At 47.5% G+C, this 71,767-nt stretch overlaps 1 protein-coding gene across 1 annotated transcript; it reads right to left on the reverse strand.

The window, feature by feature from the left end:
- Positions 1-32,280: 32,280 nt before the first annotated feature.
- DPT (dermatopontin) lies at positions 32,281-58,597 on the reverse strand. The gene is made up of 4 exons (XM_060643440.3): positions 58,248-58,597; positions 46,471-46,596; positions 36,402-36,509; positions 32,281-33,477 (listed from the first exon to the last, which is right to left on the reverse strand). Exons 1-4 carry the CDS (start codon positions 58,550-58,552, stop codon positions 33,411-33,413), a joined length of 606 nt encoding a protein of 201 aa, XP_060499423.1. The 5' UTR covers positions 58,553-58,597; the 3' UTR covers positions 32,281-33,410.
- Positions 58,598-71,767: the final 13,170 nt, after the last annotated feature.

The following is a 71,767-nucleotide window of genomic DNA, read 5'->3' on the forward strand; positions in this document are numbered from 1 at the left end:
AACACCACGGAAAATCATTGCCATCCTTCGTTAACAAAGTTAACCACACCGACCCCCTGTTCGGAGGGCACGCATTGTACATCACGAGCATTTCCTTTCCTAAAATGGAGGTCACTGACCTCATGTCAAAAGGATATACTGATTTTTTTTTATTTGTTTCTGAATGGTTTCTCTGATCAGAGCTATTTGCTATTGCTTAGTTTCCTTTGATGTATGCATTTGAGAGATGTATGACAACCCTTCAGAGTTTGACTTATTCACCTGTTGAGAGTTTGAGGGATAACAACTGTTCTAGAGAAAGAGAGCAAAGGAAATAAAGTCCTTGGAAGGCTTGGGCCCTCGGAGCGATCTGAGACTGCCCAGCGGTTTGGATGGAGAATTTTGAGCATCTCTTCATCTCTATCAATGTTCCTGATTTGCTTGTTGTCATCAACAAGAAGGGCCCAAAGCTGAATTTTTAAAAAAATATCTATCTTCAACATAACAATCTTGGCAGTTATGAGATGAAAATATAATAATGATCATTTAGAAATATAAGTGAGGTTAATATTGACTCAGAGTAAAGTGTTCAGCATCAGGTTCCTTGAAGCAAACAGGTTAAAAAAAAAACCAATCAACCAACCAAAGAACAGTAGAGAACCAAAGGCCACTCATTTGGGCAACTAACTGCTTTTTGTGTCTGTCTCACTTGAGTTTATGCCAAACGTTGGGTTTACGATGATGAACAAGAATGGTATTAGGTTAGGGAAGGAGGTCGACAGAAAATACACGGGCACGCGAATGACAAAAATGAATTACATATGTTTCAGTTAGAGCTCCTTTCACCCCTTGTTAAACTCTATTCTGAAGATTCTGTGCAAGTTTCATTTTCCGCCTGATTTCTTACCTAGACTTTGATACGATGCGGTGGCTTGGTTTTCTCTCCCTTTTTTGATGCTCAGGCTTTCTCTGCCTTTTTATAAACTCTCTTCTTTCTGTGCTCTTCAAGTAATTTCTTAAAACAAAAGCCTCATTGTATCACTTTCAACTTCAAAGCCTTTAATAGTTACCTGTTAGGAACACTGTAAATTAGGGGTTATAATTTTGAAATTTAGAAACCACCAGAGTTGGCTTTGAGTAATCTGAGATCTCAAATAGATTCTTCAGTGCTTCTAATCCTCAAGGGCTTAATTTGTAAAAAGGAGGCCCTAAAATTATTTTTCTCACAGGATTTTGGTGAGGACACGTTCCCTAGTTTATAATACCTCGATAAATGGTAGCCATTGTAGTTGTTATCTGTGGATTATAAGGCACAATTTCTTTAATACATTACTTTATCAAGGATGCTATGGAGGAGATTTCTCACTGGCTGAGACTAGTCTGGACGATTTTGAATATCCCTTGTAATTCAAGGTTTTCTGGATCTTTGGCCCACTCTACCCTTAAATTTGTATTACAGTCATGAGAGAATAGTGTTTAGTATAAAAATCCCTGGGAATTGGTTAAAATAACCCTTGACTCATCTCTTAAAGGCCACAGCATGGTAATGAGACAAGGGACGAGCCGTCTGCGCACTGCCGACGTCAGCTGGACGCCGACCAGAGACACTGACGTGAAGGACTTGGTGACTTGGTGGCGATGTTCCCAAGGCCTTACGGCCAGCGGTCCTGTCTTCTGCGGTGATCGTTATTTACAGCCTTAATTTCTTGGCAGTCCCTAAAAATTTCTATAATACTCACAGGTCATAAGCGCTTTATCCAAAATGCTTGTATATCCTTCTTTTGTCTGTCATAGAGATGAAATTTTCTTGAAAAGCAGCGTCAGAGCAATATCCCAATTCAACTCTAGTAAAACTAGAGTCTCTGATCTGGAAAGTTCCTTCCCAAGTGTATTTGGGCATCGTCCCAGCCCCTTCTTGGTTCTTCTGATAGAAGAACGTGGTAAATGAAGCTTGATTCGAAAATTTCACAGTATTTGGCAATAATCTGATTGGGTGGAAACGATGTGGCAGGGTATATATACAGAGTTGTGGCTAGATAGGGAAGTATTCGGCTTCATAAATACTAGGTACATAGAATTCACTTATTTATGATGTCATAGGTGGTTCATGGAGATGAACAACAGTGAGGCACTTGCCAAAAACTTTGAAAAAGGGAAATAAAACTGTCCTCAGAGATAACCTAATCTCACAGATAAAACACGTAGTGCCAGTTTACTGGTGAGAATAGGCCAGACTTCACTACTTGGAAAACCAGCTCAAAGATCGCCATGGTCAAACATCAAGGTTTGTTCCTTGTTCATTATATGTGTTCTTCACAAGTGATCTGAAGGCCTATGTTCCAGAGTTTCTTCTTCTTGGGACCTCCAGCAGACCTCATCTGGAGCATTGTCCGTTGTTGGCTATCTTGGCAGATAAAGAGAACTCGGGAGAGTTTTACGCTGGTATTTATTTACACGTTCCCGTCTAGAAGTGACACATGGATATTTCACTTGAAACTTACTGGTCAGAGCTAGTCACATGATCGCCCCAAATTCAAGGAGGCTATCAAGGGCATGTGCTCAGAGTGGGTCCCTATAATGACTACTAGCCCATCTTCAAGCAAATGATCGGCCCACAGGCCAACATGACTATGGGCTGTAACCACACTGAAAAGGTTTACGTAGCTGAAGACTACGACAATTAGATTGTACATGTAAGTCAGCTGCCTTGGTAACACAGAAGCAGAATCATGGATTTAGATACTGGCGATGGGCTATTCAAGCTCTTTCTGGAAAAGAGGGGTTTAGATAGACACAAGCACTTGGTTCTTGTGACCGGTCAATCAATCCCTGCTGTACACGTGGAAGCATTCGTTTAGCAAAGCCTTAAGTCCGTTCACTACCTGATTCTTTCAGTTTCCCTTGATCTCATTTTATGAGACCCAGGAAGCTTTTCTGTGAAGAAAGGGATAGTCAGGTGGATACACACATCCGGTTCACTCGGTATAGTTTTACTTTAAATGAATACTTTGATATGCTGACTCTAGACATTGGTTTCTGGTGAGATTTATTAGCTTGAATCAGCTTCTTACGTTAAATCAACTCCAGGACGTAGAGTCTCTGAACCCACGCAGCTGAAAGTCAGGCGCACAGCTATAGAAAATTCATCAAAGAAGGGGTTCTTTTTGTTTAGCTTTTTTTGTTGTTGTTGTCTGGTGTTTTGTCAAGGACGTTAGCTGGCTTACGCTGTGTAACAAGTGACGTTCCCTAACTTTGTCACAATCTCTTTCTATGTCGTCTTCTCTAAGGGGGAAGGCCAAGGATATGGCTGTGTAACCTTTTGTTGAAGAGACGGCTCATGGATCCAGTCAGACCTCTCAGAAGAATCCTGGGATAGACATGGGACTTTCCAGGGAGACTGTCGAGAATTCTCTTGTCTAATGAGTGGGTCCTCTTGACATACACAGGGGACCATGAGATTTTGGAGAACCAGCAGAAACACTTCTAGGTTGGACCTAAATGGGCAGTGACTGAGCATAATTTACTCACAAGCACCCCCAAAAACCAGGTTGTCAGCTTTCCCAGATTCTACAGACAGGAAATGAGCCCATAGAGTTCTGAGGCTGCACATACGTGCTCCTCTTCTAGGAGGAGGAATGACCCGGAGGATGGAGATGTAACCCCGGGGGCTCAGGGTGATGGAGCAGCTGCTGAGGGCACAGGGTGGGGGCCATGGGGCTGCTGTGCAGGGGTAGGAGGTGATGGAGCCGTGCACCCAGACGGTGGAGCCTCGAGCCACAGAAGACTCTTCACAGGCCTTGTAACCTACAGGAATTGTTCTTGTTGGGTGTTGAACTCTACTGAGGCCAGTGACCCCTTAATTCCTTCCATTTTCTCCCTTTGGGAGTGAGAATACTTACCTGACACCTGTCCCACTGATGTATTTTGGAAGTAGATTTGCCTTGTAGTTCAGTCTATACCTAGAGTCTCTCGCTCATACCTGACTCAGATGACTTAGGTGATGAAACGGAGGCCCTTTTGAGCTGATGGTATTTAGCGAAGACCTTGGACGTAGAGTTGATGTCATGGGTTAAGACTTTGGGGATGTTGGGATGGAGTGAATATATTTTTTCACAGGGAGTGGACATGAATTAAGAGACCAGAGGGCGGGGCGCCTGGGTGGCTCAGTCGGTTAAGCGTCCGACTTCGGCTCAGGTCACGATCTCACGGTTTGTGAGTTCAAGCCCCACGTAGGGCTCTGTGCTGACAGCTCAGAGCCTGGACCCTGCTTTGGATTCCGTGTCTCCCTCTCTCTTTGCTCCTCCCCCACTCATGCTCTGCCTCTCTCTCAAAATAAATAAACATTAAAAAAAAATTAAAAAAAAAAAAAGAGACCAGAGGGCAGAATGTGGTGGGTTGAATAGGGGATCCTTCCCCCCGCCCAAATTATGTCCACCCGGAACCTCGGAATGTGACTTTATTTGGAATAAGGGTATTTGAAGATGTAATTAAGTTAAGAATCTTGCGAGGAGCTTATCCTGGATTAGGTTGAGCTCTAAATCCAATGATAAGTGTTCTTATAAGGGATAGAGAAGGAGAAGAGGCACAGAGATGTAGGGGAGAAGTTTATGTGAAGATGGAAACAGAGAAGGAAGTGTTGTTGGCACAAGCCAAGGAATGCCAGGAGCCAACAGACGCTGAAGGGGTAAGAAAGGACTCTCCACGAGGGTCCTTATGGTGAGCATGGCCCTGCTGACACCTTGGATCCCAACTTTTGGTCTCCGAAACTGTGAGAGAATATATTTCTGCTGTTTTAAGCCACCAAATTTGTGGTAGTTTGTTAGGATAGCCCTAAAAAACGAATACATAGCCTTATATCACTTATTCATAGATACGAATAAGCATTTATTGTGTGACTGCTCTTTGTGAAAGGCCCTGCCCTAGGTGCTGGGGACACAACAGTGAGCAAAATACATTTGTAAAATACACGAGACAAACAAAATAAAGTCATTATCACGTGATGTGGTAAGTTCTATGAGAAGGATAAGCCCAAGGAGTTAGAGAAATGCAGAGCAGGGGTACCCGACCCAGTCTGGGGTATTTAAGGAAGACCCCTGAGGATGTTAGGAGTTAGTTGGGGAAAGGAAAGGGGTGAAAAAAGGAGCATGTACAAAAGCCCAGAGGCAAGAGAATCTAGAAAGTTCATTCAAGAGACTGTGAATGGTTATATAAGCCTGGAGCCCCAGGTGTGATGGAGACACCAGACAGTGAAGAGGTGGATGGAGCTTAGCTTGGTGATGGTTAGGATGGGTAGACGGTGGGAGAGAGAGAGAGAGAGAGGATGATGGCAAGGTTTCAGGTACAGTAAATGCTGGGTCCATGTAGGACAATCCAATGAAAGACGCATAATAAGTCACTGGAGTTAAGTGTATTGAGTGAGATACGAGTGATATCTGAACTAACATCTCCCAGTTAGAGGGGGTGTGATGTTTGTAAATGGAACCTGAAGAAATGAGAATTGTTTGAAGAAGGTCAGCTCTGAAGGAAGAGGCACAGGCTACAGAAGTCACTAGGGGGAAATGTCAGTCGAGGACGGGTTTATTATGAGAAAGTTTTGAACACTGAAATGTTGTGACAGTAGAAACGGAGAGGGAGATTCAGGCAAGAGGCGAGGATGAATGGGCAGCCTGAGGTTCCCCAGGAGGCAGAAGAAGATAGGTTCTAGCTTGAGTGGGTGATTTAAAAAAAATTTTTTTTAATGTTTATTTATTTTTGAGACAGAGAGAGACAGAGCATGAACGGGGAAGGGTCGGAGAGAGAGGGAGACACAGAATCGGAAGCAGGCTCCAGGCTCCGAGCTGTCAGCACAGAGCCCGACGCGGGGCTCGAACTCACAGACCGCGAGATCACGACCTGAGCTGAAGTCGGAGGCTCAACCGACTGAGCCACCCAGGTGCCCTGAGTGGGTGATTTGAATTAGATCTCCCCTTGTGACAAGTACCACATCATATTGGTTCTTTATTGCTATGTAACAGACTTCAAACGTGGCAGCCGAAAATGATGGGTATTTTCACCTCATAGTTTTTGTGGGTCAGCCCAGCCTGGCCAAGCGTCTCTGGTTGATGGTCTTTCACGGGACTCCCATCAAGCTCTCAGTCAGGCCCGCAGTCACCTCAAAGCTCAAGTCTGGAAAAACAGTGACATAGGAGATCCCAACCTCCAGCCCCCAACAAAGATCAACAATTAGAGAGCCGTCTACAAACAGAAGCAGCTCCAAGAGAGCTCTGGAGTCCACTTAAGGAACTTCAACAACACAGGAGAACACAAAACCTGAGAATAAGCACCCAAAAAGAGAGTGATGTCAGCTTCATTTGGCCTGCATCATCCCACCCCCAAGCCAGTACTGCTCAACACCAAAAGGGAGCCTCCCAGCTAGGAAGGGTTGTCCTTGCCAGACAAGGAAGACGGGGGCAAGCTTTCCTTGCCTTTCGGGGCACCGGGGAAAGGTCCTGCTTGGATTCCACCCTCTCCAAGTTGGCAGAACTGAGACGTACGGAGGCAGCGTGGAAAAAGGAAGAAACGCGGGGGCTGCTAACAGCAGCTACCGTGGTTCCCGGTGATCTGCTTGGCAGGCAAACCTAGCAGATTTCATTTCTAAAGAAACCGAGGACTAGCAAAGCCATGGCAGATCTTGCCCCCGGCACTTGCAGAAAGCCAGGACCCCCACAGCTGCTTGCGGTGCCTGTCTTCTGTCTCTGGCCTGCACGACCTCCCTCTTCTGTGACTAGCCTTTCCGGCCACGTGCCTGCACGCTCCCGGCCTGACCCCCATCGTTGGCCTCCACTGCTGTGCACATATGACAAAACCCAGCAGCCACGGCAGTACACATCAACATCCAGGGCTCCCGCAGCTCCCAGGGGGCCTGCCGTTGGCTCCGGCCCTTGCTGCCTGCCCTGACCCCATCGCCATGCGTGTCTGCAAATGGCCTCTGCATTGGCTCTTGCAGCTACGTTTGTGGTGGTACTCCACCAGCTCTGGCCATCACTGTGGCCTGCTGGACCTGGTCGCTGGACCTGGGGGCGCCACGGAGGACCCCCCCCCCCCCCCCAGCCCTTTTAGCCGCTGCAGACTCACTGCTGTGCTTGCCAAGGACCACGCGTTTGTGGATATGTAAAGAAAAAGTGGCTGGGCATGTTTCAAACCAGGGGAGAGATTTGAATATCCAAGTTCGTAAAGCTCATAGGTCACCAAAGAAAGTAAACCTAAAGAGAACCTCTCTAAGACTCAAGTGCGGAAAGGAAAAAAAAAAATTGCCAACCAAGAATACTTTACCTGGCAAAGCCGTCCTTCATGGGAGGGCAATAAACCTCCACTTCTTAAACGGAAGTGTCCCCAAAACTTTCTGGATATGTGTTTTAAGCTCCTCCCTCCACATCATCTGCTGAAGGGAAGCCACGCGAAAGGTGTCAAAATATTGGGCGGCCATAAAATATTTTTTGCTGGCTGGTAACAACGATGGCCATCTTTGAGACACATGTTCCAGGAGGCTACCTCCTTTCATTTCTGTAAAATATCTCATTCAAGGCTTCTGCACATTTTGAGGAAAGCAAAACATTCCTCATAGCAGAAGCTTTCATTACGAGAGCCTCAATTTCAGAGTAGTAAATCACATCTGCTTTTAGCAGCGTTGGGTACCAGGTGGGTAGGGCATTTAGCAAGTACATCTTTCATTTGCTTTCATCAGAAGTGTATAGACTGAGTGGAATTCACCCAGATATTCACCTGCAATGCCTGTCAACTATGCAGATACATTTGCTAAGTCTAGCCTGTGGTTAGATAAGATATCAAGGATCTTTTGTTTTCTGTTGTCCGTGGTTTCTTTAAAATCTTCACAGAATTCAAGGGAATGATTGGAAAGCCCGTTTTTCAAACCCGAGTTCTGAAGAGCGAGGAAGGACATTTTTTGTTGCCTCAGCTTGACTCAACACTGCATTAACTGAGGAAAGCATGGTCATTGGTAATATCGGAGAGAATCAACATATACTGTAAGGGGCCAGGTCATCTATTATCAAAATTTTCATTTTGGCTCCATGCTCAATGCACAGCCCAACACAGGTCTCAATCTCACGACCCGGGAACAATGACCTGAGTCAAAAATCAAGAGCCAGATGCTCAACCAACTGAGCCACCCAGGCACCCCCCCCCAAATTTTCTTTTTTATTGAACAACAGGCATTTCAGTTGTAACTTGAGTCAGAACATATAACTTCTCCAGTTCATAGAGATGCCGTGGGAAAGATGTTACAACGTTCCTTCATTGTGAGGGATGCCTCAACGAATTCACCGGTTGCTTTTCTCAACTGAGTGTTGGTGTGTTTTAGGAGACAAAAACAAAAGCAAAAAAAAAAAAAAAAAAAACAACCCCTCTACGCTGGAAGAAATACATGCCTGTCTCATTTTGAACCGACGAGATTAGGTCTCCAAGTCCGTGCTTTCACCATAAGTGCCCCTTTGCTGTGCCCCGATCTAAATTCTTTACTGCAGACAGTGAGTGCACCGTGCTCGGTTTCGATTACTTAGTCCCTCTATCCCGTGGTACCTGTCCTTCCAACTGTCATGAAAATTAGCAGTCATTTGCCCCTTCTTTTTTTTTTAGAAATTTCCCTGTCATGCTGTAGTAGGTATTGCAGTCCTTCTCATTTTTGTTCCCTGAACTCTTAGAAAACATGGTCACAACCATCACCATGTGGAAAAATTAAAATTAGGTTTAATCTGATACAGAGCACAATAATGGATCCAGGGGCAAAGTAAAAAGCGGAGTGTAAATGCTTATGTCTACCACGCACGTAAGTTGTAACTTAATGCTTGGAGGAAGGGAGTTAAGGTGGTGGAGAAGTAGGGGGACCCTGGGCTTTCCTTGTCCCTCAAACACGGTTGTATTAAGGTCAGACTACTTGGAACAACCAGGGAATAGATCTTCTGCGGCAGAAGGATCTCCACAGTTGGAGGGAGACAGCTTGGCAGACGCAAGGTGTGTGGATGTGAATTGGGGGAGAGAAAAATGGCAGAGCCACGGAGGAGAGGAAACCCCTTCTGTGGAGAGACAAAAGGGAGAGCAAGAGAGAGGGGTTGAGAAAGTGCAGCATCGAGTTAGCACGAGATGAAAACCTCTCTGGACCGCAGACTGGGGAGCGAGAAGTACTGAGTGTCCCAGTTCTTTTTTTGCAAACAGCTTTTGGAGCTCAAACTCCCAAGTGTGGGGAGTGTGCAGCTTTCTCTGGAGTGGAGCCACGGTGCGTGCTCTTGGCGAGCTGGCCCAGAGTGCGTCGCACGGTGTAGACATCTCTGGTGCACACCGGGAGAGAAGTCCCCTTCCTGGAGTACTTTTGGAAGAGGGTTTATTGCGTCCCCAGGGATTAAAAGATGCTGCAGGGGCCCACCAAAGGCTTTCCATCAGCAGGGTGGAGAGGGTCTACTCCAGAGGAGGGGAGCAGGTCCACACCGTGCCAGCTCCTTTAAGACGTTGGGTTTTGAATCCCAGCCATGCGCCAAAGAGAAGGCACGGAATACTTGTGGCACAGGGCGATCTGGCTGCCCTCGCTATTCTGTGAGGGCTGGTGGGAGTTGAGATCTTCGGTCTGGGAGTGAGAGGTTGGGGTGGCGCCATTCCCCCCACCCCCAGCACCAACGTGGTGGGACTTCAGAGAACAACATGGCAGCGCCCAGTGGAGGTGGGACCCGCTTCCACCAAACCCTGCCCCTCTGGGCCTGACAACTGCTTATGTCCTGGGGCAAGACTGATTCTGAGCCAACACAGCTGGCCTCCCCTTTAGACCAGTATAGCCGCCACCCTCAGGGACCAACAGACAACTCATTTTTAATTTTTTTCCTCCTCCCCTTTCCTTTTGGAATCAGGCTCAGTTTCTCTCTCTCTCTCTCTCTCTCTTTTTTTTTTTTTTTGGCATTGTATCTTTTTTCTTGGATCAGAAGGCTTTTGTTTTTCCTTCTTTTTCTTTTCTTTTTCCTTCTTTTTTCTTCTGCTTTTTTCCCTCTCTTTCCTTGGAATCCGCTTTATAGTTTCTTGACTCTCTGTTTTTGCGTGTGTGTTCCCTTTCCTTTTCTCTTTTTCTGGGATCAGGCTTCCCTCCCCCCTTCTTTTTCAAGGGTTACTTCAACAAACAAAAGCACATCTAGTCAAGGGTCCAAGCCAGGAGGAGCTCTGCGGAGGACTGGCCAGTGGGAAAGAGTGACCAAAATGCAACAGCAGACTGCATGCAACATACACCAGAAATGCTTCCCAAACTGCCAGGCCCTGGACAATGTATGGGCCCTTTTTAATAGAGCAGTACTCTCAGGTGTAGGAAACATAACAAGCTTTTAAAACGTGCAAAAGGTAGAAACTTAGCCAAAATGACAAGACGGAGGAATTCTCCCCAAAAGAAAGGTCAAGAAGAAGAAATCACAGCCAGAGACTTGCTCAAAACAGGTATAAGCAATATATCTGAGCAAAATTTAGAATCACAAGCATAAGACTACTAGCTGGGCTTGAAAAAAAGTGTCAAGGACACCAGAGAAACCCTTGCTGCAGAGCTCAAAGACCTAAAAACTGGTCAAGCTGAAATAAAAAATGCTATAACCGAGGTGCAAAACCGACTGGATAGAGTCACGCCGAGGACTGAAGAAGCAGAGGAGAGAATAAGTGAAATAGAAGATAAAATGGAAAATAATGAAGCTGAAAACAAGAGGGAAAGGAAGTTACTACATCATGACGAGAGACTTGGAGAACTAAGTGATGGAATGAAACGGAACAATACCCGCATCATAGGAATTCCAGAAGGGGAAGAGCGAGAGAAAGGGGCTGAAGGTGTACTTGAACAAATCATAGCTGAGAACTTCCCTGATCTGGAGAAGGACACAGGCATCCAAGTCCAAGAGGCACAGAGACCTCCCTTCAGACGTAACATGAATCGATCTTCTGCATGACGTATCATAGTGAAACTGGCAAAATACAAGGATACAGACAGAATTCTGAAAGCAGCTAGGCACAAAATGTCCTTAACCTACTGAAAGTTGGCAGGCCAGAAGAGAGTGGTAGGAAATGTTCAATGTGTTGGATTAGAAAAATATGCAGCTAAGAATCCTTTATCCAGCAAGGCTGTCATTCAGAATAGAAGGAGAGAGAAAAACTTTGCCAGAAAAACAAAAATTAAAGGGGTTCGTGATTACTACACCAGCCCTGCAACAAATTTTAAGGGGGACTCTCTGAGGGGAGGAAAACAACAACAACAACAACAACAACAACAACAACAACAACAACAAAGCAGAAAGACTACAAAGGACCAGATAACACCACCGGAAACATCAAATCTACAGATAACACAATGGCACTAAATTCGTATCTTTCAATAATCACTCTGAATGTAAACGGACTAAATTCTCTAATCAAAAGACATCCGGTATCAGAATGGACTAAAAAATAAGATCCATCTATATGCTGCCTACAAGAGACTCATTTTAGATGTCAGGATACCTGCAGACAGAAAGTGAGGGGATGTAGAACCATTTAATATGCTGATGGAAGTTGAAAGACAGACGGAGTAGCCATACTTCAGCCGTACTGAAGAAGGGTATTATATCATAACTATCCAGGAGATCAAACAGTTGTAAATACTTATGTCCCCAACTTGGAACACCCAAATATATAAAGAAATTAATCACAAACATAATAAACTTATTGATAATAATAACATAATACTAGGAGACTTTAATACCCTACTTAAAGCCGTGGACAGATCGCAAAGCAGAAAATCAACAAGGAAACAATGGCTTTGAACGGCACGCTGGACCAGATGGACTTAACAGATATATTAAGATTTCGTCCTAAAGCAGCAGAATACACATCGTTCTTGAGTGTACATGGAACATTCTCCAGAATAGATACTGGGTCACAAATCAGCCCTCAAGAGGTACAAAAATATTGGGACCATGCCATGCATGGTTTCAGATCACAATGCTATGAAACGTGAAATCAACCACAAGAAAAAATTTGGAGGGCTCCCAATAAATGGAGGTTAAGAAACATTCTACTAAAAGATGAATGGATTAACCGGGAAATTAAGGAAGAAGTAAAAAAAAAAATACATGGAAGCAAATGAAAATGAAAACACAACAGTCAAAACACTTTGGAATGCAGCAAAGACAGCTCTAAGAGGAAAGTACATTACAATTCAGGTCTATTTCAAGAAGCAAGAAAGGTCCAAAATATACAACCTCACCTTACACCTAAAGGAGCTAAGAAAGGAGCAGGCAATAAAGCCCAAAGTGAGCAGAAGAAGAGAAATAATAAAATTGGAGCAGAAATAAATGATATAGAATAAAAAAAAACAGTAGAAGAGATTAAACTAAAAGCTGTTTTTTTTTTGAAAGAATAAACACAATTTATAAACCCTTAGCCAGACTTCTCAAAAGAGCGAAAGCGAGAGAGAAAGAGAGAGAGAGAGAGAGAGAAACCAAGTAGATAAAATCACAAATGAAAGAAGAGAGATCACAACCAACACCACAGAAACACAAACAATTATAAGAGAATACTATGAAGATTATATGTCAACAAACTGGACAATCTGGAAAAGGTGAACAAATTCTAGACACTTACACACTGCCAAAACTCAAACAGGAAGAAATAGAAAATTTGAACAGGTCATAACCAAAAAGAAATGGAATCAGTTATCAAAAATCTCCTAACAAATAAGAGTTCTGAGTCAGATGGCTTCCCAGGGGAATTCTACCAGACATTGTAAGAAGAGTTAATACGTATTCTACTCAAACTGTTCCCCAAAAATGGAAATAAACCTTCCAAACTCATCCTATGAAGCTAGAATTACCTTGATTCCAAAACCAGACCACGACCCAACTAAAATGGAGAATCACAGGCCAATATCCCTGATGCATCTGTATGTGAGAATTTTCAAGAACCTACCAGCAAGTCAAATTTAACAATACATTAAGAGAATTATTCACCATGATCAGGTGGGATTATTCCTGGGCTTCCAGCCTGGTTCAATATTCACAAATCTATCAATGGAACACACCACATTAGTAAAAGAAAGGATAAGAACCATATGATTCTTTCAATAGATGCAGAAAAAGCATTTGACAAAATATAGCACCTTTCTTGATAAAAACCCTTGAGAAAGGAGGGATAGAAGGACTATACCTCAACATCATAAAAGCCATATGTGAAAGGCCCATAGCTAATATAATCCTCAATGGGGAAAAACTGAGAGCTTTCCCTAAGGTCAGGAACATGACAAGGATGTCCACTCTGTTGTTCAACATAGCACTGGAGGTCCTAGCCTCAGCAATCAGGCAACAAAAAGAAATAGAAGGCATATAGGTTGGCAAAAAAGAAGTCAAACTTTCACTCTTCACAGATGGAAAACCCGGAAAGACTCCACCAAAAACCTGCTAGAACTGACATGTGAATTTAGCAATGTCGCAGGATATAAAATCAATGTATGGAAGTCAGTTGCATTTCTATACACTAATAATGAAGCAACAGAAAGAGAATTCAAGGAATTGGTATCATTTACAATCGAACCAGAAAACCATAAAATACTTAGGAATATACTTAACCAAAGAGGTAAAATATCTGTCCCCTGAAAACTATAGAAAGAAATTGAAGAAGACGCAAAGAAATGGAGAAACATTCCATGTTCGTGGATCAGAGCAAATATTGTTAAAATGTCGATACTACCAAAAGTAATCTACACATTCAATGGAATCTCTATCAAAATTACACCAGCATTCTTCACAGAGCTACAACATACGATCCTAAAATTTGTATGAAACCAGAAAAGACCCCAAATAGCCAAAGTCATGTTGAAAACGAAAAGCAAACTGAGGCATGAAGATTCTGGACTTGAATCTGTATTACAAAGCTGTGATCATTAAGTCGGTATGGCACTGGCATAAAAATGCACACATAAATCAATGGCACAGAATAGAGACCCAGAAATAAACCCACAAACATATGGCCAACCAATCTTTGTCAAAGCAGGAAAGAGTATCCAATGGAAAAATGTCTCTCAGAAAATGGTGCGGGGCAACTGGACAGCAACATGGAGAAGAATGAATCTGGGCCACTTTTTAAAAAATATATAAATATATGTTTATATATTTATATATTTATTTATTTATTTATGCTGGACCACTTTCTTACACCATACACAAAAGCAAATTCAAAATGGATTAAAGACGTAAATGTGAGACAGGAAACCATCCTCTATTTTCTAGAGGAGAAAATAGACAGCAACCTCTTGAGCCTTGGCCACAGCAACTTCTTACTTGACATGGCTCTGGAGACAAAGGAAATAAAAGTAAACATGAACTTTTGGGACCTCATCAAGATAAAAAGCTTCTGCACAGTGAAGGAAACAATCAACAAAGCTAAAAAGCAACCACCAGAATGGGAGAAGATATTTGCAAATGACATATCAGATAAAGGGTTGGTATCCAAAGTCTGCAAGAAATGTATCAAACTCAACACCCAAAATACAAGTGATCCAGTGAAGAAATGGGCAGACACTTTTCCAAAGAAGACATCCAGATGGCTGATAGACACATGAAAAGATGGTCAACATCACTCATCATCATGGAAATACAAATCCAAACCACAATGGAATACCACCTCACACCTGTCAGAATGGCTAACATCAACAACTCAGGCAAAAACAGATGTTGGTGAAGATGCGGAGAGAGGGAATCCTTTTGCACTGCTGGTGGGAATGCAAACTGGTGCAGCCCTCTGGGAAACAGTATGGAGGTTCCTCAAAAAGTTAAAAATGGATATAGCCTACAACCTAGCAATTGCACTACTAGGTATTTATTCAAAGGATACAAAAATGCTGACCCAAAGGGGCACCCCAATGTTCATACAATTAACAGTGCTGTCAACAATAGGCAACTTGTGCAAAGAACCCAAATGTCCATCAACTGATGAATGGATAAAGGAGATGTGGATTATAAATATAATGGAATACTACTTGGTGATCAAAAAGAATGGACTCTTGCCATTTGCAACAGTGTGGATGGAACTAGAGTGTATCACGCTAAACAAAACAACTCAGGCAGAGAAAGACAAATATATGATTGCACTCATGTGTGGAATTTAAGAAACACAACAGATGAACATAGAGGGAGGGAGGGAAACAGGATAAAACCAGAGAGGGAGGCAACCCATAAAAGACTCTTAAATACAGAGAACAAACTGGAGGTTTCTAGAGGGGAAGTGTGGGTGGGGGCGGTGGGCACAATGGGTGATGGGCATGAGGGAGGGCACTTGTTGGGATGAGCACTGGGTGTTATATGTAAGTGATGCATCTGATGCATCGCCAAATTCTACTCCTGAAGCCAGTGCTACAATGTATATCAACAAACTTGGATTTAAATAATGCAAACACACACACACACACACACACACACACACACACACACGCACACACTCAGAATAATGCAACAGTGAAGAATCCATTATTGTGAACTGTAAATAATGGTTGTCCACATCAGCCGTTGCTGTGGTCTGAATATTTGTGTCCGTCTTGAATTCATGTATTGAAACCTAACCCCCAAGGCAATGGAGTTAGGACGTGGTGCCATTCGGAGGTGACTGGGACGTGAGAGTGGCACCCTCCTGAATGGGCTTTGTGCCTTTACAAAAGAGGCCAAGAGAGCTCCCTTGCCTCTGGTGCCACACGGGGACAGTGGAAAGATGCCCTCCGTGAACTGGGAGTGGGCTCTCACCAAACACAGATTCCGCCAATGCCTTGATTTTGGACTCCTGGACAGAAGAGGGAGAAAGAACTTTCTGTTGTTTCTAAGCTATTCAGTCTGTGGTGTTCTGTTACAGCAGCCCAGACTAAAGAAGTCATGGGGGGAAAAAAGCAGCAATAGCCACCCTAGAAGCTGGGTAATCTGTGTTACATGCATTTGGTACCAAAAACAGTGTTCTTTTGGTCCTGTTTTTTGGGCTGTACTTTCCCTGTGTTCTTCCATGTTGATGGCCATTGGGCTTTTATGCACCAGGTGGAGACAAGAGACTTTCAGTGCTAAAACACTTCCGGTGATAATCCTGGGCAAACTGGGATGGCTGGTCATCCTATGTTACAGAGGTCCCTACACTCCAAAAGGGTCGACGCTATTTAGCCAGTAGATAAATACAGGTTATGAGGCCCATCTTCTAAATTTGCCATAACTGTCTCTGCTCACCACGGTCCTGCAATGGCTTTCCCTGGGGCTACCTTTCTGTCTCCGCTCTGTTCTTCCTTCTCCTCAGCACCCTTTTGCCTGGCCACTTACCTGAGAGGCGAAAGTAAAGCGACAGGGAGCTTCACCATGGAAAAAAAGAATTGAGGGGGTCGTCTGCACAATCGAGACAAAGAGGTTTATTATTGTTGGTAATCTGAAACCAGGGAGACGTGGGCATGGGGCGTGGGTAATCTGATCATTGCTCCCTTCTGTACATTTGGATACGTGCAAAGAAGGAGGCTGTGCATCTGAGCCAGATGCTCCGAGGCCAGTAAGGAAGACAGGAAGTTTCTGAAACTCCCTGAGAAGTGTCTTTGAATGGAAGAACCACTGGCTGGATCTCTAGGATTCATCTTTGATCTTCCCTTCTCTGCATCTTTTATGGAATTCTTTATTTCTGAAGGGTCCGTCTTCAACAAATGGTCCTCACCACTAATCTCCAGAAACGAACTTCCCCTTACTTCATCGCTGATGATTCCCCAATTCTCCCCCTCCACTCCGGGGCCAGAGTCAGAAAGGAGTGTGGCCTGTGACCACCTGGTGGGCTATTTGAATTTGAGGTGTGGTTGGCTTACTCTACTGTTGTATGCATTCACTGTCTCTTCTAATCTTTTTCCTCCTCTGTTTTTCATTTATTTTTACTTATGGTGATTACTCACCCTCCGTCACTGCTCAGCTCCCTCCCTTTCTGCAGGTGGACAATCTAAGGAGGTATTTGGAGCTGTAGAATCTTTCGATCCAGTTGAGTGAGGGGCTACATTTTGCCTCAGAGGTCCATTTTCCTGAGAGGCTTACACTGCAGAAAACAAACAAACAAAAAACCTGAATGGGGGAACTCTGGGAAGGATAGTTTTCTTTCAGGATTTAAGAAATTTAATATCTCTACTGATCTCGTCTTGGGAGGGGGGTAGACTTTGCCTTAATGGCCTGTGGTCTGAATTTCCCCATTTTTCAATGTTGTTCATTTAGAACGTGTTCCCTAGCGAGATCAACAAGTTTCTGCAACTCTTCACATTTCCACAAAAACAAAACGAGGCAATCAAAACAAGAAGAAAAAAGTACATCTATCTCCTGAGTAATATTTCAGCTGCACCGAATTGCACCGTGACCTATGAGCACATTTCTGGAACACAGAAGTACCTCCAGGGAGGAGAAGCAGACTCTGGGTCAACTGGAAAGAGAAGATGTCTAGCAAGCCTCAGAGGTTGTGACCTCCCTCAGCCCCATTCTATGAGCTGCTCAGATCCCTGCAGCCTGCACACACGTTTTAGGGAGAGGAAGAGCTGCCGTGGGAAGGTCCAATGGTTTACCTTCAACACTGGGAGATTTTCAGTTGGGTGGTGTAAACAGAGGCGGAAATATCCAGAGCCACCAGCTGGAACTCAGGGCACCGTTTGAAAAACCACTGGGGTTGTCAAAACCATATTTTATCCGACTGTCTTTAATGGTGACTGAATCTCCCAAAGAGCCCAGCAGCTGTTTTCTTGGTGCCGCCTGGGATCCCAACCCTGAGCATTGCAAAATTGCTAGAGAAAGCCAATTAATTTGCTGCCAGAAGTGTTCTTGGTGCCAGACAAGGATCCTTGCTCTTGCGTTTCTCCAAGTTTTTAACTTGCTCAGCGGTGGTTTTCAAACCAAGATCCTACAGCAGAAACTCCACATTCCATGATTAAAACGTTTAGTGCTACCGTGTTCTGTCACTAAAATAGGACAATGGGGATGACGTCCCCATTCACAGAGAAAAACAAAATGACAGAATAGATATCCACTTGTAGACATTTCTGCCATAAAAGTTTTGCAGCCCGTCAGCCCTTGAGCGAACAAGTAGCTCATGAAAATAAAAAAGAAAACAATGACTGAATGCATGACTCTTGGAATCCTAACTCGGCCACTTATGTGGGCAAGTTAATCCACTGCTCTAATGCATTAATTTTATCATCTATAACATGGAAATTTAAAAACTTAGCTTATTTGGGGAGTTGTATGAAATTAGGGGAGATTTAGAAATCTTTATCTTGATAGTTATCTTTTTAAGTATACTTATCTTGGACATGTTACAGACTCTAGTAAGATATTTTTCCTAGTTTGTGGGCTGGAATCACATGCATGAGTATCTCATTGTGTTTGGTTCCACTCCAAGGCCTCTTGACGGACCTTGTCAATCAAAACACTTAGAATTTTCTATTCTGCCTTGCAGCAAACTTCACTGAACAGGTTTCCTTATACATTTGCCAACACTTCCACCTTTGTCTAGGCAGACAGGAATCCATGGGCTAAGACCTAAATTTTGGATTCCGTCATTTGGTGTCCCTTCAATTACTTTGTCCTTCTTTTCTGGATAAACTCAAGACAACAGGCCCAAATGGAGTTGCATATGCTGAACCCTGCGTCACCAAACTGAGGCTTAACTTGAGTACAGTTTCGGCCCTCCCAGAACTGGAATTTTAAACTGGGCGATGAAGAATCACCTGATCAGAGCGAGTGAAGTAATCTGCCTGATAGATCCCTCCCACACGCTACAGGAAAGTGACCTTTTCATACCAACTCACTTTTCGGCCTAGCATAACTTCCTTGTGCCCGCTCCTTTGTGGCTATGGAAGTCTTTCCTTTTGTACAGTTCCTTGGAGCTCCTTTCCATTTGCTAGAACAGATACTGGCCAATCCCATTTGATTTTTGCTCAAACTCTTAAAAATTTTAATATACCTCTGTTTCTTTTAGCGTTGGTCTCAGTTCAAGTGGCTTCATTAAGGGATGAGCATTTCCTTAGTTTAATCTCTCTAGATGCCCAATCTTCACCTAGCTCGTGCATCTTTTCCCACAAAGACTTGTCTACCCTTCACCCCTGTTATGTTCGAATCCATCCTTTAGGTCTCGCTTAATTGGCCTTAAATCTACCTCATCTTGATTTTCTTCAGTATTTATTTCTTTTGCATCCATATCATCTGCACGATTAGATTACGAGGTCCTTAAAGTCGGGATTCCCATACTTTTCCTTTATTTATTGTTAACCCTTGTAACTCCTGATGGAGTATGGGACACACACTTGGTGCTTAATGAATGCTTGCTTTACCAACTCTTTGAGGACATTTAGGGCATCCTAAAAGGATTTACTCACGCCATCCCAAAGGGCAGGTAAGAATGTGGAACTACATAGGGAAGGGAAGGAAAAATAAGAGCAAAACAGAAAGGGGGGCAAACCATAAGGGACTCTTAAATACAGAGAACAAAACTCAGGGTTGCTGGAGGGGAGGTGGAGGGATGGGCTAAATGGGTGATGGGCATTAAGGGGGGCACTTGTTGGGATGAGCCGTGGATGTCATATGTAAGTGATGAATCACTAAATTCTACTCCTGAAACCAACACTACACTGTAGATTAAGTAACTTGAATTTAAGTAAATAATAACAAAAGAATGTGGAATTGATGCTCATAACGTATCAGCATATGGTTATGTATAGTATTTTTCACCATAACTAAATTGATCTTCACAGCAGCTCAGCGAGGAAGGGAGGAATTTGGACAGCTATCTTTATTTTACAGAGAAAGACTCTGACTCATGAGAATTGACTTACTCGCCCAAAGTTGTGCAGACGGCACATTTTAGAGGTAGAATGAGGACCAGGAATCCTGACGGTGTATTCCATACCCTCCCAATGGTGCCGCGCTGCTGCCTTCCCCGCTCAGTTGATGACATATTTCCCTACCAAACCTCCTCTGTATCTGTATGCATCTGAGCCAAGGCAGGAAGTGCCATACTTTGCCCTGGAAGCAAGAACTCTAGCGATAGATAAAGAAATTCCTTTCCAGCTTTTCTCATTGGAACTAAATTTACATAAGACTTGTGGTCCCGGTTGGGGGCAGATTGCTTGCATTTTAAGGTACAATGTCGTCCTTCAAGGAGGATGTTTGTCCTGGAATTTAGCAATTACAGTAGGTGACCAGGCTTGGAAGTCAGCTGACTAATCCTACTAGTTGCTGAAGGCAGAGAGGCTAATGTCCCTGGGCTGTACTTAGGCTCTCTCCTTGTGATATTTTAGGACTATTCTCATTCATGGTGGCACTCAGAGGAAGCAAGCCACCATCCCTGGCTTCTCAGAGTTTACCCTGAGGACAAAAATTTACCATTTAGGAGTTGCCTGACAGCTGCAAATTTGCCTCAAACATTGGACGCTGTCTTCCAGTCAAGGGGGAAAAAAAAAAAAGTAAAATTAGATGCTCCAAAAGATTCTCTTGCTAGTGATTCAGAGTCATAGTTTAAGGCATACCTTGAGTGTCCTACAAGAGTGGAGAATTCTGTGAACATTTAGTAAGTACATCATGCCCAAGTCATAGCAATAACACATTCGTCAATTTAACAGAAATTGAAAAAATAAGCAAGGGGTATTGTGGAAGAGTATAGAGATCTGATGGAAGCCAGAAGGGACTAATTTGAGTACTTCTGGATGGCTAACATGAATTTTAACAGACTCTCTAATACCCAAAATACAGTTTAGTGAAGGTATAGTGCTGTTGACAAACAGGGATACAGCATATTACATTGTACAATACTGAAGGAATGAGATAATATTAATCTTGGACATGACCATGGCTGTGTTTCACTCTTAAGTGGCTTAATCATGGTGCTTAAATCACTTGGCTAGATAAATCAGATACATTGCTTCTTCATTGCCCTGATCGGTTGCCTGATGGAACAATCCAACATATGTAATGGCTGAATCATGACAACATTGATGGTGTCTATAAATATGGTCCAGTGAGAATTATGTACTTTTCAGATTAGAAGACACATTATAGATTTCCTAGCCCAACACGTGTAAGCAAATCTGCCCTAACAGATCACATCCATAAAATCTCACGCTGGAAGGAATTTGGAAGGATGAATGATCCTGTTTGGCAATATTTGACATCTGTCCCTTGCGCGATACTAGGAAGACGTTGGGCTTCGGGGTCAGAAGATGTGAGTCTGAATTTTCGTCTGGTCTCCTATAGCTACAGAAACCCGGAAAAGTCCCAATTTCGGGGTGGCCACCTGCTCATTTGCAAAACAGGGGTAGTGAAACCCACCACACAGGTCTGTAGAAGAGCTATATGGTTATTTGTTACGTTTGTGTTGTCGACTGAAAAAGAAGTCCCTGAAAATGCAAGCTAACGGGCATTTATTTGGGCGATGAGAATTCCAATTTCAGGAGACACAGAATCAGGTAGAAACCTGACCGGTGTTCCGAGGAAGGCAAAGAGGGCGGAGTTCTTCTCATTTAGTTCCTCTACGTAAAACAGGTCCTCTATGAAACTGGGTTAACCGGGATTGGCTGGGTTAATACACAAATGAGGATTGAAACTTGTCAAATCCCAGCGTCTCCTTTCTAGGTGAGGAATGCAAATGATTCCCATGTCAGGGTGAGGAGGGAGGTAAGACCAGGCCGAGGGCCTGAAGCTGGCAAAAAGTTTCATAGTTCCTCTGATGAAAACCTGCATGGTTTCTCCTCCTTTATGGCCTCACGATGTTATTTCAAAAGAGACTTTCCTAGCTAAGCTTGCTGGCTTTGTTGTGCAATCTCCTACAGTGCTCGTGGTAATAATCATGAATCGAACATGTATGACGGCGACCAAAGCTGCCCTCCGAGATGGGGATCAATTGGTTCGGCATCTTCAATTTTAATGCGTGTCTGGTAAATGAATGAAGAGACAGACAAATATAGTGGTCGTGTCCCCTCACAGCTTGTAAGAACCTTCTTTTTTTTTTAACGTTTATTTATTTTTGAGACAGACAGAGCATGAATGGGGGAGGGGCAGAGAGAGAGGGAGACACAGAATCCGAAACAGGCTCCAGGCTCTGAGCTGTCAGCACAGAGCTCGACGCGGGGCTCGAACCCACGGACCGCGAGATCATGACCTGAGCCGAAGTCAGACGCTTAACCGACTGAGCCACCCAGGTGCCCCCTCACAAGAAGTTTTTGATAAATGCTTTGTTGGCCAGTTGACTGAAACCTTGCCTGTTGACGGGGATTATCATGCATTGGCAAACAGTGAGACGGAACATATAACAGAATGCAATCAGCCATGTATATACTACCAATAAATGCAATGATGTTAATGTTATGTATCATTAGTTATGACAATGCATGTTAAAAACTCGCTTTATGCAATTCACTGCATTTTATGAAGATTATCTGCGATTTTGTTTTCTACTTATTTTTATGATCTAATCAGATTTCAATTTGTACCAAAGGGTATTTACGAAATGGCGTCCTCGGTTGAAGACGTTGGATGAAAAATGTAAGTCCCCTAGCCCTTCTGGAATACGTGAAGTTTCAAGTCTGTTAAGAGGCCTGTTCTTTGTCCAAAAGATGCTTCTCTTTGCAACACTTCTCTTCCCAACCCAGATACGATTAATTCAGTACCCATGACTGAGCACCAGCTATAGGTCAATAACTGTGCTAGCTACTAGGGACCCAGCGATGAATATGACACAGCCCCTGTCCTCGAGGAATTTACTGTCTGGCGATAGGAACATCATTTAAAGAGTTGCCATAAAGCATTGTGGCAGAGGTGATGGTGTTCTGCACACGGTATTGTGGGACTCTCCATGAAAGCTTTCTAACCCAGCCCGCGAGGGATGAAGGCAGGCAGGGAATGGGGCAGGGAGAGTGTTGATGCTCTATGAGGAAGTAGGACTTAAACCCACGCCCTATGGGGAGCATGGAAAGTGTAAGATTAGAGGGAGAGATCACTGCCTGCTCACTCTGGCAGCCAAGCGTGCATGGGATTTGAAGGTGATGAGGAAGGATGGACCCAAAAAGCCTGGGTAAAAAGCTATTGCTTTTTGGGAAAGATGATGGGCTTTGCGTGTATTTTTCTTTTCTTTAAAAAGAAAATTTTTTTTAACGTTTATTTGTTTTTGAGAGCGGCAGAGACAGAAGGCGAGTGGGTTAGGGGCCGAGAGAGAGGGAGACACAGAATCCGAAGTAGGCTCCGGGCTCCGCGCGGTCAGCACAGAGCCCCACTCGGGGCTTGAACCCACGAACCGTGAGATCATGACCTGAGCCGAAGTCGGACGCGCAACCGGCCGAGCCACCCAGGCGCTGCTATGTGTGTTTTTCATGGAACCGTAGACTCTCAGGTGTTACAAGGCACTTCTCTCACCGTTTGAATACTTACATAGTTAATAGGTAATAAATACGCACTGATGCTGGGTGCAAAAAGAAAAACAAAAACCATTTAGTCTCTGTCAAAACAGGCCGAGGCACAAGTATGACACGGGCTATGAGGTACGTGTATAATTAGGTGTTATGGCAGCACCGGCCAGGGACCTCTAACTTGCCCTGGGAACCAGGAAACACAGCACTTCAAGTCAGCCTGCGAAAGAAGGTTCAGGTACAGAGCCCTCTGGGTATGGGAAATAATACAAGACAGACATGATCGCTGCAGGGAAATGGGAAAATTCTGCACGGCCGGAGCACAGGCACTTGGGGGCCAACGTGTAACAGATATCATGTCATTGAAAGGCATGTATGTTCTGCTCGGAACGCGTTTAGGAATCACAAAAGAATTTTTTTTCCAGCTTTTATTTAAATTCCAGTTCGTTAACGGACGGTGTAAGATTAGTTTCAGGGGCACGCTTTCTATGCACTACCTGGGGCTCATCACAAGCGACCGCCTTAATCCCCATCACCCACTCCACCCATCTCTACCCCTCCTCCCCTCTGGGAACCCTCGATTTGTTCTCTCTAATTAGGAGTCTGTTTCTTGGTTTGCCTCTCTCTCTTTTCTTCCCCTGTGGTTATTTGCTTTGTTTCTTAAATTCTACCTGAGTGAAATCATATGGTATTTGTCTTTTTCTGACTGGCTTCTTTTACTTAGCGTTATACCCTCTATCTAGCTCCAACCATGTCCTTGCAACTGGTAACATTTCATTCCTTTTTATTCCAAATATATATATATATATGTCGATGGACACTTGGGCTGTTTCCGTAATTTGGCTATTATAGATAGTGATGCTCTATACGTTGGATGCATACCTCCCTTTGAAATGGGATGTTTGTATTCTTTGGATGAATGCCTGGAATTGTAACTGTTGCATCATAGGGTGGTTCTACTTTTAACGTTTTGAGGAACTTCCGTCGTATTTTCCACAGTGGCTGCTCCCCTCTGCGTTCCCGCCAACAGAGCAAGAGGGTTGCCTGTCCCCACAGCCTTGCCAACACGCGTTGTTTCTTAATGTTGTTGTTGTCAGCCATTCTGACAGGTGCGAGGTGACATCCCCTTGTAGCTTTGATTTGTATTGCCCTGATGATCAATGACATCGGGCATCTTTTCACGTGTGTCTCTTGGCTGTCTTCTTTGGGGAAATGTCTACTCATGTCTCCTGCCCTTTTTTAAGTTGGATTATTTGGGGTTTGGGTGTGGAGTTTTGTAAGTGCCTTACATTTTTGGATACTAACCCTTTATCCGATCTGTCATGTGCAAGTATCTTCTTCCTTCCTGTAGGTTGACTTTTAGTTTTGTGGATTGTTTCCTTTGCCGTGCAGAAGCCTTTTTTTTCCTTTTAAGTTTATTTATTTATTTATTTTGAGAGAGACAGATCTCTCGTGAGTGCAAGTCAGGGCAGGGCAGAGAGGGAGAGCATCCCAAGCAGACCCTGTGCTGTCAGCGCAGAGCCCTATGTGGGGCTTGATCCCGTGACCCGTGAGATTACGACCTGAGCTGAAATCAAGAGTTGGACCCTTAACTGACGGAGCCACCCCGGTGCCCCAAAGATTTTTTTATTTTTGCTTTTGTTTCCCTTGCCTCAGGCGACATATCTAAAAGGAAGTTGTTATGGCCAATGTCAAAGAAGTTACTGCCTGTATTCCCTTCTAGGATTTTTCTGGTTTCAGGTCTTTAATCCATTTTGAATTTATTTTTGTGTATGGCAAAAGAAAGTGGCCCAGTTTCCTTCTTTTGCGTGTCGCTGTCCAGCTTTCCCAACACCACTTGTTGAAGAGACTGTCTTTTTTCCACTGGATATTCTTTCCTGCTTTGTTGAAGGTTAATTGACCGTATTAGTTGTGGGTTATGAAACGATTTTAAGCAGGGCTGCAGCTTCTTGCCTTTATGTTCAGAAAGATCATCTCCTAAGATGGCTGCATTTCCTGAAGAAAAGATTTCTTTTCTTCTTCTTCTTCTTTTTAGAAGACTTCTTCTTCTTTTCCCAGGCTAAGGAGATGGGGAAGCAGTGATAAGGGTCTGGAAAAAGGTGGTAGTGGGGGAATAAATAAAACAGGTGAAGATCAAGAATTGCATACGGGGCAAAAATTATGACCGATGAGTCCATAGTACTCAGAGCATATGTGAACGCACGGCCAAGAAGGCTGTGGGGGATGAGAGGGGGGACAAGATTCATGTAAAACCAGAAGGTGAGGCATGAGTCTGTGAAAAGAAGGAAGCTGGATGATTAGGATTAGGATTATTTTGAGCTGTGTGATAGAGGTTCCCGGAGCTTAGATGAGGTGAATGGGGATGTGAGGATGAGAACAGGGGATATAATCAAAAGAATATGAATCAATAGTATGGGAGAGAAGGTGGATAAAGTGGCTGCCACTTAGAGCATTAGCCAAGAATGATCAACCAAGTAAGTCATTCATTCACTCCACAAATACGTATTAATCTCCAACGATGTACCAGGTATTCCTCTAGGTGAAGGGAATGCAATCATTCCCTTCTGCTCCATGGGTCCCAGGGAGGAATTGACTGGCCCTGCGATTTCAGATAAGCTTGACTTTAAGTTGATCTCGTGCCCGTGCTGGCCCCAGATAGTGAAAGAAAGGGTGCCATTGGCATCCACGGCATTGACCATGGAAGGCAGCATAGCAACGTCTATATTGGAATATCGATGTTCTGGACTCGGCCAAGCCGGAGTCTGCTCTGATGTGTAGGATGTGTGCCTTGAGAAAACAATCCAACTGATGAGTCTCAATTTTTTCATTGTAATATTAAGATAATGACAGCCACCTTGTACGTCTGCTATGAGTATTCAAATGGGGTGCTTTAAGTGTTGAGTAAGGACCTTGCTCTGAGTACGCACAAAAATAATTTTCGTCGTCGTCAGTATCTGGTGCATATATCTATAGCCACAGGTAAATAAAAAACCCGGCTACCTCAGGAAATGGAGACCTCCTCTGAATTCACTGAGGCCAGTGTGGGTCAAAGCTGCACCTAATGTCAGAAGCAGCGTCCGTAATGGCCATGGAGATTGGTTTCGTGTGGAAGGACCTCAACGTGGCCACTACCGTAAACTTGCTTACTTCTCAGCTTTCGGCAGGTGAACTCTCTACAATGTCTCCCAAAACGGCAACACAATATTCTCTTGTTTTGGATTAGGCGTCCAAATTTACAGCTAGCGAAACATCATGTACGTATCTAATGAATTGGTTGTAACTACCAGGTGCCAGTGACTGGTTTGGTTTACGATGCGGGTCACTGCATGCTCCAAAACAACCCTGGAGGAAAGCCTCATGCGATGAGACGGGTTAGAGTTTTGAAGTCAGCCCAACACATTTCTGCTAACAGACAGGGCGTCCTGGGGCTTAATCCACCGGGGAGAATGTGGTGCTCGTCGAGCTAGCTGATTCTCCAGGCAGAAAGCTTCTCGGAGCCCACGTGGGAGGAGGAACAAGGCCGTGACCCTGCGTGGACAGCCAAAACCGTCGTGGAGGCTGGAAGACCGAGCAAAGACGTTAATGTCTCCAGTCTTCCTTGGGTTAGACTGAGTTTGTGGAATTGAGGGTTTGCGGTGTATGAGTCATTTTCTTCAAGGGTAGACAACAGACGTTACTGTAATTGCAGGAGATGTTGAGTCTGCTCCAGATTTTACCATGATGGGTGAAGCCCATTGAAAGGCAGCACTGTGCTTTTCTAGATCCGACTCTGCCACTAACACGTGAGGTGTCCTTGGGTAAGTCATTGACCTCAGTGGGCTCCAGCCTCCCATGGGTAAGATGTAAGAATTGGACTCCTAACCCCCAAGGTTCCCCTGGGTTCCTGGAGGAACAACCTCTCTGGCTCAGGTTTGCTCAGAAGTTTCCACCACTGGCATGAACCTTAGTGTTCTTGTACTTGTCCTACGGGCTTCAGTCTCATCAAGCCCGTGGCGATCCTCCTATGTCTGTAGGAGCATAAGATTTCCTGTGTCACTCATCATGACTTGATTGTGAACAGCCTCATTTTCTGTATTAACCTCTCCAGATTTTAGCTCTCGTCTCCCTATCTCGAGTGAACATCTCCCTGGGTAAAGGAGTGTGTTTCATACGCTTGGCCTCGGTCGGTATGTGCCAGGAGCAAAGCAGGTGGTTAATGGCACCTTGTTGAAGTAACAGTCAACCTGATGTGGAGAAAAGCACAGATGTGCGAGGTTTTGGATTTGAGAACAAGAATGGTGTCATTCTGAGAAGAGCCAAGCCTGGTCCCTCTGCTCCAAACAATCCACTTGTGCAGCTCTTCTCGTTTTTGTTTTTTTTAACCCCTTGGCAGAAACTTGCGAATTTTATCAAGGCTTACCTACGCATGCAGTGAACTAAAAGCCTGCCTTCTCTCCGAGTGAGTTTGCCTCCCGCGGAGGGAAGCCCTTCTCCAACTGGGGCTGCGCTGTTTTGTGCTGTGAGAGGTTTGCCGTTCCTGTCTCCTGGAAGCCTGTGGGCAGAGCCGATCTGCATGACATTGCACCATCTGGGTAGGGGACAGGCAGATGTGACTCAGAGCGAGTTTGATTTCCAGGAACATCTTTCCTGGGGGGGATGGCGAATGAGCTCACCTTTGAGTCTGCCAACAAACGAGACCCATGGAAACACGCAGATCGGTGGAAATCCAGCCGTGGAGGGGGAAAACTCGGGACACCAGAGTGGTCTCTGAATGCCTGCCAGGCAAGCCTATAAACAGGAAACCACCTAACTCTGAGAAACTGGTTTTATTGCTTGGGTCCAGCTAACCAGCAGCTAGTTCCACAAGTGAACCCTCGGTGGGAGTAAGAACAAAGAGAAAGGGTCAGGCGTGAAGCAAGTCTCCATTCGTGAAGTCATAATCCAGGTTAGGTTTTGTCTTCGGGTTCTACTTTTATTTATTCATTAAATATTTGCTGTGCAGGGGGTACAATCAAACAAAACTCACGGCTCTACCTCCCCTGGACTCAGATGCGTCTCGATTCATACAGGATTGCCCCTATTTTCCCAGCCCGAACCCCTTTGTTCCTTAGTCCCCCAGCCTCCGCCCGGGGCTCGTTAGCAAAGCACTACGGTCACAGCACGTACAGAGTCCTGTGCTGGCTGCTCAGATGTTGATTTCACTACACTTCAGAGGTCACCACCACAACAAAATTGGCATTCGGGTACCTAGTGTGGTGACATACGCTTTCTGAACGTGTAAGTGACAACTGTGACTGATTGGTGTGTTTTTCCAACACACCCGCCGTTAGTGAGTAAGTAGCTCTTTAAAGGCTAAAATTAATGGTCACCCGCAGATGCTGGAGGGCATTAACCCTCACGGAGGACTTCGGGGAGTGAAGGAGTTTGAAGTGTCAGTTTCCCATTGGCCACCTGACAGAGTGAACACCTGTTCCACTGTCTCTGGGGATGGTGAACAGCACGGGAAGGAGCAGGAATTTCTGCATATGAAATCATGAGCCACCAGTCAACTGGTTGGATGAAAGGGTTTGGGTCTATAATCTCCTTCCATGAAGTCGCCATATGCTTTTACCTTTAGACTGGAACGCGGTCCTAGGGCCGAACTGCTTGACAGCTGGTGACTATTTTTGTTCCAGAAGATTAGAATTACTTTTCTTCTTCTTTTTTTTTTTTTTTGGATTATCAACAGTCAATGGTAATCATTTTTTAAAGCCGAGGAAGATAGAAAAGGAAAGAAGAACAAAGAAATAAAGAGTGATGTCACGGCACAAATGATATAATGTGGGGGCTAAGATTAGGAATCCCTCGGGCCTGTACCAATGGGTTAATAAGGCGTAAAGAAACACAAAGTCATAAAATGCTTACACCCGAGTTTGGGAAAAACAGATTGGCATGCCAAGAATAGGGAGGCACAAAGGTGCCAAGCATAGGGGGGTGCAAAGGCACCCCAAAATAGGGAGGGGTTACTATACCGCCCAAGATAGAGAGGGAAAGGCAAAGGCCCAAAATTGAACCAATGCAAAGGTGCCCAATGCATGGGAATAACGAGATTAGATATTCAGGGTGAAAGCACCCCAAGTTTAGTACTACAGCAGAAAGCTGCTTTCATAGGAGAATAGGGCCAGGGCAGGTAAATTGGTGTATTGGACTTTGGACCACTGCCCTGCAGGCAAAACTGCCCGGAGCAGAGATGGTTAACGAAAGAAAAGGTGTCTTGTTAACCCTGAGGTTACTCCTCCTATCTGTCTCATCCCCTAGGCTGGCGAAGATAAACAGGCATGGCGCCTCCTCTCTGCTGTTAACAACCATCTACCCATCTGCCCGGCACCTGGATTTTGTTTTATATTGACCCAAACCCCAAACACTGTGTATCTTCAAGACCCCCTTTTCCCCCTCACGTCCTCAAGTTAATGTTCACAGTTTCTTCGTCTCTTTGTACATGCCCATCACGTCTGTAAGCCTTCTGATCTGAATAAATACGAGGCAAGGACCCTTATTCGGGGCTCTTGTCTTTTTCCTGGATATTAGCTATCTCTAGTTTTAATCCTCTCTCTGCTCTTTTGCTAAGAAGAAAGAGAACTTTAGACTTAGAGTCTACGACAATATAATAATTTGCATTTTCCAAAATTTCCAATTTCAAACATTTCCTAATAAATAGGTTTACAGAACGTGGGGAGTTTTGGTTGTTTTTTAGTTTTTAGGAGACAATGGACATTCCATTCTGTTGAGAAGTGGTAAGCTCCATGAAAATCTGAGTTGTGTGTGAATGTATTATTATTAATCATTAAAATGACTTTTGAAGGAGGTGTGTTTCTTCTCCTGGCTTTAGAAAAGAGTGAACTGATAAAAGGAACTCAGCAGTTCGCTAACTAGAGGGTAACACAGCCACGTAGGCTTACACACCATTTTGCAAAGGGTTTCCCTTACCTCACTGACTCCGGAACCCAGAATGTTAACCAGGTTCCGTTATCGCTCCTTAGCAGCGCATCTTGATTTAACAGAACTAAACAGAAGTGGTTTAATTGAAATCGATTGAGGTTTTTTTGAGAGTGGACGCTATTGACTATACGACCTTGGTTGTGTTGGCGTACCTGTTTGGGCGTGGGCTGTGTGAAGCAACATTCTCCCTGGTTAATAGGGGGAGAACGACTGGGAGGGCAAGGAGAGAGCCTAGCAGGCTGGGGGTTAGATGGAGGACCGGGTACAGAAAGGTCAGGAAGTTGGTAAGTGACAGAGCCAGGATCTGTGCCTGGATAGTCTGAACAAGATCTCCCATGTTTTTCCACTCACCTCAGGGGTTCTTGTTGTCCCTCGGGGCCAGGCAGAGACTTGGCTTCCTCAGGAATCTTTCCTCCACTTGTGTCTTCATTGTCCATGTTCTCATCTCTCCCCGTTAGGACTACAGGCCCTGGGAGGCATGAATACCCTCCCTTTTTCCCATTTTGTGTGCCCACCCTCTTATGAGGTTGTCAGGAGAGCGGTTTCTTGCCCTACCAGGTGGCTGAGGAAAATGGCGGCCTGGGGATTTGAGGAATACTACAAGGCCACCCTCTGTCAGAGCCAGGGGTCGTACTTAGCTTTTCAGCTCTCGTGCTGGGCTTCTAATCTGGAAGAAAATGCCTTAGCAAGGCTCCTTACAAGCAATTGGGGGCCGGTGATGGAGTTCACAGGATTCTAGAATTGCAAGAACCCGCAATGGTTACCTGAAATAAATGTCCTCATAGAACGGGGAGGTGGCGTAGCCAAGGCTGTGATCCATGTTAGCAGAAAGATTGGAGTAGTGCGAACACGGAATTAGCCTGTGTTCTTACTGAGGGACGTACGTTATCGAGTATAAATTATTCAGATTTGAACCAAGTGGGTAATGCCTTTCCTATCATTGTCCTTGGCCTGCATGCAAAGACTAGTTTTAGTCTTAGTGAAACCTATTTATTCTGCTTGGTGCGGGCCCTTATGGGATTGCTTTATCAGGTTTTGTTGTTGTTGTTGTTGTTTTTAAATCACCTTTGCTCCCTTGCAGTCCCCTGGACCTCCCCTCCCCGCCACAGTCGTCCCTCCAGCCCCCCAGCCCCTGTACCCCCCACGCTGTCACCAGCCCTTCGTTTTCCTCATGGCTGCCTTCCAGCTGGGCTCCACACACCCCTCTAAGGCCATTTCCTGGCTGCGTCCTGAACCAGTGCAGCAGTTGCTAACACATTAATGGCTCCCTGTGCGAAAAATAACACAGTGAAGCCTGCTGTAAACTAAAATTGCCAGGGAGGTGGAAACGAAGAAAGGGAAGACGTTACGCAAAGTCAGAACACGAAAAATGGCCTTATAGGGCAACGGAGGCAAAGGAGGGTATCGTAGCTCTGCTTCCCTTTCACGGTACCAGGCGTCGCCACGGGAAATGGCAGGTGCGTTGGCTGGGATTCACCATCTTGGGGACCTTTGGTTTTGCCCGGCTGCCTGCTCTCCTGGGTCCACTGGGGGAGAGGAGGAGGGAAGGGCGGCACAGGTTTGAAAACAAAAGGTAAACTGTGTGGATAAGAGGAATAGGGGCTCCCAGAGTTACAAGTGCATGTGGCCAGCTGGTGGGAGGGGGGGCTGAAGGAGGCTGATGGCAAATCAGGTTAGGTTCAAAGGCAAAAACGTGGTTCTACCCTCGGTCCGGTCCTTCGTGAAGGCACTTGGTGCTTTATGTTTTAATTATTAGATTCGCCAGCCAGACTCTGTCCTTGCCATCGTTGTCGTCCCGGTGCCTCGCACGGTGCTTGGTGCTTGACATAAATCACAACGCTAAGTGACATTTGCTGAACGGCTGGCGTGAGTAATTGGAAAGGAGAGGGGCAGACAGCAAAAATCGACCCTTAACATTTGCAGCGCAGTGAATGTTAACATTTTTATTTCTTTTATGATGAAGAGAGTACAGAGGGCTGGGGGCAGAGACATCAGAGGAAGAGGAAAGACAGTGTCACCTCTGCAGAAAACACCCCTAAACTGTACATAGAAGAGAAATGGAGTCCCAGGGCCGCCTTTCCCAGCTGGAAAATCAGGACCAATCCAGGTGAGTTTTCCAGTAACTCCCATGGCTACAGGGCATATGCCAGCCTTCCCAGGAGTCCTGGCCATATCTCCAGGTGCCAGGGGCTCAAACCCTCTCTTCTATTCCCAAAGCAACCTGGCCACTCTGTTTTTTCCCTCTCAAGTTCCTGACTCGAGTCCCGTGCTCTGGTCTCTGTCTCCTTCCTCGTACTTGTCTGACTCGAGCCAGATTTGCACGCGTGCCTCTGGTGTCTGCGTCATTGTCATTACCATTGTCATACCTCAGAGGTATGCCAACAACCTTCCTCCCACTCAGAAGATTCTTCCAACGCCAGGCCTTTTAGCTCAGCCCCAGACCCTCTTATCTCCCCATTTTACCTCCCTGTCTCCTCCCTCCTGGAGCGCAGAGCCCTGCACTTGGGCTTCCAGACAAGCCTGGTTTATGTGGAGGGGGAGAGTGGAAGCATATCCCCTCAAGGCTTTCTGAGGACCCTGGGTTTCATCCAAACAGACTGAGCTGCCAAGACCTTCCCTGCCACCTTCTTCAGTTTCTGTCATTCACTCCCCTCCACTGAACCCCGTCATAGACAGCACTCAGCCCCGGGCCTGCCTGCAGCTCATTTGGTAGTAAAAGCCGTAGGGAGGCGGTGACAGGTGCTCCCGGAACCAGGCATTTTTCCGGCTGTGAGCATGCCCACTGTATACGCAGTGTGCAAGAAAGCCGTTGTCAGTCACGTGAAACGGTTGCTATGGAACGTGCGGAAAGTGAGAACACGATTTAATTGTGGATTTTATTAGAAGTGTGATACTAGTCAGGAAGGCCCAGAAAGCTGGTGCTGTGGCCACTAACCAGCTCAGGGAGAAGAAAAGAGCAGCAGAAACCGCTTTGGAGCTCCAGCTGACGTGGACCTGCGTGGACATCCTCCGGTCTCCTGGCCCCGTTCCCCTCGCCCAGATTTGGTAGGTGGAAGCTCTAAACATTCGCAAATTCACAGTCATAGTCGGTCATTCGGCACATTATGAACTTCCACTGGCGATCCCTGTGGGGAGAGAGTCAAAAGGCAAGCCAGTGAGGACAATCGCTGCTGAGGGAGAAGCAGTGAACGACTTTTGGAGGATTTAGGAACCGAAGGGGCACCTAATCTCATGTCGATCTCTACGAAGTCTCTAGAAAACCATCAGGTAATCCATCTGTGAGGTCAGGAGTTCTAGACACCTCCTTGGTCAGGGCAGGTCGCACCTTGCAGGTGACTGACAGGTTCCTCGCCACGTGGAGGTCCCGTTTGTCACTTGGGGTCTGCTGGCCACTGCTCTGTCCCATGAGTACCTCCAGGACAAATAGGTTCACAGTTTGGAATAAAAGCATTTATTTAGCATCGTCTCCTTTCCACTGTAAAGAATCTTCTCTTCCATGGGCCATCCATTTGCTCATTTATTCCTTTTCTGAGTGCTTCCCGAGTTCTAGGCTCCACACCATACACTATGTGTTTCCATTCAGAAAACACCATGATGGGGAAATGAAGCAGGGGGCCCACAACCCTAAACCCCCATAAAGCGAACAAGAAAATGCCCGCCATCCACGCAGGCAGAAATTGAATCGCGTATTCGTCCTAGAGGTCAGGCATATGGATGAAAGGCCATAGCATTCGATTGGGGAAAATGAGGTGTGGTGGGTATATTTCAATGGATGTTCTTTGCTAAGGGCAAGCCTACGTTCTTTGTTCACCCATTTAACTGTGCATTTAACTGCGTATATATACGTATATACTGCGTATATTTTTGAGAACCTGCGTGGCACTCTTCTGGCATAATAATACCGCCTAACAGTGATATGACAATTATACCCGCTATTTGCAGAGTAACTTTGGTACACCCAGCATCACACTGTTGCACAGGTTTGCTCGTTTAATCTTGACAGTGATTCATGGGTTTAAGTGAAGAAGCAGACTCTGAGAAATACGTGCCTTTCCTTAAGATAACTAGGCGGCGATTTCAGATTCCAAGAGTGTTGAACTCAAATCTTGCCCTTTCTCCTGTCCCACGATACCAACTGTAACTACGTGCCCGTAACCCCACCGGAGGACATGGCTGTCACATCCTTCGCAAAGTCCCAACGAAGGACAAAAATAAAAACCCATCCCATCCGTGGTCACACAGATCCTTCCAAAGTGCAGCCTGTCATTTAATCTTAGAATTATCCTTCTCCCCTTTCAACCTGCCAGGCTACTTCCCAGTTATCGTGAACAATAACCGATCCCGAGAAGGTCTCCATCCAGACTCTGATCTGGAAGGTAGCTCTGGGAGATACCTCTGGCCAGCAGCTCTGGGGCGTGCTGCTCAGTCTGAGTCCGGATTTGGAATTCTGAGTCTGTTGTTCCAAGTCATTTGCTTAAAATCATTGGCAGGAGGGTCTCCCAGTTGCTCCCCAAGGGGTTTTTTTGTTGTCACAACTATGGGGGAGGGGAGGTTGCTAGTGCCATCTAGTGATAGGGGTCAGGGATGCCGCTAAACATCTGGAATGCCTGGACCGGCGCCTGCAACAGAGAATCATCTGGCCCCAGATATCTACAGTACTCAGGCTGAGCAACTCCATACCAAGAAGAACCCAGTATGATTTGCATATGGAAGGAAAGCCCCTGCCCAGTAGGTCGGTCCTGCCCTGACAATATTTCTCCAAGGAGGTGGCCTTAGCATCTTTCAACAGAGCTGAAGGAACCCACATTGTGGATCTTTAAGCCACTGATTGTTAGCGACAGCAGCAAAATCTCACGGGCACGTTCATAGTAAACAAACGCGTGACACGGTATCTCAGTTTTCCAAGGTCCTGGGTGAATCCCCATAACTGATACATTTCAAGCCAATGGGAATTGGGTATTTTAACCACCAACATATATGTCTTTTGTAGTGATTTTGGATGGTATTCTTTCCATATTGTAGTCTTTCCTGCCTTCTTAAACAGGCAATGCAGAGCTAATTTTCCTGTTGATATGGAGACGTCACAAGAATACTGAAAGCCCTGCTACACTGTTACCCAGTCTGCCCTCTGGGATGGCACAGCCACTGATTTTCACCAGGCTCCCCTGGTTTTTGAGTTCTCAGGTCTTTCCTTTTCTTAAAAATAGTGTGTGTGTGTGTGTGTGTGTGTGTGTGTGTGTGTGTGTGCGTGATGCCATTTGGCGATTTCTTCTCCCTGGTGAAGAGTTTCATTCTAAGCACTATTTTCCCTGATCATTTTTAGACTTTGTGCTTCTAGAAAATAGACAACTAAGCTAGTTTAAAATGTGTCTAAAATAAGAACGATTAATGTGTGAGAAATGAAGGGTTCCCTTATGAATAAACATAAAGGTTCTTTGATGATGGAGCCTGAACCATGTAGGGGGCCTTTTCAGAGCTGCTTAATGTTTGTTCTTTTGTTTTTTGTTTTTTGTTTGTCAAATCCTGGGCCATGTTGAATACGATCACTTCAGTTAGGTGAGATGTCGTTTCATTTAAAAGCATAAATTTCCCCGAAAGGTAAGCCACACTCACATTCATCATAGTCCATTATTGAATGAGTCAATGTAAGTTTTGTTCTGTTTGCAAAACACGTTTGGGTGACTTTTTGGGAATTCATATGCTGCGTGAGGCGATTATCACCTGACAGAAAGTCCCTGAATTTATAGGGAAAGCGCTCTCTGAAATCGAGTGAAAGGCAGAGCTTAGAACATCATGGGAGACCTAGCTGGGGTTTTCCTTCTCTGGAGCGGCCTGGAACCCATCATTATTTCCAAGGGTGAGCTGCTCCATGAAATGGTTGATGAGAATATCTCCATTCCCACGGCTGTCCATCGCCCTGGCAACCTCTCCCTTAATTCTAGACCAAGGAGGAAATAAACTAGAGAAAACCCCAGATGGAAGTTCCTGCTGACATGGTCCTTGCTGGGGTCCCCAGTTCCTTGGACTCCTAGCCCCTGGGCAGGCTCACCTTTCCACTGCAGAGAAGGTGGTGGTCGCTCCTCGCATATAGTAGTCGTAATTGTAGGAAATCATGTCCATTTCTTCCCCATAGTGGCCTGGATATTCTGTGGTCAGCCTATGCGGGAAGAAGAAAAGTTTAGAGGAAGAAGCACTATCATTACAAAGAAGAGAGGGCGTCTGAACATCACGGGAAAGCCAAGCCAGAGTTTGATGGCCTCCAGTAAACCTTTCCGGGCTGCAGAAAGGCGATGGGCAGTTGCCTCCCACTTCTCATCTTCCTTCTTCTTGCCATTAAACTACGCGCTGAAAAAGCTGTAGATAACTCCTCGGGCCTTGAGGAAGTATTAATTAATATCACTAGTTGTCCGTTCCAGACAAGTCCACTGGAATCGTGTTTCCAAACTGTGGATTGTGACTTCTTAGTGGATCATGAAATCAACTCACCTGGTTATTTCCAAGTGAGGTTTAAAACATAGGGGCGCTTGGGTGGCTCAGTCGGTTAAGCGTCCCACTTCAGCTCAGGTCATGATCTCGCGGTTGGTGGGTTCGAACCCCGTGTTGGGGCTCAGAGCCCAGAGCCTGTTTCAGATTCTGTGTCTCCCTCTCTCTCTCGGCCCTTCCCCCGCTCGCGCCCTGACTCTCCCTCTCTCTCGAAAATAAATAAACATTAAAAAATAAAAATAAAAAGTAGAATAGGAAATATCAGAACACATGCTGAATGAAGGTTGTGTACGTGTGTGTAAAAACTTTGTTTCAAATATACTGTATAGGTGTGTGTAATTATGACGTACGCCTGGTGTGATAGTTTAGTATGTATTTTTTTACTGTGAGTCATGATTAAAGGGTTTGAAAAATATTAAAATAATATTTAATCCCCACAAAGGTAGTCTTTTCCTTGTCCACTATTGTTTTGTGGCGCCTGGAACAGTTCCTTCTATGTAATAGGTATTTGCTGAATAAATAAATGGCCTTGGGAGAGTCACTTAATCTCAATTTCCCGGTGTAGAGAAGAATGAAAACTACCTTATGAGTTTGTTATTGGAACTAATACTCGTCTGTGTGATGTGCAAATGGTAGAAGTTGAGCCATAAGGAGCAATTTGTTTCTTCTTCCTCCTCCTTTTTCTTCCTTCTCCTCCAAGATTAGGTTGATCCCAGGCCTCCCTAAAAGTAGGTTTGCTGTGGTCCACCCTGGAATAAATCTAGAACCTCCCGAGGCTCGTAAGGGGATCTTCAGGACCAAAAAGGGTCCTTTCAGTGTGAAATGGGTATGCCAAAGTCTTCATCTGCATCTCCAAGGCAGTTAGTGAGTGTCAATAATTTCATCTGATTTGGGTTCACCAGGTCATTGTGCGTTATTGTCTTTGATGATACAAAGACCTTCCATTATGTGGACTTAGTATTGCAATGATTGTCATGAAATCTTGAAAAGACTGATTTATAAACTGGAAGGGCTCGGAGGAAAATCTCAGAGCTTGGCTGCAGCAAGATCAATGGTTAGCTCAGGATAACGTGGGGTTAGCTAAAGCCCCAAAAGCCCCTTCTCGAGGCTCACAATTCGTCTTCACATTATATAGTTGCCCTCCTTCTGAGACTTTTCTCAAGACATAATTATGCTCCATTAGGATGCCAAGCTCAACCCAGGGGGGGTTATATGTGTTTTTGCCTAATGTATTCATGAAGGAAAATTAGAGTCTGCTAATTCAGAAATCTATTCAGTGCTTCTAAAGGGACCCAGAACAGGAACTTCCCTTTCTAATGAAAGTGTTAAATGACTCATAAATGGACTTAATAGGGCTTCACTTGGATCCCATTGGTTTCTGATCCACGAGGATTCTAACATGTGCTAGACTAAAGTTTATCCAAAGGAAAAAAAAAAAAAAAGAGGCATTGGTTGAGAATGTTAATGATGCAAATTAGGATTAAAAGTAATGGGGTAGGAGGTGTTTTCCTTACTTCAGGGAACATAAAATATTTTCCGGAACTTTGAAACACTCTTTGGATACAATGCATGAAAGCTAAGTGCCAAACAGTTTTATATGTGTGAAGGCAGAATCTACATATGGCAATACTCTATTGAGCTAAATCCAATTACTGAAATTATTTGGAAATGACCAGGCTAGATATTTATTTGTTTTTAAATTTTTACTGATCTGACCTCAGATTACTTGGTTAGTTAAACAAATTTGGACTAACGTGGAAAAGAGAGGCTTGCATTAAAAAAAATCATGAAGTTCTAAGCTTCGAAGGGGAAAAATGTATCCAATACTTTAACTAGCATTTTCTATTGCTTTATTTTTGGTAGTGATCAGATACAGGTCCCCTGATCAACTGGACAGTTGGTCTCTGTGGGGGACTGCGATCCAGTAAATTTCTAGATTGCCTGCGATCCAGTAAATTTCTAGATTGCCCCAGAGAAGGCGTGCATGCTCATTAGTACATTTCTGTCTCCGTCCCGCCGGGTTTTTGTTTTATTTGATGTTTGGTTCTTGTTGTTATTTTGTTACAAAACTGTGAGATCAAGTTTGGACTCTCTTACCGGACCCTGGATTAACAGGGCCAGGGAAGGAATTTACATATTGATGGAAATTATGCCTGCTCTCTGACGCTAAAAATGTAGAGAAAGAAATGGCCCAAGTCATGAGTGGGAAGTGAACAACCCAAAGACCATCCATAGAGGGAACTACTGTTTCAGTACGATCCAGGATCCTGAGTTTTAGAACCAAATAGATGTGTCGCCATTTTAGTTCTTGATCGTGTTGGGCACACACAACACGTCTTAATAGAGGAAAGCCCCAGCAATAGAGAGAAAAGAAAGAATGTAAACGTTCATAGCTGGACACTGAAACAGGGGTGTGGGGACTTGTCAGGACATCAAAAGAGCCTATAAGGAAGCAGAAAAACACTGAAATGGGTAGATTATTGAAGGTCTCTATTGGGATCCTCACATACTCCCTTACACAGAACTGTGTGTGTGTGCGTGTGTGTGTATGTGTGTGTGCGTTCCTCCTATCACTTTGGATGAATGACTACTGGGGTACACTTTCTCACCCCATGATACCTACCTACATACATAACTACATACATAAATGATACCCCATTTATGCCATCTGCAAGCAAGACAAAGAACTTGACCGAGAACTTACAAAGTGAGGGAAACTAAGCGAGAACTCGATAACGTGGAACCCCTTTACAACTTCCTGTGTTAGATGGGGTCGAGCGAGATGGAAAGAAATTAAATAACGTCTCACGTACGAGCCGAAGAAAACTCAGACTGAAGGGATTTTTAAGATTGATAGAGGAGATTCTCATCTAAGATTCTCATCTAAGATTAAAGCCCTGAAATTATCAACAGGCCCAACTAGAGTCAAAACAGGGCTGCTGCCTGTGTCCGTTACCACTGATGGAGCCACAGCCGACAGATGTCCCTGCTCCTTTTGCTGTGAGAATGGGGCGTATCACAGAGCCAGGCCCAGATATGTGTTATCACAGCCATTTCAAAAGAGGGAGTAGAGCTACGATTTAGTTGGATAAAGAGGCCGGTCTTACTGGTTGTTAGAGGTTTGGCTGAGGACTGGGTTTAATAAAGGAAAGGGTTTTAAATCTATTCCTCGGCAGAGAGTGACTCAGTGTGAAACCGTAACAAAATCCACCTCTATCATCGATTACAGGGCAGTTGAACCTACAGTCAAACGTCACAGCCCCGGGATCGGTTTCCCACCCGCCTGATCTGCTGGCGGTGGGGACAACTGGATTATACGACGGCCTCCTGCAGGCTGCTGTCAGGCCGTGTGCCCCACCGTTTTGCACACGGACAACAGGGCCTTGTCTCGTGGCCCCAAGTCAGCGAGGACCACGTCCCCAACCTTATCCCGCCGCATGGGACAGCAGGGGAGCACACACCACAGCCTCCCGCAGGTAAAAGCTGGAAGAACAACCCAACTTTTACAAATTAACGCATCAGGATGGGAGCTTCAGCTTCTGTCTAAACAGGAATAAACTGAGGATGTTTTCTGACCCGTTCTTTGGTGAGTAGCCCACGTTCAATCGACATTTTAGAGAAGCTGCTTCTGGTCAGTCCAGCCTCTAATCCTGTTTTCCTCATGTTTCCTCCACGTCCCAATCGGCACCTTATTATTTTATTTTATTTTATTTTATTTTATTTTATTTTATTTTATTTATTTTATTTATTTCATAGTTTGAGAGGGAGGGGGGAGAGAGAGAGAGAGAGAGAGAGAGAGAAGGGGAGGGACAGAAAAAGAGGGAGACAGAGAATCCCAAGCTGTCTCCACGCTGTTAGCTCAGAGCCTAATGCTGCGTTCGAACCCGCGATCATGGGATCATGATCCCGTGGGATCATGACCTGAGCTGAAATCAAGAGTCGGACGCTTAACCAACGGAGCCACCCAGGTGCCTTGTGCACCTTATTTTAAATACCCTCTTCTAATGTCCTATTACTTGTCGGCCCCACATACGTAGCATTTAATTACAAAAACAGGATCCCATAAATATGTCTTTTTTTCACGATGATGACCAATGCGGTGAACTCCTTAAGGGGACAGTGGCCCCCACAGTGGCGTGAAGGAGAAATTCAGCATTTGTAGAACTGATGTGTTGAGGTTGGCCTACGTTCTACATTTGGCTACAAAGAGGTTGTCCCTCTCCGGCAGGCAAATCACGGAGAAGTTTGTTTTTGTTTTTGTTTTTTTTTTAAATAAACAATCTGCTCACGATCAATCCTCTTGCACAAAGCTATTCCAGGCAAGCCAGCAGTCATGAGGATATTTCAGGTTGGACTAATTTGCTAATGGCCTGGCATCTCCAATAGGAGCTGCATCAGAACCTGTCTGAATTATTTGCGCAAAGATGTGCAAAGACCCAAATGCAGTTATGCATGAAGGAAAGCACCTGCGAAGGGACAGCCACCTGGCTTCTCCCCCAGAGAGCTGGGGAACTGGCCCCGTGGGGCTGAAGGCCCAGGTCTCTGCCGTCACCCAAGTGCCATCCTCTGTGGAGAGACCTTAGACCCTGAAGGGAGGGAAGAAAAGAACCTCGGATGCTCATGTCGACCTTCTCGTGGCGTTTTGGAGATTTAGATCGCAAAAGCTTCAAATACGTATCACAGCACATGGAAATGCGGTTCCAGAGACATCTCTGACTTCAATCAGAAGAGGAGAACCTCTAAATATTTTCCCAATTGCTCTCTTGGAACTGAATTTCCAGCTCACTGGCCACGCCCAGGGCTGCTCAGCCAACACATTGATTTCCACGCTTCCTGGCTCTCATCAGCCACATTGCATCACGGTCGCCCCGGTCTTCAACACTGAGGGGAACAACTCCGCGTCCCACATCTCTGCCCCAGCTCACATCACCCCCTTCTCTGCTGTTTTCCCTTCTAGAGGCCCCGCCGCCTTACTCCCTGGTACTTCGCCCCTGTGGGTCTTAGTTTCTCCTCTGGATTGAGAGAGCTCAGCACTGCGTGCGGAGCCTAGGGCTGGGAGGCAGCTGGACCTGCTTGAAGTAAACAGCGGGCGCACGCTAGGTGCTCGAGACATAAAGGGTACCATCGTCATCCTTCCTGGGAACTGAATCCAAGTCTCTAAATGGTAATGTATTTTATATCCATTCACATTCACTGGCTGCTGAGGCAAAATTAACGGAATGAGCGATGGTCTCTAGACTTCAGTAAAGGCAAGCGGACTAGCTAGAATGACGCAACAGATTATGTCTATCGCCGCGAGGGTTGCCTTGTTCTGAGGAGCTACGGGGCCTGGCTTTGGGGTGGCCGACGCTCACTCGCCAACAAGCCACACCTCTGAAATTGCTGCTTTTGAACTTTGAGCCTAGGGTGGAGGTGGTGGGGGGAAACGCATCACTGCCATGCAGGCAGCACATACAATTTCTCAAGTGCAAAACACTGTGAACAGCCGCGCGGGCTGATGAAAGGTGTGACTGATTCTGCCTGGGCTCAGAGCGGCTGTTGTCCCCCAAAAGGAGCGCTTTGGGCCTCAGGCAATGCGAGGCAGCCACTGTTCATAGAGGAAGTGACTACACTCAATGCGAGTTGCTTTAAAATGGGAGCGGAAGGGAAAAAAAGTGGTTAGAGAGGGAGGGAGCCAAAACATAAGAGACTCTTAAAAACTGAGAACAAATTGAGGGTTGATGGGGGGTGGGAGGGAGGGGAGGGTGGGTGATGGGTATTGAGGACGGCACCTGTTGGGATGAGCACTGGGTGTTGTATGGAAACCAATTTGACAATAAATTTTGTATTAAAAAAAATGCAACATCCGGTCCTATTGTCTCAAAGTGTGGGTGTCGCCACCTCTCTGATACTGACTCCCAATGGCTCGGAGGAACCAGTGTAGAAGCCGCCTTTCTTCCCAGACTCTGGGCACAGCGCTGAGCAGGGGCGGGGGTGACAGACAGCAGTGGAGGTGCCTGTGACGTCATTCTTGTCCCTGCCATGACTTCAGGCAAACACCACCCATCTTGTATTGAAATCTGAACCACGAGACCCAGAGTTGAAGGTAAGTTTGATCAAGTGCTCTAGAGTGGGGGGGGGGGGGGAGAGAAGAGTGTTCTGGTAAGCTGATTTCGTTGTTGTGGACTCGAGCTATCTGGGCATTCAGGAAAATGTTCTCTGGCGTCAGACTCGAGCTTCAGGGAGAGGGGAGCTGGGCAGCAGAGAGTATAACGTGCGAGAGTCATGGGACGTCTGGGTTGGAGGAGAACTGAACATGTCGCCTATATTGATTCTGAGGAAGAACATTATTCTTTGCCCATCCAGACATACTATGCAATGAACGTAATGAAAGGCCACAGGTCTGGAGAAGAACCATAAGAAAAAGGAAATAGATGCTCAATTCAAAACGGTTGGTTCCTGGGACCCATTGTCTACACGTGGCCGGCGTCACCTGCCGATGGGGGTGTTCTGGTACATGGCAGGCAGCAGCTGTAGCTGCTGGGAGCCTGGGGATTATTAACACACAGGCTCCAAAGGGTTGTGGCTCAGTCAGCGACATGTGTTTGTGGTTTGCAGACAACCGGACAAAGATTTTGAATTCTCACATGTAAATAAAGACATGTAAAATGTACATATGGAACCCATCCAGTGGGGACTGTTTAGTGACAGCGTGTCTGAATCTATCAGCAATTCTCTCTTTTGCCAGAGTTCGGTGAGGCTCTACTCTCTAATGAGAAACTTCAGTCTGAAGCGAGAGCAGCACCTCGGTCCGAACTAAACAAATGAATCTCTCGCTCATCTGGGAGGTGGTGGGGTGATTTGTGGGTTTTTTTTTTCTCTCCCTGCAAGAGCGGTGCTATTTCCGAATCCTTGAGGGCCTGCACGCACAAAGAGGATAGATGCTCATTTAGCGCGTTCCAAACAGTGTCGGGCTCAGTGCAGCAGATCGGCTTTCAAAGTGGGAGAGTAAAAACGTCCCCCCAACACATGCGTCTAGTTTCCGGGGAGGTAATTCAAGCCAGTTTAAGTGACAGAAGGGGAGGCTACAGATTGGAAGGTTATCAGCGGTTTTCACCGTGGGAAGGTGTGCGAAAACACTCCTCACCCCGACAGGCTGTTAAAAGGATCAAAGAAAACAATGCGCGTGGAAAAATCCTTTTCAACTAGAAAACGTCATCCTAACAGTGTCAGGTTTCACCACGGTTCCTGTTCCTATGGGCTTGCAACGTTTATCCTAGAAATTGATGAAGGGCCTGTTTTGTGCCAGGCAGTCCTCGGCGAACGAGACCTAATTTTTGCCCTAGAGACTTCATTCAATTTAGAAAGACATATAATAGAAGGAACGTCATGACTCAGGCAATTTAAAGACATATGATATAAGGAACGTCATGACTCAGGCAATTCAAAGATGCCACTAAGATGTCTAGATAGCCCGGTGGGATAGTGAGTGCATGTGGCAATCTCACTTTGCAGCTTCTCCAAGTTTTCCTTGGGACAGCCATGGTGGCTCTTGGCTCTGACACCATGCAGTCAGAATAGATGCAGCTAAGCAAAGCATTCCTCGGAGGGGCTTGCCTCCAAGTTGACTTGCCGTGTCTTTCTGAGTCATTCTCTCCTCTTTCCCCCCCACTGGTTCTGTCAACCCTCTAGGTTGGGGGGGCGAGAGGAGGGCACCGCAGGCAAGGCTCGGGGTGAGTTTTGCCATGGGGCCCTGAACGTCTCCGGCAACTGAAGAAAAGTTGCTCATCTCCCTTTTCCCGTCTTTAACCCAAGGCGTTTGTTCCTTCGTATCTACGTCCCCATTCATGAAATTCTTCACATCCTAGCAAGTCGTGGGTTGCATCTAAGGGAACTCAAAGAGTCGTTTCTAAAGTGCGTGAGAGGAAGGACATCCAGACCTTGTGAGGAGCAGGACGGAGGCTGGAACCAGCGCTCCAGTGATCAAGGGAAGTCCGGGGCATCATGAGAAAATTAATGGAATTTTGAGATATAACGATCTGGATGCCTCTGGGGTCTCAGCATTTATTAGTTGGCCAGGAGGCTGGGTCTACACGGCAGCTGGGAGGGTTGAAGGGGACAGATCATAGCCGGTGGCAATACCGGGTATATATTATCTCAGTCCTCACAAAATTAGGGCGGGTGTCCATCCTGCCCAGGGAAGCCCGCTCTGGGCTGACTCCTGTTTACCCCCTCTCTCCTGAACATGCTCCTCTGGGCCACCCGGTATCCTGCAACCCTGATGCCTCCTTTGGAGCCTAAGGGGAAGTCTTGCCAATGTGGTGATGGATTAACTGACTATTAGTTTGTGGCTTGCTCTTTCAGATAATTTATTTGCGATGTAACTGGCTCTGAATGCCTTGCCACCAGGGAGGCGGATTTCATGGTGGGGGTGGCCTCTGTCGGCCGACTCGGGCCGGGAAGATTGGGGAAAGCCCCATTTCTCAGGTCACAGTGGGCAGACTCCTACCTCCTTCTCTCTCTCAGTGGGGCCCAGTCATCTTTCAGACCCTCATCCTCTCTTTGGAAACAATTCTGGGCATCTGGTTGCCCTTTGCAAAAGCACCTTTGGAGTCAAGGAATTTTTAGGGCTCAAAACAACCTCAAAGATCTTTTGGTGGCTTTCGGGAGTTTAAGGACTCTGTAAACTTTTGTTTAAACACGCTGAAGACAGGATCTATAGCTTTCATGAGATTCTTAAAAACCTCAGAGATCCAGAAAAGATGGCTGGACTTGAGACCCCGTAGAGAAGGAAAGTGACTTGCTAGAGATGTCACAGTGGACGAGGAGGAAGGCTGGGGGAGGAGGGGAGGGAGGGAGAGGACACGTCAACACAGAGACACAACCTCAAGCTTCTTGTTGCCCCATCAGGGTTTCCACACTGTGCCACCACGCACGGGCTTTAGGTCCTTGCCTTTGGGACCTGTCACAGTTCTAGCCTATGTCCTAGTCATGCCTGTGCACCTGCCACGGTGGGGTAAGAACTGCTTTATGGAGGCAGCTGTGGAGAGTTGGAGGAGGCCCCTGCTCCATCATATGGAATCTGGATTTTCTAGTCACCATTACTTTGGACAGAAAAATGTTAAGCCTTTGGAACTGCCTTCCTTAGAGCCACACAGGCATCTGTGGAGGAACTCTGGTTGCAGAAGACAGCATAACCCACAAGGCTGCCCCTTCTGGCATCACACCGCAGAGAGATAAATCACTTGAGTGAGCCACCCTTCAAATGTTGCCACTTTGGGGATCCATTTGTCCAAGGTGGAAATGCCTGGCTCGTTTGCACACCCAGGAACTTGGGACAAGTTCTAGAGGTGACGTCCCCATGAAACAGCTGGGTGACTTCGGACAAGTGACTTCCTTGTCCTATCGTTCTGTCTGTTTTCTTTCCTGCCAAAAGAGGGGTGTAGGCGCATTGGGTTGGCGACCTGTAAGGTCCCTCCCTGCTAGGATATTATTCTAGCCTTTTCCTTAATTTTATTTGTTCATTTCCTTCTATGTGCTGGCTGTCGCGTTCTAAGCTTGTCTGTGACCGCCCAGGCTTATCTGAAGCCAGAAACACGGACCAGAGCACCCCCCAAGCTCCCCTCGGGACCCCAGGCTCCTTCCGCCAGGCTCACCAGCAGGAATATGGACATCTCTTGCTGTAGCGACAGCAGTAAAACTGCCATTCCCGATCCAGCACGGACTCAAAATAGCGGCTCTGGAACCCCGCCACCAGCCCATTGTTGGAGCACGTCTGGTACCTGAAGAGAAGAGAACAATCCAAAGTGAACTAGCGACAGAGACACCCAAGACCCCGGCTGCCACCGTGACCAAGCCAGGCCATGCTTTGACTGACCTAGATTCCCAACAACGTATTCCATTTTTATGCAAACAGTCAAGACTTCGTTATGTTTGTAGAAATCACATTACGCTCACCGTTAAAATTCACATGATTCAGAATCTTTCAGCTGAAGGAAACTTGGGGGAACACTGTTCCCGACAGACTCCTACGAATGTAGAGTTGGATAGAAGAGAGCGTGAATGGATGGACGCACTTACCCAGGAGTCTTCCTACCTCCCGCTAAACCATAAGCTCTACCTGGTCAGAGCAGATTTGGGTCAGATTTATCCCCAGTGCCCACGGTGGGTCCTGGTATATGGAGGCACCGCCACAGGGTGGTGACAGGCCAACTGGGCCTCAAACTGGGCCTCAAACTCCCTGGACGAGCATTTTTCCTGCCTGAGACGCTGCGTTCTAATTCTTCACGGAAGGCAACCCCTCCTTTCTGGTCCACAGACCCTCCCCTCGACCACGGGGCGTGGTCACCCTTTCCTTGTCGCTGGGCCCTCACTCTGGGGATCGGCCCCTTTTCCCTTCACAGCGCCTTCCTCACTAAGCGTTGGTTTTGGACGGTGTGTGATCATTTCTTCCTTTGTCCCACCTCCTTTGCCCCACTTCTTCTCTCCCATCCCCCCCCCCCCAACAAATCACACTGGGGCCTGAAGGTTGCCACCTCCAGCTGATATTGAGGATGCTGTTCTCCACCTGGCCACAGAGGGCTCCCCCCCCAAGGGGGGTGGGGGTTGCTCACAAGTCCTTCCAAAATAAGTCTTTAGCTCCTTCGGATTCTCTGCATTCCCCACCCATCCGGCCACGGAGCCCGATCCCTCTCTCGAGTGAGCGGAGCAGGCGGTTGTCTCCGTGCCCTGGCCCGACAGCTGCCGGAACACAGCCCCGTTTTCCCAAGTACCGGTACGTTTCCAGAAACGATCACAGATAAAGAATAAGTGCTCCGTGCTGACGGGTGGGAGGGGCTGTGCTGACACACAAACTAGAAAACCATCGGTGGTGACGGGTTTCACGTGATTCTTTGGAAGTGCTAGAAACGATCTTGTGGACCTGACGACACTAGCAATTAAATATATTTCATGGCTCTGATTGGAAGGCTTTACTCTTGCATCCCTCTCCGTGCTTCCGTGTGGAGAGAACTGAGACCTGGGCTTGGTGCTTGGCCAGCCATGCAGATTAGACTGGGTTGCTGTCCCTGGAACTTGCAACAGGTGCCGGGACCCTAGAGACCTCAGCTCCAGGAGCTCAGGAACGCAGATGAAAATGCCCTTGACGCGCTAGCCTTCTCTGCCCTACCGTTGCCCACATCTTATCGGAAGCAGTACCCCCTTGGGAAGATGCCTGGCACGTGTTGGAAGCCACGTGATTGGAATGGGCTGCCAGGCTCTGGGGCAGTGGAGTGTCCAAGATGGTCTATGATAGCCTCATTCTAGCAGCGTGAGTGAGAGCTTTTCAATAGAAAGCGCTAAAAGTTGTCCACGAAGCTTCTGGTGTCTTCTTTCTTACCATCACTACGATTCTGGCTTCCTCTATAAAAAAACAAAAAATGTTCCTTCTCAGAACTGAGCCAGGCTGTGGTTTCCCTGTGGCTGTTGTTCCATTGTTCTGGTTTGTCAGAGGCACTCGGATCACCACGGGGACAGGGTTCCCAGGGTGATCATTTCCCTCGAGTAAAAATTAGTGCGGCAAGAGAAGCTGACCTGAGCCCGTGGAGTCCCGGTGCTGAAGGCATTCCACGTCCTGTGAATTCTCCGCCGGCGGTCAGCCGGGCAGCTGGCCCAACGTCCCGTAGGGCAAGTGTCCCTGTCACTCCCTCATTCGCCACCTCAGGAAGGCTGCCCTGTGAAGATCATTTGGACACGACAGGCGCGGGGCGTAAGACCGTGTGGTAAAAGTTAGAGAACCACACAGGGCTCGCCTCTCCTACCTTCTGTCCCGTCACCTACACGTGTTGCTAGAGCGAGCCTGCACCGGGGTTTTGGTAGTGCGTGTGGCCAAGCCATGAAATTATTCCTCCCTGAAGTGGATTTTTGTCGGCGGCCATTTTCACTCTCACGTGGCGATCGGCGGAGCAGAAAGGCTAACAGCATGGGATATGCTGCCGGACCAAGTGCTCCAACCACCCCCAGCTGTGTCACCTTGGGCGGGTTTCGTAGCCTCCAACAGCCTCGGTTTTCTCATTTGCAAAACAGGCATCATAATCGCACATACTTATGTAGGTTATCGTGAAGACCAAATAACACCACGCAGATAAAATCCTGGCGCTTACTAAATGACTTATTATTGACGCTTTCGACGCTTGCTCGGTCATTTGTTATTGCCATCATACTTTCATTTCGTCCACTTGATGACTGTTGAGCATACTCGACGAAAGCAGCCTCGGCTCCCCAGTCTCTGGTCAGAGGAAAGCTGGTGGACCCCAGTGCATTCTCTGAGGGTCTGTTTCCCTAAAACAAAGCTCACGGGGGTTGGATGCCTTGGTTGCAGACACACACCCACTTTGGGTTTTTTTTTTTTAATTTTTTTTAAATGTTTATTTGATTTTTGACAGAGAGAGACAGAGCCTGCACGGGGGAGGCGCAGAGGGAGAGGGAGACGCAGAATCCGAAGCAGGCTGCGGGCTCCGAGCTGTCGGCACAGAGCCCGACGCGGGGCCCGAACTCACGGACCGTGAGACCGTGACCTGAGCCGAAGTCGGTCGCTCAACCGACTGAGCCGCCCAGGTGCCCCGACACACACACCACTTTGTAGTATAGATACTTAGGTCTCACTTATCACCCCCAGTAGAAGGTAAAATCCTTAAGGGACAGCTTGATCTTTAGTTTGAAGTCCCCACAGTGCCTGACACAATGGGTCTAGCAGATGTTTAACAGAAGAACGAACGAACAGATGACTGATGACGGAGTTGACTTGGGAGAGCCCATCGCTTAGACCGAGAAAGGACCCTGAAACTCCCCCCCCCCCCCCCATGAAGTTTCCAGAACCCAAGTGAGTGATCATCTCCCCACATCCACCTTCACCCTCAGGAACCAAGCCTCCTCAGGCTGAGGGTGTCAACTGAATAGAGCTTTGGGCATTCCTCCCCTCCCTTCTGGCAACTTTCGATCTTTTCTGAAAGCACCTTATTTGACAAGAGTCACTTAAACATTTGGCCACAAGCTACAGAATCACAAACACGGAGCAGGCAGGGGAGAAGAAGGGTGGGGGTGGCTGTAGAGGGGAGGGGTGCGGGGGAGCAGGGGAGGGCTGGCATGCCTCGAGTGATTCAAACCAGTCGTTAACAATGGTTAGTGATGGGGGCGTCTGGGTGGCTCAGTCAGTTGAGCGTCCTGCTCTTGACTTTGGCTCCAGCCACGATCCCAGGGTCATGGGGTTGAGCCCTGCATCAGGCTCTGCGGACAGCGGGGAGCCTTGTTGGGATTCTCTCTTCCCTCTCTCTGCCCCTCACCTGCTCGTGTGCTCTCTCTCTTGCAAAATAAATAAACATTAAGAAAAAGAAGTGGTTGGTGATGAAAAGACACAACAGAGGCTCTGCTCCCCTTTCCGGCACCTGTGCGATGCTCCTGAAGGGGCCTACAGGAGGATAAGGACCCAAGCCCGTAGGCTTCTGGGTGGCTTATGACGGGACCCCATGGAAGCCTTGGGCCCAGATTCCCTGAGAACCTCGGGGTGCCCTGCTTCAGAGGCTGTCTACTCCCCACGTCGGAAGGCAGCCTTGCCTTCTCACCAACCCCGTGAAGGCCGGAGGCTCGGTTTTGTCTCACAACCTGGATCATTGTTGGCCCAGCTCCCCCTGACGGGAGAAACTTTCCAGAAGGTAGACTAGGAGGCAGTTACTTAGTCCCCCCCTTACGATCCTCAGGGAGGGACCTTCTCTGGGAAGTGGCCTTTGGAAAATGGCTTGTCTCGGGCCTATTGCCCCAAAAGGAGAGACAGAAAACATTCTCCTGTATCTGCCGCCGTCCAACAAAGAAGCATGCAGGGGAAGAGCTTTTGTTGAGGTCTGTGCCTGTCCTGTCCTTACCAGGCCGTGCGGAGCCTCACCCAAGTCACCGTGAGGACCGAATGAAAGAACGCCTGCAAAAGTCTTGGCCAAGACAGAAACCGGAAAAGCTGGTGTTGGGGAGACGGTGTGAGACACGGTGACCCGGCCTCCTTCACTCCGCCAAACTTCTCCCCCAACCCGGCTTGAGGAGGGCTCAAGTCCCCCCAAGAGAGACTCGTTATTTTGGAGTGAAGCCTCGATTCCTGCTAATTCTCTTTTCCCCAGAATAATCCTTCGGGTTCCTCTAAGGCATTTATAACAGAGTTCACAGGGTTTTAGAATGTTTCTTAAGTCTTTCAACAGACCCTCATCAGAACTTCCTCTGTGCCTGGTGCTATCCTCGGTCTTTCCAGAGGGCTGCGCTGGGAAGCACTCACTGTGGAAATTCAGACAGTGGGGAGAAGAAGGGGGTTGACACTAAAGGCAGAGAAGAAAAATGAGAGACCAGGTGGGGACCTTGGGACAGGGAAGCGGCCAGGGGCAGAGACGAACCCAGTTTAGGGGCAAAGTGTGACAGTGCAGGGTTTTTGGAGGTCAGTGCTGCACCGCCGAGTACTGGGCCTCCTGCCACAATGGTGGAGACGCGAACTACCTATTTAAATAATGTCGAGCTGTCCGCAGGCTGTTCTCTGCCTGCCTGCATCTGGGGAAGAGTTCTGCCGTCTTCTCTGTCCCGGTTTCATGTCTGCCGGCCTGTCTGCCGGGTTTCCAGATGGGGAAGCACGAATGGCCTGCTGAACAGCTTTTCTGGATAAAAAGACACAGGCCAGGACCGAGGGAGAAAGACAAATTCTCCCCACAATACAAACTCCTGCCCCGTTTTGGAAAAACACAAGAAGTCAAGGCTACCCCGAACGCCTCTGAGAAGATGCAGATGAGCTTCTATGATGGATTTATGGCCTGAGATCAGCTATGGCCTGGGAACCATTTCAGGTCACGTGGGGACTGCAGGCTCAGCCCCGGGAGACCTTGAACATCAATTATCGCAATGTTTGTTGACCAGGAGATCTAACGCTACCTCCAGGTCTAACTGAAAATGTGACAAATATTCAAGACGCTCGTAACGTACATTTAAATATTCATAGATCAGAACCGAATTGCGTGTTCCTAAAACAAAATGGTACGTACCCATCAGGGGTCTTTGTAAGCCAGAGATTTATATTTCAGCGCCGGCTTTCCAATTCACTGTGAAACTTGAGTTTCGGTTTCTAAGTAAAAAGAAGCGACCTTTGCCGGGGACTTTCCATGTGCCAGCCGTTGTGCTCAGCACTGTCTCTGTGTTCGTTATTTCCATCATCCAAACAATCCTGTGAAATGGCTTGAATAACCAGCCCCCCCCTTCCCCCCCCACCCGTCGCATTTGGTACACAAGGATACTCAGGTTGGGAGAGGTTAAGTGAGTCCCCCAAGGACACACAGCCAGGAATGCCTACAATATTATCGAAGGTGCTTATCACAACAATTCCAGGGGGTTGTCTTTGTAGAAGTAGAAACTGGGTCTTGGAACGTGGACATGATTTGCGTCAGCAGTTGGGGGGGGCAGTGTTTTTGAGAATGGTCCTGTTTGACTCCAAAAATTACCTCTCCACTGCTTCAAAGAAACACACACACGGACGCACAGAAGAAGCAATCCTAAGTCTGTGGGTCAGACTTATTTACTGGGAAAATTATGTCTGACAAGTGCCCCGGCAGGAACAAACCCCCTACCGGAGGAGGGAAGCTTTGCCATCCTGATCAGCCCAACCAAGAGCCAAGTTCGCAGAACTCAAGGTTTCCCCCAGACGATTGATTCCTAGTACTTAGAGGCGCGACCTTGATGGAAAGTTGGCAAGAATCCTGGATCTGCCATAACCCTCCTCCCACACTTGCCTACTTGCCTCCAGAAGTCATTCTTCGGTGGATGGGATATCATCGCCAGCCCAGCACTCACCACGGCTCTATCCAAGCACAAAAACAATGCCGACCTTTCACATCCGCCATCAGCGCTGTGGCATCAGACTGTCTGGCTTGGCCCCCCCCCCCCCCCCCCCCCCGCCCCGCTACTCATCAGCTCAGACCGGGCAAGTCTCCCAACGCTCTGAGCTACAGTCTCTCATCTGCAAAACCGGGAAATAGTAAGGCCTGCCTCCCAGTATTACCGTGAGGAACAAGTAAGATTAGATAGACCATGAGGAAGCCAAGGGCGTAGACTGTATATCATTTGTCTTCAGGTTCCCGGAGTCTGGCAAAGTTTGTGATGATGAGCATTTGGTAGGGAATGAATGAGCAAAGGAACGTATAAATGGGGAATGTTTATAAACTCCAAAGCGTCACATAAATTAGGCCAAGGGTAATAGCTCCTATGCCGAATGTATTTCTGGCTCTCTTGGCCTTTATTCCTCTTATACAAAGTGAGGAGACTGCTGTGGATTATTCTCCAGATCCCTCCCAGCTCCGAGCTTCTTCGACTCTGTTGCCGTTTCCTCATAAACTCCCGGTACATACCCTACTAGCCTGCATCGTTGTTTTCAAATATCTTTTTAGTTTGAAATAGATGCAGATTTACAGAGGAGTCGTTCCCTTGACCTTATCTCTCAGAACTCCGGTGCCTTGATGAACACCAAGGAAGTGACATCAGTACGGCCCTAACGTCCGGACTTCACTTGGAATTTCGCCGGTTTTCACACTAATGCCCTTTTGCTGTTCCGAGATCCAGCCCGGAATCCATATGGCACTGGGGTTCTGTGGCTTTTGAGATAAAGAGTTCACTACTGTATTTTCTTTTTTTTTTTTTGAAGCTTATGGGGACGTTAACATTTGGGGGGGTGGGAGAGTGGAAGCTAGAAAAGAATTTATCTTAAGGTAAGTGTGTCAGCCATCCTTTGTATGTTTTAGAGAACTTTGGGAAATCTCAAAAGACCATCCTGCAGGGCCGCAAAGGCACCTCGTCACAGTGAGACGTGAACAATAAAGTTGGGCCCTATATTACGGACAGTGGAATACCGAGACTCAAAAATGGAAACCAAACTGCGTCCCCTGCGGGAAAATCCGCAGGCTTCTGTGGTGAGGGCGGTGGGAACACCGGCTGGGATTGGGACTGCCCAAGCCACTAACGAGTCAGATTTAGTCTTGCATACGTATTTAGTGGGCCTGCTTTGCACAAGCCTTATCCACGGCGCTGGAGAATATTTTACGCAGCACTGAATAAGATGAAGTCCCTACATTTGCGAAGCCTGTTTTCAAGGAGACGAGCAATATACAACTACACATTGGCTAATGACAGGTGCACCACCACAAACATAAAGCGGGTTGGGGAGTGGAGGGTGAGAAATGTGAGTTTAGAGACGGTGGTCTGAGGAAGGGTCTCTGAGGAGGTGGGCGCTGTGTGTCCTGAGTGCTCAGAACCACAGATCAGGAGGGCTTGCCCCGTACTACCCAGAGCCCTGGTCTCCATTAGAATTGGAACACTGAGATTATGGAAAAAACTGAGTTTCTGCCCACCAGTCCCAGGTTCAGACTGACGTGGGTGCTCCCACAGCTCAGTGGGAGAGTTTTCCTTTCTCCTCTTCTCCATCACGTGGCTTGTCGTTCACGAACGGTTCGTTTTGCTTTGAATTCCCTTGCCTTTGGAGGCGCGTTGAGTAAGAAATTGACCTTGAATGCGTTGAAACTGTCAGCTCTGATGGAAGTGGCCATTGCAAAAGGTCTTCCTGAGGTCCTTTGAAGTCCAGGGGAGGGGAGTGGAGGAAGAAAGCAGGTGCCAATAAACACAATGCTGTTCCTCTGAATGCAGGCTCCACGCAAAGGTGGCTTGTCCAAACCCAGCCTCAGCAGATTCCAGAATCTCTGAACCTTTACTGACCGCCCAGGATGTGCCGGGCATCTGTTTACATTTAGATTTGGAGTTCCCGTATACACGTAGGGCTCCTCTACACATTTTTCCTTGCACCCCTATTGCGAAGCGGGTGTTACACCTTTCTTTCTTTCTAGAATGAATGCGCAGGGCCACAGGGCCGGCAGATGATAGAAACAGGAGCTGTGAATCAGGGGTTTCCTGACTCTTAAGACCAAAGCTCTTTCCACCGCATGACAGCTCAGCCTGACTAGAAAATTCCAACTTCATCTTGTTCCGCCCAGGACCGACATGTCCTACAGCTTGTGCTGTGTCAATTTAGAGAAGATTCCCCGGGAACAACAGAGCCATGCCCTGAAACAGCAAAATGCCACACTTGGGACCTAGGTAGAGCCTCCTGGTGGTCATTAGTTGGGGAGCCAGGATCCACACACCAGAATCTGGCACGGAAACCATAGCAAACAGCAGTGTTACGAGCCGCTCAGCCACGCTTGGAGCACCTTTCAAATCTGTGCTCTTATTAGCAAGCGTCTTTATTTTTATTTATTTATTTTATTATTATTATTATTTTTTTTAGCAAGCGTCTTTAGTAGACCCTATGTATTGTTGTCATACCTGTGCTCGAGATTCCTCCTGCCTCTTAAAATAAACCGGCAAGCTGAGTCAGTTATACAAGGCGGCCAAATTGCTTTTGGATACTAGCCCTTTATCCGATATGTCATTTGCAAATATCTTCTCCCGTTCCGTCGGTTGCCTTTTAGTTTCGTTGATTGTTTCCTTTGCAGTGCGGAAGCTTTTTACCTTGGTGAGGTCCCAACAGTTCATTTTTGGTTTTCATTCCCTTGCTTTTGGAGACGTGTCAAGTTAAGAAATTGCTATGGTTTCTATATACAATGGAATACTACTTGGCAACGAGAAAGAATGAAATCTGGCCATTTGTAGCAACGTGGATGGAACTGGAAAGTATTACGCTAAGTGAAATAAGTCAGGCAGAGAAAGACAGATACCATATGTTTTCACTCATAGGTGGATCCCGAGAAACTTAACGGAAGACCATGGGGGAGGGGAAGGAGGGGGGAAAAAGTTACAGAGAGGGAGGGAGGCAAACCACAAGAGACTCTTAAATGCTGAGAACAAACTGAGGGTGGATGGGGGGCGGGGGAGGGGGGAAGTGGGTGATGGGCATTGAGGGCATCTGTTGGGATGAGCAATGGGTGTTGTATGGAAACCATTCTGACAATAAGTTATATTTAATATACATATATATATATATATATATATATATATATATATATATAAAAGGCAGCCAAATTGTGCAAAACCATCAACGACTCTTTCCCCAGAGCAGATTACAAGCTTGCAGCCCGTGGGAAGACGTAACTGCCCCTCAGCCTACAAACAAATCCCTTCCTTTCAGAGTTTTCACTGACAATGAAGTCTCAACTCGAGGCAATAATCATCTAAAAACATGCCTCTGGGGTAATTGGTGTCGGTCCTGGGGCAGCCGAGGTTTACCGTAAAGGGGCTGTTTTTCATGGTTGTGCATTTTTAACTCTGTGATTAGCTGAGTAGCAAGCTGGCAAGTTTAAAACTAAACATCATTTGCTTCCTCTGCCTAGCAGGGATAAACACAAGGATCAACAGAATGCCAGAAAAATCCAAGTGCGTTTTCAGGGCCAAACGGAGCGTGGGGTGCTGGAGATGTGAATTCTTCTGGGATCATGTAGTGGGGCCACTCATTTTCCAGATGAGGTGGGAACCCAGAGAGTTGAACCACTGGTCCAAGGTCACATGGTCTTTAGAACCCGGATCCAAACCCAAGCCTTCTGACTCAGAGCCCAGGGCTTTTCCTTTGGGGTGAAGAAATCATCTCCGAGTGCCGTTTTATTCTGTCTCTAAAAAGGGGGATTAGAAAGGGGACCCGTCCATATCATGGCCCCCCAGATGGAAGGACCAGGTGGGAGTATAACTGGGTTGGTCCTGAGCCCCAGGCCAGGCACTGGGACCTGCTTCAGGTCTTTGAGGTGAGGCTAGATTCTGAGTTGGCCGCCTACCAGAAGGAGTTTGGGCTAATTAAATCTGCTCGCCGGAGGCAGTGGGGTAGACGGGGAAGGCCGGATGAAGGGCCCCACTTGCAGCTGCTTGTGGGACCCTCTCCTCATCCCGTCCACAGGCTGGCGGAACCCCTCGTCAGTCATGGGTACGGAGCTGGTCCCCCGTCCTCCAGGGCCGGGCTTGTGCTCTGACCTTTGCAGATCCCATCCTCCCAGGATGAAGAACCGCCTTGAGTCCAGCCCTGGCCCCCCAGCTGAGCCAATGGCCCCCACTGGGCGGGGGCAGCGGGCTCTCAAATAGCTCATCACCGGGACCACGCACATCCACTTTGGAGTTAAGATCCAAATCCTGGCTCTAGCACTTTCCGGCTGAGGAAACACCTGGGCCTCTAGACCACAGTTTGTCTGCCTATAAAATGACTTAGAGATTTGTTTTGAGCACTAATGAGGTAATCCATACAAAGCACTCAGCATGGTGCCAGCCCAGCGGAAGCACTCGATAAACAGTGGCTGTTTTTACCACTCAGAGGTCCCTTCTCTTGCCTGGCTCCTCCGCGGGTCACTGTCTTTGCCTCTTGGCCTCTCATCATGGTTCTGTCTGTTGACCCAGCGATCCCCCAGAGTTTGACCACCCCAACCCCCTCTATGCCACATGCCTGCTGGAACCTTCATAGAGCCCTGCCTTACAGCAGCCTCCCAGCTGGGCATCCTCCTCCCTGGACCTGCCTCCCCTAGGGCTGCCCTCCCCTCCCAACCTCCCAGGGCTCCCTTCCCCTTTCCCACCCTCCCCCCCCCCACCCCCAGGGTTCCTGCTCCCAATCCAGGCTGAATGAATAACCAGCCTAGCCGTCAGTAGTACTGGGATGGGCTCCTGACCAAGTACTGGGGCTGGGACGGTCACACCCCACAGCGAATCACAGACTTGGACCGTGTCCATGCCATTGACTGTGGCGGAGCCCCGTCAGGCAAAGAGCAGCCCTTCTCCCCCAACAGTTTTCCGTAAACTATTTTACGGCAGTGAAACCCACTTTCGGCTCAGGCAGAGAGAAGGGGCTCAGTATTTATAACTGAGAGAGCACATCTTCTCAGGGTGGCAGAGAGGTTTTTCATTTCGCTTCTCTTTGCCTACATTTCTCTGCCCCCCCCCCCCCATTCGCTTGCTCTCAGTTCATGTTTCTCAAACGGTCTGTGGGGAGGGGCCAGTCATTTCTTGTCCCCCGACAACCATGCACCAGTATTTGGTGAAACACTAAAAATAAATTCCTGCGAAACGAAAACGCCATCCGGACACCACAACGACGTTGGTTGTGGGCTCTAAAGTGTCTTAAAGACTGCCAATTTCCGTACTCCTCGGGTCTGCAGGCCGGGAACCTTCTCGCAGACCCAAAGCAGTCCCTGGACCAGATTACGAGGAGGGCGGCCTCTGGAAGGAACAGAGGCGCGGGGGAGCCCGTCTGCACTCCCCATCCTGGGTCTCTGTCGTCTAATGTCGCCGCTGGGCAGCGGCCCCCCCCCGCCCCCAAGAAAGCTACAGTGCACTCCTGGCCTAGTCCTTGGAGGCTGTGGTCAAGCCGATGCCGGGGGACAGATGTGCCACCAAGCCCCCGCCCGAGAGCCCAGGCCGCCCTTACCACTCCATTCCAGCTCTGTTGATTTCCTCCCACCAGCACTCCGTGGGCTCCCCGAGGTTCTGGGGCGTGGGCATGCAGGCATAGTTCCACTGTCTGTCCGAGCCTTCTTTCTTGTTGAAGATGCTCCTCACGGCCACCACCACCTGCCCGTGGGGACACTGGTAGCTGAAGCCTTGCCGGTTCAGGTTGACCCACCCGTCATCGCTGTAGTCATGGTACTGTTGGTAGGGGTACCCGTAGTCACCGTACTGGCCCCAGGCCACGGTGACCAGGGCCAGCAGCACCCACAGCCGAGCGAGGTCCATGCCGCCCGGGCTTCTGGCAAAAAACGTCACCCTAGGTCTGCGGGGCTGACCGTTTTATACAGCTGCCGCCGACATGTGGCTTCCAGATGTGGGAGAGCAGGTTCCAAGTGCACTGTGTCATTGCTGAAGCAAAACCTCAGCTCGGAGAGCCCGGGCCATGAGTCCGTCCAGCTCGTTTTAAGGTGGAATGCTAGGGAAATGTAAGGAACATACAAATGAAAGGAACTCCCTGGACAAAGACCCACCCTGCGGGGAGATTATAAAGGCAAATGGCTTCACGCCCCTTGGAGGCGGTCACCTGAGACGGCAGGCTGTCTGCCCCTCGTCTCTCAGGACCTCCCCTCCCTCTGCTCCCCTCCCCCAGCAAACCCCCCCCCCCCCCCGATTCGTTCCCCCAACTAGCCTTCCAGGACCCCCCGGGTACCCGGAGTGATTTCAAAACACCCAAATAGTAGGGATGAAGGGACGGAGTCATTTAGATTTCTGCAAGGCCAGATGCCCGGTTTCTTTGACGTTCCCAGCGCAATGTCTTTTGACCTTGAGTGGGTGCATGTCGTGCCAGTTTGCAAGGCTGCTCTGTGAATTAGTAAGTCACAAATGGAAGAGCTGTGGGCCCCGGGAAACGAAGGTAGGCATCATCTCTGCACTTGAGCAATCCCCTGAGCTGCTGAAATTGGACCCCCCCCCCCCCCGACATCTACTAGCTGTGCTCTGCTCTCCAGTCTTAAAGAATTTAATCCGAATCATCTGAACTCATCCTTCAGTGTTTTTCCTCCACGTTGGGGGTTTTCTTTGTATTGAAGTATAATGTACATACAATAAAATTCATCTTTTAAAATGTTTAGCATACGGTCATTTAGCCCCCACTATAACTGAGATGTAGGACGGGTGCATCAGCCCCCGAATCCCTTTTAGACCCCCTCGGTGATCAAATCTTCCCCCATACCCTGTTCCTGGTAATCCCTGATCTACTTTCTGTCACTATAGCGTTGCGATTTCCAGAATGTCCAGTAAATGGAATCATACGTAGTCTTTTGTGTCTGACTCCTTTGCCTTAGAATAATGCTTTCTAGATCAATCCATGCGGTTGCGTGTGTCAATAGTTCAGCTCCTTGTGCTGTTGTGTGGTGTTCTATGTTATGGCTGTACCACAGGTACAGCTGAAAGACATTTGGAGGGTTTTTTTCCCCCCAGTTTTTGGTAATTGTGAAAAAAGCTGCTATAAATATTCACGTACAGATGTTTTGTGTGAACTTTGGTTACAAAATTTGTGTGAACACATTTTTTTTTATTTTTTTAAAGTTTATTCATTTTTGAGAGACTGAGACAGAGCGTGAGCGGGGGTGGGGGGGGGGGCGGGCCGCAGAGAGAGAGGGAGACACAGAATCCGAAGCAGGTTCCGGGCTCTGAGCTGTCAGCACAGAGCCCGACGTGGGGCTCGAGCTCACAAATTTCAATATCATGACCTGAGCTGAAGCGGGACGCTCAACCGACTGAGCCACCCAGGTGCCCCTGTGTGAACACATTTTTATTTCATTTGGGCAAATACCTAGGAGTGGGGTTGCTGGACCATACAGCAAGTGAATGTTTAAGTTTATAAGAAACTATCTGATTTATAAAACAGCTGACTCATTGTGCATTTCTCCCAGAAAACTGCCATTTCTTTCTTTCTTTCTTTTAACCATTTTAATTGGGTCATAGGCATCTAGAGGTATTTCAGTGGGGTCTTGACTGGCATGTCCCTAATGACTAATGATTTTGAGCATTTTGTCATGTGTTTATCGGCACTGTATGCCTTGTTGGGTGATTTAACTGTTCAAATCTGTTGAGCCTTCTGGGTGTCTCCTAAGTGGATAGTATTTCCCATTTTCCATCTTCTTCGGGGTTGACCGTAAGGAAGTTGCCTTAAACTGTGGTTGTAGACCAATGATCTCTTAGCTTGTTAAAATGCAGACTCCTGGCCTCCACTCCAGAAAGTACCAAATCACAACCTCACGCGGGGTGCACAGGTCTCTACAGTTAAAAGTTTTCCACGTGGTTCCTATCCACACCAAGGTGAAGAACCACTTTCCTAGAGGAAAGCGGAGCTAGGGAAAAAGGAAATCCCACTAGAAATCCCACGCCTTGTGCCACCTATGGCCCATACACCAGCTGGCATTCGGGCTCGATTAAACATCAAGGTAACCTTGAAGGAGAAAGACAGTTGCACAAGGACAGAAAGCAAGTGTGTGCGTGTGTGTGTGTGTGTGTGTGTGTGTTGGGCATGCAATTTGCTCTGAGATTGTGGTTACCAAAGGGAGGGGAGGAGGCCGTGGGCTGGACGGAGGCTTAGTTTTGTTTTTACCATCACCTTCTCCTACCACTTTGCCCTTAGGTAATTCCCCACGGCTGGCAACTGGCGTCCTTCAAGCTTAGGGCAGCTGCTCTGATTTATAATATGCCGGAATAATCATTCTCACCCCCTGTCAAAAATTACCACTCAAGAACTACCTGGGAGACTTTGAAAAACACCTGTGTCTGTGCCTCCTCCCAGACCCACCAGACCAGACGCTTCTGAGCAGGGCTCAGACGACAGTACCCTTTTAAACCTTCCTGTATGATTCTCCTGTGTGGAACAGGTTCCTAATGTCCGCTCCGGAACACCCTTCTCGGTGAAGCCCCCGGCAACTCGCTTCAAAGCCCTCAGCAGTTTCTGAGATCCCCCGAGACGTTGCATAAGCTGGGATGCTTTCGGCTCTAAGTAAGAGGAAGCTACACCCACACTGGCCTACGTTATCAAGATGCTCACTCTTGCACACTGGGATTCCAGCCCTGGTATCTCTAAGCTGTAAGGCCAGAGAGGTCTGCCCAGAACAGGGGACAGGCGGGGCCTGGAAATGGTTGGAAAACGAAGGTGCAAACAGAGTGAAGTGCTTACAGTCCTTTGCATCGTCTCTCTCTGGGAGTTAAGGTTTCAGATGACTCATACATCGTACCCAGAATGCAGGATAACTCACGAGCATCTGCATACTAGCACTTAAAACCCTTAGGGGAAAGGGATGGAAGAAAATCAGTAAGTCAATCAATCAATCAGTCGTCTACAGCAGTGGTTCTCCACAGTGGCTGCCCATGAGAATCATACAGGAAGGTCCATTTCTAGACCACTAGAAATCAACACTCAGGATGGATCGGCACGTAAAATATTTATGAGGTTATGTATCTCAGCGCGCACACGTACGACTCATTTGCACTATGGATTTCTGCGGCTCTCGGCAACATGTGCTCAATAGTCTGAGGACTTTCAAGAACTGAGTTTTCAAAGTGTGGTTCTAGAACCCGCAGCCTCAGCACCGCCTGGAAACTTGTGAGAAATGCAAATCCTCTGGCCCCACCCCAGACCCAATGAATCAGACACGTGGGGGCCCAGCAGTCTGTGTTTTAGCTTTTTTCTCTTTTGCATGTTTTTTTTTTTAAATCTCCGGATTTTTTTTTTTTAACGTTTATTTATTTTTTTTTTGAGACAGAGACAGAGCATGAACAGGGGAGGGGCAGAGAGAGAGGGAGACACAGAATCTGAAACAGGCTCCAGGCTCTGAGCTGTCAGCACAGACCCCGACTCGGGGCTGGAACTCACGGACCATGAGATCATGACCTGAGCCGAAGTCGGACGCTTAACCGACCAAGCCACCCAGGCGCCCCGGATCTCCGGATTTTTGAAACTTATTTTTTATTTACATCTAAGTTAGTTAACAGAGAGTGTAATAATGATTTCAGGAATAGAATTTAGCGATTCCCAGGGCTCATCCCAACAAGTGCCCTCCTGAATGCCCCTTGTCCTTTGGATACTATGCCATTTGTCCGTTTAGCCCCATCCCCCTACCCAATACCCCACCAGCAACCCTCAGTTTGTAGTCTGTATTTAAGAGTCTCTTTTTTTAAGTTTGTTTGTTTATTTATTTATTTATTGGAGACAGAGAGATCGAATGGGGGAGAGGCAGAGATAGAAGATAGCGATAGAAGGAGAGGGAGAATCCCAAGCAGGGATTGGAGCTCATTGAGGGGCTCGAACTCATGACCTGAGCTGAAACCAAGAGTCGGAGGCTTAACCGACGGGCGCCAAGGCGCCCCATGTATTTAAGAGTCTCTTATGGTTTGTCGCCCTCTCTGTTTTTATCTTATTTTTCCTTCCCTTCCACTACGTTCATCTGTTATGTTTCTTAAATTCCACATATGAGTGAAAGCATGTGATTTTGTCTTTCCCTGAGTGACTTGTTTCACTTAGCATAATACACTCTAGTTCTCTCCACATGGTTGCAAATGGTAGGATTCCATTCTTTTTCATTGCCGAGTAACACTCCATTGCATCTATATACCACATATTCTTTATCCATTCATCAGTTGGTGGACATTTGGGCTCTTTCCATACTTTGGCTATTGTCGATAGCGCTGCTATAAACATGGGGGTGCATGTGTGTCTTCGAATCAGCATTTTTGTATCCTTTGGATAAATACCAAGTAATGCAATTGCTGGGTCGTAGGGTAATTCTAGTTTTAATTTTTTGAGGAGCCTCCATACTGTTTTCCAGGGTGGCCGCACCGGTTTGCATTCCCACCAACAGTGCAAAAGGGATCCTCTCTCTCCGCATCCTCGCCAACATCTGTTGCTGCCCGAGTTGTTAATGTTAGCCATTCTGACAGGTATGAGGCGGTATCTCATGGTGGTTTGGATTTGTACTTCCCTGATGATGAGTGACGTTGAGCATCTTTTCATGTGCCTGTTGGCCATCTGGATGTCTTCTTTGGAAAACTGTCTATTCACGTCCTTTGCCCGTGTCTTCGCTGGGTTATTGTTATTATTTTATTTTTTATTTTTATTTTTTGGTGTTGAGTTTGACAAATTCCTCATAGATTTTGGATGCTCGCCCTTTGGATACTATGCCATTTGGAAAAATCTTCTCCAGCAGTCTGTGTTTCAACAGGCCCTCCGGGTAATCCGATTCACGCCGAAACGAGAGCCACTATACAGAAGACATCTCGGAAAACTCTCCCCAAGTTCCAGGACTCACTTGGTAAGGGGCAATTGAGTGCTACCAAAGCCTATCAGATGCCAAAGCATTCATTTCATTCCAGAAACCGCACAGTGATCACCGGACTATCCCACTTCCTAGTAGTAATAATGAACTTGAGATCTTTTGGACAGACTCAGCCAATGGGCACTCCAAAGCCTGAATGATTCTTCTTTTTCCTTCTTCCTCTCTTCCTCTTCTTCCTCCTCCTTCTCCGTTTAACAGCTCTGTTGAGGTATAACTCACACGCCCCATGATTCACTGTTGAAGGCACACCATTCAGTGGCTTTTAGGGTATTCTCAGGTGACAGGGTACCTCTGCCACCACAGCCGATTTTAGAACATTTTTGTCACTCAGCAAGAAATCCTGTACCCATTACCCTGTCCCATTTCTCCCCTGCCTTTGGCCCTGGGTCATCACAAATCTATAGTCTGTCTCTACAGATTGGGCTGTTATGTTAAATGTTTGGGTTGCACCTTGTGGCCATTATGAACAACGTGGTTATGAACATTCACGGGCAAGTTCTTGTGCGGCCGTAGGTTTTCCTTTCCTTTCTCTACCCAGAGGTAGAATCGCAAAAGCTGTGGAAAGCCACAGCCATTCCGGGGACCCTTTTTGGGGTCTGGACCCACTCCAGTCGGGTAGCTTCCTCAGGCATAGAATTCCTTCTTGAGACATTCTGCATATACACTCTTTCGGCCCAAAAGAACGTTTCTCAGCCGGGGAAGGTCTTACTTAAAATAGCCTCGGCAATATCCCCGTCGGTCCTCCCATCCCTCCAGCCTGCCACTCTTGGGACGACCCACTGTTTTCCTGGAATCTCTTTTCGCACCCACCGTGGTGCCAGCCGAGGTTAACCCTGAGAGCTAACCAGCCAATCAGTCCTAGGATAACCCTTTTAGCACTGGGGAAAATGGGGTGGACAGAGGATGGGTAACTCACCCCACTTTTTACAGCTGGCACGAGACCCAAAGGGGGACTTGAATTCATCAGCCCGTTTCTTTTAGTGAGGCGAAGGCCTTACCCCAGGGGGCCAAGTGGTGATGGCGGGGCTCGAGAGCAGATTGTAACGCTTGACACGAAGGTAGGTGGTCATTAGCAGCTCGGAGAACCCCTGGGCACTGGGGCAGTGGGCACATCCTGCAAATCCCGGTAAGGAGCAATCCCGGTGCACCCTGGGCTCAGGGCTCCAGGGGACCTGCCTTGCGTGGACGCGAGGGGACCCGTCCTAGAGTGCTTTGGAAGATCCAGTTACAGCCGTTCACCGAGCCCTTCCCGCTGACCATGCTGAGGGCTGTGGGACTAGGGGTTCAGCAGGGGCAGTAGCCTCCCTGAGGGGCCCTTCCCCTGCAGGGCGGGTGGCGTCTACACCGTCTGGCATCGATCAGTCGCTTCGCCTCTGAGGCTGCGGGGGCTGGATGTGGACACCGAGGAGGCCTCCTGCCTTTCCCAGGCTTACAGGCCCTCCCCACCCCCCAAAATCGGCCTTTCCCAGGGAGGTCCGCAGCCGGCAGCATCGCAGTCAGGGAGGGACATGCTAGTGACTCCTGCTGAAGCCGAGACCCGGGAGACGGTGGGGAGGGCAGGGGGCGGGGAACCTGGAATCTGTGGTCCCAACGAGCTCTCCCCTCACTCCAACTCGATGCATGCGAGAGCCTGGAACCGTAGGCGAAGGTGCATTTTCATTCCCGGAGGATGCTTCCGAGTTTCGTGTTCTTCCGGAGCGTGAGGCCGAATGGGGCAAGTCGCCTCTGCCCCGTCCCCCCGCTGCTGGTCCAGGCCCAGGGCAAACTGAGGGCTCTGCGTTGTAATCCTGCTTTTGTGGAGCCCCAGCTGCCTCCTGCCCACACGCCACTGTGCAGACAGTGACAGGGCAGAACAGAATGGCGGCTCAGCCCTCCTCCTGTCCCCGTCGCCGGCCTGCGGCTGAGCTAATGACTCTCATTTTCTCTGGCAGCGTTTTAAAGGCTGCGATATTAACACCTCCGGGAAGAATTCGACTCTCTTCCGCGGTGGGCTTGCACGAACAGAGCCGCAGCATTTCTGCTGTTGCCAAAGCGCTGCAGTGTGTGTGTGTGTGTGTGTGTGTGTGTGTGTGTGTGCATGCATGCGTGCGCACGTGTTTGCGTGCGTGTGCGCGCGCGCGGGCACGCACCCGCGCGCACGCGCGCACACACACATGCACATACTTTGCCTCCTTCGTGAAAATTGAACGAGGCAATACGTGGAAAGGGCTTGAACAGAGTCAGGTATTCAAAAAAAAAAAAGAGTTCTCATTTCACAAGGTGTTGTGGTCCACATTCTCTGTTGCACTTTCTGGAACTCTTCTCATTTAGCTGCATGAATGTGCCTCTTGCGCTCTGGCTCCTGCGGGGGGGGGGGGGGGGGGGGCTTGGCCAACGGCAGGCATCAGGGGACTATTGAAGGATGGGAGGAGAGGGTCAGATTATTAATTCCCCTGGTTCCCTGCCTGCCAAGCCCTGGCTGCCAGTGGCTGGGTTTCCCTCCATGAAGCCTTGGCTGCTGCCGGCCGGTCCCTCCAGGAACATCACCCCCTCCTCCCTCCCCGCCACTTCAGTCCTGGAGAGGTGTTTCAGCAGTTTCTAGCCACGGCTGGCCCTGGAATGTTCCACCCTAACCCTGCTCTTACCTTAGTCGACAGTTCCTTCACTAATTCTCCCCAGTAATTCTCCCGCTAATTCTCTCCACACCCCTCTCGAGTGGGCACCTGCTTCCTGCCGGGACCTGATTGATAGAAGCGATGACTGGCTGAATTCAATACAAGGAAAATCCTGAAACGACGTGACTGTCCCAGGCACTGACCATCCGTCTCCAGCTGCTGTGGACGTTAGCTATTCACAGGAGAAGAAAGTTCTCACCCTCTGGGTGATGTCAGGCAGTATCGGCATGGCTCCCTCGCCAGACTGACGTCCACCCGCTGTTTCTCTGTCTTCAGCCCTAACATCACTCCGTCCTAATGCCCACCTTTGCAACCTGTTCCCCTCAGGAAGTCAAAGATAAATCTTGTCCCGACAACACATTGTTGGACAGAAACCACAGTGATGCATCACAAGCCCAGGAACACCCAAGATCGCCGGCAGCCTGATGCTTGCCTGGATCCTTCAAGGGCGTTGGCTCTGAGGACACCTTGCCTTCAGACTCATAGCCTCCAGAATGGTGGGAGAATCAGTTTCCATTATTTGAAGCCACCAGGTTTGTGGTTACTTATTGGGGGCAGTCCTGGGAAAAAAGTACCTCCGGGTTCCAGGGGTTCTGCTACCTGGCTGACAGCTGCCCTCCTCGGATGAGACACGATCCCCACCGGCCTTCTCAGTCTCCCTCCAGCAGTCCCTCGTCCTCTCTTTCTGACCCCATCCTACCCGTTCCAAGTGGCCCCTCCGCATTGTAACTCGGACGGAGCCTCACAGCGTTGACTTCCGCAGCAGCTGCTGAGCTGGGGACTGCACGGGGTAACGAACGAGCCCTGGAGGCAAGAATGGAGCTCCTGGGGGGTGGGGGGAAAGGGGCACCTCCATCCAAGGGCATCCCTGGAGGGATGGAGGGAATGGGTCCTCCCGCCCACTGCTCCCAGGTGTACTTTCTCCTTGTAAACATTCCAGAGAGGTCCAGACTCCCAGGGAACATGCCTGCCCATGCTTCGACTCTTCCCCCGTCTCTTGCATTCAGGTTTGCGCCCCCCAAACGGAGCCTGAACATTTCAGTGCTGGCCTCCGGTGCTGAGTTTTAGCTGACCCTGGGAAGACACAGAGGCATCACCTGAGCAAATTAACGAATGGCTCTGGGCCTCAGTTTCCTTCTCTGTCAAGCGGGAAAATTAACAGTCCCTACTTCATACAATGAGTGGGAGAATCAAGTGAGCCGACACATGCGAAGCAAGGTGTATTCGCAGTAAAGGACCCAAGAGAGGGGTCCACACCCAAGAGTATTAGCCCGACACCGTTAATACTGTTTTGGCAAGGTCTCAGTTCGTAGGTTTTTTAAAACACCCTGATTATCATAACAGAGAAAAACTATCTCCTGGTCCCTTTTTACAAAAACAGAGGGTCCCTGGCTTTACTGGAAGCAAGTCCAACAGCAAAAACCACCTTGTGACGGAAGCCGCCATATGCATGGCTCCATGCTGGGTGCCCGGCTAAGCTCTTTGTGCACATTTAATCCTCACAACGACCCTCTGAGGTGGGCCTGGATCCACGTGGAACGTGAGAATCGCTGATTCATAAGCAGATTCAGCCCCAGGTCACACAGCCTGGTCAGAGAGCACGTGGGACTCGAACTCCAGAATTCCGACTTCGACGTCCACAGTCTCCACACCAAAGCCAGGTGCCGACTCCAGTGATGGGAGTGGAGTTTCTCCTGGAAAAAACGAGAGCTGACGTTTTCCCATGGCTAATCAGAAAGGAGCTAAGCACTGTGATGCTAGTAAATCCCTAGGATAAAAGACGTTATGTAAGCATCCATTATTATTACGGTTGGAAGCTAGAACGTACTGTGGAATAGACAGCTACCATTGGAATGACTGGAAGAGTTCCGTATCACTGATTTCTAGAATGATTTTGGGGGGATGTTTCTACGTAGTCCTTTCGCCAGCTGAATGGGGGTTGTATGAACGTTGTACCCGGATCTGGAAAAAGTATTCACTTTGGCGATACATATTCTTGCCATCCAGGAACGTAAGATAGTCATGCATTTACTAAAAGAGAAGCTTGATTAAAGCTTGTTGGGGACTTTAGGGGCGCCTGGGTGGCTCAGTCGGTTGAGCGTCCGACTTCAGCTTGGGTCACGATCTCACAGCTTGTGGGTTCAAGCCCGGCATCGGGCTCTGTGCTGACAGCTCGGGGCCTGGAGCCTGCTTTGGATTCTGTGTCTCCCTCTCTCTCTGCCCCTAACCCACTCGCATTCTGTCTCTGTCTCTCTCAAAAATAAATAAACATTAAAAAAAAAGCGCTTGTTGGGGACTTTGGATAAGTCACCAAACCTCCCTGAGCCTCAGTTTCCTCCCTTGTCAAACAAGAGGTGTGCATTAGACGAGAGGCCCTTTCCGACTCTGGAAAAACATTTAAAATATAATCTTGAAAAAATAAATACTTTGTTTAGTGTTGACAAAGCTTCTGTCTCTAAAACTTCAAAGTCACCATTGTATTATTGGTTAGGGAGAAGAATCGGTTATTGAGAGGATAGGAGATGTCCTCTGACGATCTGCCCCCTGCCTCTTCCCCCCGAGCTGTACGATTCGGCCACACAAATTACTATTAGATTTTTTAAAACACCATGATCATTCTTACGTCCTGGCCCTTGCACGATCTTTCAATGGCACGGGACACTCTCCATCTCCCCTTTCCATTTGCCTGGCTCTCCTAATTCACCCTGCAGACTCCAGCTGAGCTGGCACCTCTCTGGAGAAGGCTTCCTTGACTCTCCCAGGTGGATAGTGCCCGGCTGGGCATTCTTGTTTGTTTCAAGTGCCACTATTATATACTTTCCAAACTCTAGTGTTCTTGCTTCTTTAGTTTTTAGACACTTCTAGATGGTAAGGTAGAAATCTTATGTTATTTCACCCTTGCATCCCATTTCTAAACGGAGTATCTGGCCCATAGTAGGTGCTCAATAAATACATAGTGTGGCTCTTGTAGAACTTCAAGCTCTGAGCAGTTTTCAATCACTAATAATTGCACGAGAGTTTAGTGCCTTGGAATAAGATTTTCACCTCTGTGGTTCAGTTGGTTCCTCTGAGTGCCACTGTCATTAGAGAGCCACTCCATGTATCACCAGCGTGGTGAGGCTACCCAAAGGGCATTTGGGCATTTACTCTATGACCAGCTGAGCAACACGCTGTTTTCACTTTTCTGGAATGGAGAAGGAAGCACATTTTTGCAAAGTCTCCCCGAGGGCCGTGGAACCACGGGGATTTTCCTTGCCTCCTATGTAGAGATGATCCAGATCTGTGAAAGTGGCCTCAGAATGGATCTACTTCCAACATTTCAGGAACCAACTGCAAAGGACCGCTTGTCACCATTTAAGGTGGGTCCAAGGCAAAGCTCCCCAAACCACACAAGGAATGGAACACCCCTAATCCAAACTATGAGGAAAGAGATCCATCTACAAAGTCTGACTTTGAATCCCTTAAAAGAATAGTCCAGAGGAGGCCAGGGATAAATATCTGAGCGTCCTGAGTGTCTTACATGTTCCTAATTTCTATAACCAGTACTGCCTCTATATAGAGGCTCTCTGATTTTGATCAAGGCTCTACACTGAGTATAAGTTCCTTCATGTGTAAAATGGAGAACATAATACTCATTAACCTACTCCCTTTTCTTTTGAGTTGTCCGTCGATAATCCAACCAATAAAGTTCCGACTGACAACAGGAAGACAATTTGATAGAAGGGATCTAGGATTTTTTAAATTTGCCTTCTGCATCGGGGTTGAAGAAGGGACGGAGGTAAAGGTATAGTCACGGTTTAAAGACCGGAGGTCTGCGGAAACTCCTCTTCCTCTAATGGATTCCGGGAGGTTGGAAAGGAGTGACCGGGGCTCCAGGTCAAAGCCCTGCTCTTCGACACTCTTTGATGCCTCAGGTAAGTAATTTCAACTCTCTGGGTCCCTTCAGTTGTGAAAATTGCGATAATAATATTCAGTTGTCAAGATCGTTAGGAGGATGCGATTATAATCGTGTCTGCGGGGTGCTCAGGCAAGGCGGGCACAGAGTGACAGCGCGGGGGTTGAGAAACATTCCTATCCTATTTTCTGGGCTGCCGCAGTCCTGCCCTCTGGGACTGGATTTCTGCCGTCCGCCCCATGAACATGAAAGCACAGCCTGGGATGCTTTCCGTCTTCTGCCAGTCGCCAAGCCTTCTGAACTAAGCAGGTGCGTGGTGGAGGGGTGAGGACACGGGTGCTGGAATCAGCAAAAAGTGCCTCGGGTAGCCGGAGCGATTCCCGGTTGTGTCTCCTTCATGGGATGTTGTGGGTACGAGATGGGAACATTCCCGGTGCTCGGTGGTAAGCACCCCATAAATGATACCTGTTAACCATCATAGGCAATGCGGGCTCAGCTCCAACGCGTCCTCTGCTCTGCGGATTCTCCCGATCACACAACGAAGAGACAGTTGATCTCTGAGCTGCCCTAACGCGTGGCCCCGCATGTCTTTCCAGCGTGAAAGGGTCGGGCGGCCACGCGGCCAGACTTAGCAGGGTGCCAGAGACTTCCATAGCACGTCACGTTTAACAGTCGCCTGCCCTGGGCCGTCAGGAAATTGACAGCAAGTGAGAAGCGACTGAAGCATGTGGGTGAAAGTTGCAGTTTTAATAAGACCACGGAGATGACTCTTTATGTGTCGGAGAGAAAGGACTTCATCAACTCCTGGAGTCCGTGGCGGGAAACAGGCTGTTCTGGGCGCCCCAAGACGGATGCACGGGGCGGTGCTCTCCAGGTTTGCCGGAAAAGGGAACTGAGGTCACTCGAAGGCCGACAGGCCGTTTAACCTTTCAAATCCAACTTTGCTTAGTCCCGACCGGCTAGAGACAGAGCAGTTTGCACCTTATGCCCGCAGAGGAAGAATGAACCCGGTGGATCCCTCACAAGTAGGACGTGCGGGCTCGGCTGTGTGCAGTACGCGTGCAGACAGGCGTCCCGGGGCCAGACCCCGGCAGCGGTGGAGACAAGGGGAGGCGGGGAGCAGAGCGGGCACATTAACTAACCTCTGTAGGTTTCCACTCGCCCCACTTCCTCCCTATCTGTGAAATTTTATCTTCTCTGTTATTATCCCAGGGGCCCCTTGGCAGAGGCCTCACACCCGAAAGACCTGTTGGACGAGAAGCGCGCTATGAGGTTTCAGGTGTCAGGGCAGGCACGGGAGTGCTTTTCCACGAAACCGAAGCGGATGGCGCCTCCCCGCTTCATCAAAGGGGACCAGACACTCGACAAGGCACCAAACACGTGCGCAGGAGGCATTTCGGGAGAAGGGAAGGGGAGAGTGTCTGTTCAAGGGTAAGGTCCCAGCTCCCCGTCAGTGTGAATGGGCCATTTACAAGCTACTTACGGTGGAAATGATGTATTTAAAGACTCAATTTAGCCTCTGTTGTTTGGCTGAAAGGCAAACTGTGCTAGGGGGCATGGTTTCAATTCTTGTGTTCCTGGGCTCTTCCTCACA

The sequence above is a fragment of the Panthera onca genome, chromosome F1 (genome assembly GCF_046562875.1).
Source record: "Panthera onca isolate mPanOnc1 chromosome F1, mPanOnc1 haplotype 2, whole genome shotgun sequence".
NCBI classification, from domain to species: Eukaryota; Metazoa; Chordata; class Mammalia; order Carnivora; family Felidae; genus Panthera; species Panthera onca.

Bases quoted from the DNA above. Each gene is read 5' to 3' on its own strand.
- DPT (XM_060643440.3), bottom strand. From the start codon at position 58,552: ATGGACCTCGCTCGGCTGTGGGTGCTGCTGGCCCTGGTCACCGTGGCC. The intron at 36,510-46,470 runs GTGAGCCTGGCG...CTTCCCGCATAG, and splicing joins AGATGTCCATATTCCTGCTG to GCTGACCACAGAATATCCAG. The intron at 33,478-36,401 runs GTGAGCCTGCCC...CTCTCCCCACAG, and splicing joins ACCTTCTCTGCAGTGGAAAG to GGATCGCCAGTGGAAGTTCA.